Raw genomic sequence first — 72089 nt, 5'->3', positions numbered from 1 at the left:
TCTAGTGGATGTTAGCAATTTCATCTCTGGTTCCTCTGCCTTTTCTGAAACCAGCTTGAACATCAGGAAGTTCATGGTTCACATATTGCTGAAGCCTGGCTTGGAGAATTTTGAGCATTACTTTACTAGTATGTGAGATGAGTGCAATTGTGCGGTAGTTTGAGCATTCTTTGGCATTGCCTTTCTTTGGAATTGGAATGAAAACTGATCTTTAATCAAATGAGGCAATACATATAAAACCCTTAGTTCAGTTTAGTTCAGTTCAGTCGCTCAGTCGTGTCCGACTCTTTGCAACCCCACGGACTGCAGCACTCCAGGCTTCCCTGTCTATCACCAACTCCTGGAGCTTGCACAAACTCATGTCCACCAAGTTAGTGATAGCCATCCAACCATCTCATCCTCTGTCATCCCTTTCTCCCCCTGCCTTCAATCTTTCCCAGCATCAGGTTCTTTTCCAATGAGTCAGTTCTTCACATCAGGTGGCCGAAGTATTGGAGTTTCAGTTTCAGCATCAGTCCTTCCAATGAATATTTAGGACTGATTTCCTTTAGGATTGACTGATTTGATCTCCTTGCAGTCCAAGGGTCTCTAGCTTCTTCTCCAACACCACAGTTCAAAAGCATCAATTCTTCAGCACTCAGCTCTCTTTATAGTCCAACTCTCACATCCATACATGACTACTAGAAAAACCATAGCTTTGACTAGACAGGCCTTTAGTGCCTAAACCATAGCTAGCTCTCAAACCTGTTGGAAGCTAATCACAATTCTGGACAGACCTCTCAAAAAAGACAATTATAAAAATCATGATTCTAAATTATTTTTTCTAAACCATTGGGCTAAAATACTTGGGAGAAAATACAATTAGGCAGTAATTATCTCTCCAACCTGCTGCAGGAATATTTTGCCTAATTACAATGTAGGTTTCATTAGCTGGTTCTTCAACATTCAGTCCAGTACATCAGAAGCCCATTGGAAATTACCAGCTTGTAGTCACTGGGCACAGAGCCCTTCGTCTGAACGACTGGAGCTCTCAGGGCATATCATCGTTGTTTGCAGCAGCCTGCAGTGGAAGGTGTAATTTGGGAAAACTGGGAAGTTGATGAACAGGTTTTAAAGATAGGCAGTACAGAAGTAAGAATATGAAAAGATTTGGTTTGGGGCTTTATCATTTTATCTGCTGACTATGCCATCTTGAACAGGGGACCTATTCATCCATCCATCCATCCACCCATCTACCCAACCACTCTACTAGACCCTAGAGATGGGGGTGAGCAATTTCAACCACCAAGAAACAAACCCTCTAGTAGAAAAGGGACAAAACCACAATTCATATCCGAGTAGTAAACACTGGAGCTCAGTCAAATGTGCTATGGGTCTTAGTCTTGTGTTGGGACCAGGGAAAACAGGTGAAACTCAGTGGAGAAGATGATGCTAAATCAGCCAGGTAGAAAGAGCAGGAACAAAATTTCAGGCATAAAGAACAAAATAGCAATAAGGATGGAATCTTGAGAGATGGGGCACATTAGTGAGCCATGAATAGCTGAGTAAGATTGGGATCAAGCCTGCAAGTTAGGAGAGCTGAGTTGAAAATAGGAGTCAAGATAAGCTAAAGGAATTTAGTATGTGTCCTTATAATAATGAGACATTGAATGGTTTAAAGGAGAACAGGGATACCATTAAACTGGTGTGTATAGAGACCAATGTGTAGTCTAGAAGGGAGGAGAACTATAGTAGGACAGGGTAAGAGTGTGATTGAGAGGACAGGAGGTTGAAATAGCACCCATGCTAACACATTAGCCCAGGAGATGTGATGAGGGCCTGACTTAACACAGCAAGAAGAGGTTTGGAGAAGAGGATCTGAGAGATATGGCATTGCAAGGAAACTAGATAGACAGAAGGTATATGGGAAGGAGGGAAAGGAGTATAGCCTGCCATGCAAGTTTCTGCCTAGCTGACTAGGTAGGTGGTGGTGCCGTGAACTGTTATGGGCAATTTTGGAGGATGAGCAGGTCCTGATTTGGATCAATGGGGAATGGGAGATCACTGAGTTCCTTTCTGGAGACAGGATGTTTGGAAGGCTTGTGGGTCATGCCAGATGTCTGGAACAGGGCCTGGAGTGCAGAAGAGCAGTTTGGATTGGAAAAAATTATATATGTGAAAAGGTCTAAGAAATTAATGGAGAATCTAGAGAAGGAGGTAACTTTGTCATGCATTTGACCAACAAATGGTCCCTATTTAGCCTAAGTATTCAACAACTCTTAAAGAATCAGTAAGAAAACCAAACAACTTCATATGAAAACAGGTCAAAGGTATGAACAAGTAATTCCTAGAGAGGAATATGCCACCACCCTCCACAAAAAGATGCTCCAGCTCACTAGTCACAAGGAAATTATAATTCAAGCAACAATGAAATGCCCTTTCCCTCCCATTTGACTGGCAACCATGTAAAAGTCTGACAACACCTGGGTAGGTGTGGAGAAGTAGGAGCTCTGATGCAAGGCTGGTAGGAGTGTCAGTGGATATTACAACTTTGCAGAGAACTTGGTGATATCTCTAAACTTGGAACTTCATATATCTCTGATTTTACAGCTTCACCTCTCCAGGTGTGCATCCCAGAGACACTTGCAAGTGATCATGGACATATGTAAAATGATATTAAAAAAAATAATAAAGATAAAAAAATAAAAAATAAAAAACAATATTAAAGTGCTGCTTGTATAGCAAAAAAATGGAAATGAAATACATATCCATAAAAAGAGAAGAATAACTAAACCGTGGTATGTTTGTAAAATAAAATCCTATTAAGATGGATTAAAGTAAATCAACACGTATCACTATGGAAAAATCCATAAGCCATCAATAGGAGATTGTCATAGTTCAGATTCTCAGGAAAACATCCCAATACTCTTAGATTTGTGTGCGAGAGGTTTATTGGGAAGTGCTCTCTGAACCAATACTTGTGAGGGGTGAGTGAGGCAGAGTTGGCTGGACACAAGAAATAGGAACAGAAGCCTTAGCTTTCCCTGTGGGCATCTCTGGAGCTCACATGGCTCTACCGCTTGTCTTAGCTGTCCAAGGCTCTGGATACGTGTACTCTTGTATCCACCGTCTTGGATACAGGCTGCCCCCAGGCAAGTGATGTGGACTTGGGAGGGCAACTTCTTTTCGCCAAGAGCAATTCCTGTACAAGACTCAGCTATCCTGTAGCTGAGGACAACAATGCCTCCATTCTGAAGGGAATCTGGCTGTGCACCATGGTATCCACCTCAGAGGGGAAGTCAGGTAATAAGTCAAGGAGAGGGGGTATTATTAGTGTCTGAATATTAATAGAGATTCTTCCAGGTGGGTGGGGGGAAAGGCACTCTTGACAGAGGACACAGCCTATACAACCCACCAGCCTATGAAAAGCTTTTCGGTGACCTGCTCCAGCCAAAGTTTTGAATCCTATTGTCTTATGGGAGCTCTTGATACAGTGTGGATATTAACTGATTATTTGAATTGTAAATACTTCCCCTCAAACTTTCGCTTGTCTTTCTATTTTAGGTTTTTTGTTTGGTTGAATAGGTCAGTCTTTTTTCTTGTGGCTTCTGAATTTTGTGCTTTGCCTGAAAGGCAAGTGTTCCAAGAACACTCTCCTGTGTTTTCTTGGGTGATAATATTTCTACTCATGACAGACCCAACTTCATGGTAAGGGCCAGGAGACTGAGACCTCCACTGTTCATACCTACACATTTTCTCTATCCTAATCTGTTTTGTTTTTTAATGTAGGTGTCTTTTTTTTAATTATTTATTTTAATTGGAGGCTAATTACTTTACAATATTGTGGTGGCTTTTGCCATACATTGACATGAATCAGCCATGGGTGTACATGTGTTCCCCATCCTGAACCCCCCCTCCCACCTCCCTCCCTATCCCTTCCCTCAAGCTTATCCCAGTTCTCCGGCCCTGAGCACCCTGTTTTATGCATCAAACCTGGACTGGTGATCTGTTTCACATATGGGAATATACATGTTTCAATGCTATTCTCTCAAATCATTCCACCCTCCCCCAGAGTCCAAAAGTCTGTTCTTTACATCTGTGTCTCTTTTGCTGTCTCGCATATAGGTTTATTATTACCATCTTTTTAAATTCCATATATATGAATTAATAGGACTTCCCTGGTGGCTCAGACGGTAAAGTGTCTGCCTACAATGCGGGAGACCCAGGTTCGATCCCTGGGTCGGGAAGATCCCCTGGAGAAGGAAATGGCAACCCACTCCAGTACTCTTGCCTGGAGAATCCCATGGGTGGAGGAGCCTGGTGGGCTACAGTCCATGGGGTCGCAAAGAGTGGGACATGACTGAGCGACTTCACTTTCACTTTCATGCATTAATATACTGTATTGGGATTTTTCTTTCTGACTTACTTCACTGTATAATAGGCTCCAGTTTCATCCACCTCATTAGAACTGATTCAAATGTATTCTTTTTAATGGCTGAGTAATACTCCATTGTGTATATGTACCACAGCTTTCTTATCCATTTGTCTGCCGATGGCCAACTAGGTTGCTTACCTGTCCTAGCTATTGTAAACAGTGCTGGAATGAACACTGGGGTACATGTGTCTCTTTCAATTCTGATTTCCTCGGTATGTATGCCCAGCAGTGGGATTGCTGGGTCATATGGCAGTTCTATTTCCAGTTTTTTAAGGAATCTCCACACTGTTCTCCATAGTGGCTGTACTAGTTTGCATTCCCACCAACAGTGTAAGAGGGTTCCCTTTTAATTTTTTTTTTTTTTTTTAATTTTGGCCATGCTGCATGGCATGTGGGATCTCAGTTCCCCAACCAGGGATCGAACCCATCCCTGCTACAGTGGAAGTAGGGAGTCTTAACCCCTGGACTGCCGCAGGACTCCCTCCCCATCTGGTTTGATGGATGGATGCTAGGAATGGCCTCTCCCTTCAGGTGAGGCCCACTTTCTGGACAGAGGGGTTCCTTCGGCTTAGGATGTTCTTCTCATTTGGCTGCCTGCCTGGATGTCTCTCCCTACCTTTGTTCCTGTTCCTTCTCATTGGAACAATTGGAAAACAAACAACCTCACTTCCAGACCCTTAGAGCTCCACATGCTAATTGGGTCCTGTCGTTTGGATGTTCTTTCAGGAGACCTGGCCGGTAGATGTGAGGGGAAAGCCATCTTCCTGCATCTTTGGGATGTTTTTGCTGCAAGTGTGGAGATGAGAGTTTTCTGTGCATCTACCATCTGTCTGTCCATCAGTTGCTGACGGACTCCTTCACCAGCGTCCCATCCTCTGGGTGGTGACTGACATGACCTCCCAGCACTCAGAGACAGCGGAAGCAGCAGTGGTGGGATTTTAATTCCAGCAGGCCCCAGGGGCAACCTCAGAGATTCTAGCAACCTTGACCAGTCACCTGGTGGTCATTCCTGGAGGCCTTGACTGTAGCCCACACCTTCAGCTCTTTCCCAGTGGTTTTGTAAGCATCTAATTTCCTGTGTTAAATCCCCTCTTGCATAAAACACCTACAGTGGTTTCTGTTTCCCACACTGAAACTTGAGTGATTTAAATAATAGTAATGGTGGGCTTCTCTGGTGGCTCAAACGGTAAAGCATCTGCCTGCAATGCAGGAGACCCGGGTTCAGTCCCTGGGTTGGGAACATCCCCTGGAGAAGGAAATAGCAACCCACTCCAGTACTCTTGCCTGGAAAATTCCATGGATTGAGGAGCCTGGTAGGCTACAGTCCACGGGGTCACAAAGAGTCGGACACGACTGAATGATTTCACTTTCACAATTTTGGCACTAGTGGTAAAGAACCCACCTGCCACTGCAGGAGACATAGAAGAGGCAAGTTTAATCCCTAGATCAAGAAGATCCCCTGGAGGAGGGCATGGCAACTCACTCCAGTATTCTTGCCTGGAGAATCCTATGGACAGCGGAGCCAGGTGGGCTACAGTCCATGGGGCTGCAGAGACAGACGTGACTGAAGTGACTTAGCACACACAATAAAGAAATAATTGTATTTAAATAATACCAACATCATTTATAATCATAATATGAATGATAAAGTCAATAATGATGATCACCAATATTTATGGAGCTCCTGCCTCATCCTAGGAATTGTTCTAAGTGTTTTGCATGTATTAATCCATTTCTTCCTTGCAACAACCATATGAATCAGGCAGTATGGGTGACTGAGATGCAGAATAATTGTCCAAGGTCACACACGTAGTGAGTGATGGCATGGATTTAAACCTGTACAGTGCCGCAAAAATGACAACAGCCAGGAAGATGTCTTTCTTAGATATCTTGTCTGTTTCTTCCACTTGATCCCAGGACTCCCTGACCCCTCACTTGCTTTAACCATTTAAAAAGCACTTATTGTAATTACTAGTGGAGAACCAGCAAGATCCGATTACAATAGAAAATGCAATCTTATTATTATGGTTCCCGTGTAGTCTTTCCTCTGAATTTACATTGCAAAACTGGCTGAGCAGGCTCTAGATGGGACCTTCCCAGGTCTGAACTGGGCAGCAGGAAAATGTATCTATTGTCTTCGGGAAGAAATCGTGAGGCTTTTTTTTTTTTTATCTATTGAATCTGTTTATTTTAATTGCAATATAATTGCTTTGCTATGTTGTGTCAGTTGCTGCTGTACGACATCGTGAGTCAGCTGCGTGTACCCAAGTCCCCCCCTTGAGCCTTCCTCATACAGCCCCAGCCCACCCCTCTAGGCCATCACGGAGCACTGAGCTGAGCCTCCTGTGCTGTGGGGCGGCTTCCCACTGGCCATCTACTTCACACATGGTAGTGTGTATGTGTCAGTGCCACTCTCTCAACTCGTCCCACCCTCTCCTTCCCCCTCTGTGTCCCTAAGTCCCTTTTCTCTACGTCTGCACCTCTCTTCCTGCCCTGCAAATAGGTTCATCAGTACCAGTTTTCTAGATCCCATGTACATGCATTAATATATGATATTTGTTTTTCTCTTTCTGACTCACTTCACTGTGTATAATAGGCTCTAGGTTCATCTACCTCACTAGAACTGACTCAAATTCTTTCTTTCTTATGGTGGAGTAATATTCCATTCTGTATATATATCACATCTTCTTCATTCATTCACTCATCTGTCAGTGAACATCGGCGTTGCTTCCATGTCCTGGCTATTGTAAATAGTGCTGCAATGAACACTGGGGATACATGTGTCTTTTTCAGTGATGGTTTTCTCAGGGTATGTGACCAGCAGTGGGATTGCTGTGTCTTATGGTAGTTTTATTTTTAGGTTTTAAGGAACCTCCACACTGCTCTCCAGAGTTGTAACAATTTGCATTTTCACCAACAGGAGGGTTCCCTGTTCTCCACACCCTCTCTAGCATTTATTGTTTGTAGATTTTTTGCTGATGACCATTCTGACAGGTGTGAGGTGATACTTCATTGTTGTTTTGATTTTCACTTCTCTAATAATGAGCTTCTTTTCTTCATGAAGCTTTTAAGTGCTCCAGAAAGCTCTGGAAAGACAGGCCAGGTCTGGACTTAGCCCAGGGGTTGAGATCCACTTGAGGGTAAGCCTGGAGCAGCTGACTGAGGTGAGACTTGCTTCTTTCTCTTACTCCTGAGTCTTGACCTCAAGGCTCCAGGGGTGAAGATGATGTTGGCTACTTTAACTGCCTTACTGATCATGAACGTGCCTGGGTGAAGCAGCATTTGGTTCTGGATGGGAGCTAGGTAGGAGGTCCTGAGAATCATCAAAAGGCGTGTCAAACACAACTGACCGCAGGTTAGCAAGGATCTAGCTACAGGGTGTGTGTTCTGGCTTTGATTTTAGGCCTTGGTAGCAGGCCCAGATCATATGGATTTGGAAGTATGTTTGGGTAGGCTGGTGCTAGAACTGGGCTGTAAGCTGGGGCCTTTTCCACCGGATGGTTATCAGAGTTGAGGTATGAGTTGGAGGGGAATTTGTGGTTGGGCTTCCCGGATGCTAAACGCTCCAGAGCCCAGGATGGCCTGTATCTCACCCACCCCCACTAGAGTTAGATAGTTCCAAAATATAGGGAAGGGATGAGCCTGGGTTCAGGGTTATAGGGTGTCACATGGCTCCAACTTCCAAGGTCAAGGGCAGCTGGGGCACTGGGTCAGACCCTGGTGACACTGTGCACCCAAGTGCTCATTCTGGAAAGCTGGTCTTTCCCCATGTGTCCTGTGGTCATAGCTCAAAATTGGATCCCTCCCTGAAGAACAGAGAAACATAACTGACTCACCACATCGAACCTGCTTCTGGAATCTGACTCCACATCTCTGCCAATGGCACCTCTGCCCTCCCGTCTCTCTGGACTCCTGCCTCACTCTCAAATCTGTTTGCGGTTTCCAAGTGCTTTCAAATTGACCTCCAAAATGTTCACCTTTCTCCTTCTCTCTCTTTTCTCAACTATAAAATTGTGTGCTAATTGAAGGGAATTTAAGAAATATGGAAAGCCATGACTTTAACTCTGGGTTAAAGATGAAAGACTGACTATGCACAGTTAACCTCTGATCTCTCCTGGAACATCATCAGAAAAACACAGCAAAGTGGCAGTGGTTGGTTTGTACTGATGGGTGTGACATAGAAGAGAAACAGGAGAGGCCTGACTCAGCAGACCAGGGAAAGTCAGAGAAAGGCAAGAAGTAACCCATCTACCTGTAGATCTTCTCTAACCCCTCAAGGGTCAGGAATCTGCAGCACTCAGCGCAGCTGGAATTGGGGATGGAGCTGGGGCTAAAAGGGTGAGGACTGGTAAGCAGAGAAGGGAGAAAGTACCAGAGAAGTTCAAGAAGCAGTTTAAGGGGGCTTCCCAGAGACGCAGGAGATGCAGGAAACGCAGGAGATGCAGGAGATGGGGATTCGTTCCCTGGGTCAGGAAGATCCCCTGGAGGAGGAAACAGCAATCCACTCCAGCTTAAAAAACAAAAACAAAAACAAGCAATTTAAGAAGAGTTGCCCCTTGGTGCTTTCCTGTTCCCTGCTCAGTGGGCAACTGACCCTCCCCAACCCTACTAGGTCACTGCCTGCTTGGCATCTGGAGAAAGCAGACTAGGAAAGCAGAACTTTTTTGGATTGGGGGAAAACAGGAAAATTAAGTGAAAGTTTACTTTCTCAATTTTACAAGTCCCACTTTCCCCCCCCCACTTCGCTCCCCAGGGCGCTGAAAGCCAGGCTAGAAAGCTGTAGATGGAAGATGGGCAGAGACACAAAATGGTCAAAGCAGCTGTGAAGGCTACAGGCTGTTCTTCTCCCACATCAGTCCTGCTTTATCTGGTTTTTGTTTTATTTTGGTTTTGAGACAAAAATTCACATACCATACAATTCACCATTTTAAAGTAACGGTTTTAGTACATTCAGTGGTTCTTAGTAAATTCACAAGGTTGTTCAACCATCATCATCATCATCATCACCACCTAATTCCAGAACATTTTCATTACTCCAGAAAGAAACCCTGTATCCATTACAGCTACTCCCCATTCCTTCCTCCCTGGAGCCCCTAGCAACCATCAGTCTACTTTCTCTTTCTGTTATTGACCTTTTCTGGACATTTCACATGCATGAATGTGACGGGCTTCTTCCACTGAACACAATGTTCTCAAGGCTTATCTCTGTTTTACTGTCTATTGGTATCTTGTTCCTTTTTATGGCTGAATATCATTTCATTGTATGGATTGACCACATTTTGTTTATCCATTTTCCAGTTGATGGCCAATTGATTATTTCTACTTTTGAGCTGTTATCTGTTTTATGTATAATACTTGTTTTATCATCTGTCACAAGAGCTTGGTTTTTATGTAAGCTTTCAAATGTGAGTGTGCACACTGCCTCAGTCGTGTCCACCTTTATGACCCCATGGACTGTAGCCTGCCAGGCTCCTCTGTCCATGGAATTCTTCAGGCAAGAATACTGGAGTGGGTTGCTGTTTCATTCTCCAGAGGATCTTCCTGACCTGGTGATCGAACCTGTATCTCCTGCATTGGCTGCTGCTAAGTCGCTTCAGTCGTGTCCGACTCTGTGCGACCCCAGAGACGGCAGCACACCAGGCTCCCCCATCCCTGGGATTCTCCAGGCAAGAACACTGGAGTGGGTTGCCATTTCCTTCTCCAATGCATGAAAGTGAAATGTGAAAGTGAAGTCGCTCAGTTGTGTCCGACTCTTGGCGACCTCATGGACTGCAGCCCACCAGGCTCCTCCATCCATGGGATTTTCCAGGCAAGAGTACTGGAGTGGGGTCTGAGTCACCTGGAAAGCCTTAAAATTTTAAGATCTCCACCTAAAAAAAAAAGCCTGAACACTACTGACTTAGCAGAACCCTTTCATTTTGGGATTTGAAGATGGTGACTCTTGACGACCTGAATCTTTTCTCACGAGGATCACAGATACACCTCTGTCTAGGATGGCACCTGACAACCTCAAGGCATGACCCCGTTTCCACATCTTGGGTCATGGCCCTACATACTGTGTGTACCAACTGCGTGGAACCATCACGTCACCCCACATGGCACTGTCTTCTCTTACCACCACGTCACTGCTGCTCCAGTACCTTCTGGCTTTCTCTGACTGTGCTCTGTTTTACAGAGAAATCTCATTGGAATTCCAGGGCTCCCTCCATGTGGCCCTGCCTATCTGCAAAACCAAAAAAAATGCCTGCTATGTAGAGCCTTGCAAGACTCACAGTTGGGTCCTGCGTCTGAGGGCCAGGAGGAAGTGCTGTTCCATACCTAAACCTTGGGGAGAGGAGTTGGGCTTGGCAGGATCCTTTCCTTCTTCTTTTTTAAAGATCTTTTGGCCACACCACACAGCTCATGGACTCTTAGTTGCCAGACCAGGGATCGAACCCATGCCCCCTGCAGTGGCAGCATGGAGTCTTATCCACTGGACCACCAGCAAAGTTCAGCAGGATGCTTTTCTTTTCCTTCTACAGCCATAAAAAGAGCCCTCCAGTTCCACAAAGGCCTGGTTTGTGTTTTTGTTTTTCTGGGTTTTGTTGTCGCTCTTCTCTCTCCAGCAGAGGAGAGATCAGTCCATTCTGGGTCTGCCCAGAGCACACTCCACCCTCCATTTGTTGCCAGGGCTGTGCTGAGTCCCTGGCTGAGAAGACACTGCAGTTCACGGGCTTGCGTCAGGGCGGAGAAAGGGCGTGGCCGTTAGCTGGCGCTGCCCGTCCTGCTCCACTCAGACGGCCTGAGATGAAGTCCTGATGGTCCCCATTTGCCCAACAGAGAAACACCAGTGGCCCCCCGAACATGGAGCCCACTTCACTGCCTGGCCTCAGGTTACCCAGGCGTGCTGTCATCTTGAAATGGCTGCTACCTCATTGCTTGCTCTTCCACTGCGAGCTGTTTCCTCCACGGAGATGCCGCAGAAAAGAACACAAAGCGATGGATCAAAATGCTCGAGCACCATCCCACCTCCCCCGACCCCACTCCAGCAGCTCTCAGTGATGAAAATACCAAGCATGTAAAATGGTTAAGTTACTGAAGGCTCATAATTACCCGAGTTCTGTTGCACTTTTGATTAGAAAATGCAATTATGTTTATAGCATTATAATCTCACCTGTCTTTGTGTTTCTGAGGAAATTGCAGGAGGATACGTCTTCTGGAGCAAGCGGCCCTGGTTAATCAGTTGATTCTTGTCTCCAGAAGCTCTCAGTCACTTAGGCTAATGAAGACATGCTGCTTCTCCCGGGCCCTCAGCTCCTCCCCCCACCCCACCCCCAACTCCATTCTAGGGCTCATTTTTCAGAACAAACAGCCCTGCCTGTTCTTTCCCCTCCTTATAGTGGGAAACAAAAACACCTGGTATCTGAGTTAAAAGAACTGATTCCCCCTCCACCCCCGACCAAGAGATCTGCCTTCCTCTTTTGCTTTCTGTTTTCTTTCATTCATTCACTCATTTATTCATTCGTCAGATTGCCACTCAGTGCCTTGTTAATCCGTGTTAGGCATCATAATAGGCACTGGGGATAAAATGTTTTAAAAGTTAAGGTCCATGCTATTCAGAAGCTCACAAGCCAGCGAAGGTGGCAGAAAAGTAGAGAGACAAGTGAGATCCAGCGTGCCTGGGTAAGAACAGGTTGTCAGAGGGGCTCAGGGAATGGGATCAGCCCAGTCTGGAGGGAAGAGTAGAAGAGTGAAGAACAGGAGTCTAGGCAGGAGTGGTGTCTGAGTTTGAAGTTTTCACAGAAGTAAGACAACAGTGGGACCAGGGGCAGGTGTCCCAGGCAGGGGGAGAAGCATGGGCAGGCTGCAGGGGAAGCTGACGCGTGTATGGATTTATCCAATAGTTCCGTGTGACTAAAGAGTGCAAGTGTGTGTGTGTGTGTGTGTGTGTCTGTGTGTTGGACTGGAAGGGCAGGAGGACTGGTAAGAGGTGAGATGGATAAGGGTCTTCTGAGCTGAACTTGGTGCAGAAAGCTTGGTAAGCCATTGGGGAATTTTCAGCAGAGAAAGGACATGCTTCAGATCCGTGCTTCATAAAAAAGAAAATCCTTCTGGAGTGTGGAGGAGGTAGGGGGACCTATTGGAGGCAGAGAGATTAATCACTTTTGAAAATGCAAGGTGTTTTTATGAATTTGCTTCTTTCAGACTTGGCTGCAATAGGAAAGACAGGGAACCACACTAGAGCAAATTTCTATCTGTGAGGGCCATTTCTTTTGTCTAGGTTGTTGTTTAGCTGCTAAGTCGTGTCTGACTCTTTTGCGACCCCATGGACTATAGCCTGCCAGGCTCCTCTGTCCATAGGATTCTCTAGGCAAGAATACTGGAGGGGGTTGCTTTTTCCTTCTCCAGGGGAGCTTCTCAACCTAGGGATCAAACTCGAGTCTCCTGCATTGCAGGCGGATTCTTTAGCCACCTGGGAAGCCCTATTGTCTAGGCAACAGACAATTCTATGTATAATCCAATGACTTCGTCTGCCATGTTAGGGTGCAGCATGGTGCGGCGTCTGTGAGCACAGGATTTCTTTGACTGCCCTAGAGAAGGCGGGGATTCCCAAGCAATGTGATCCAGGAACCCTGACAATAGGAAGACCTTGATTTCTCAGTCTGGCCTTGACTGAATCTGTGACTTGAACGAGTCACTCCTCATCTTCGGGTACTATTTCTCTCATCTAAAACTAAAGAACTAAATTCAGTTCTTCATTAAGAACTAAATTGTTTCTTAGGTTTCTTGCAGCTCTGAAACCAGCAACATGATAGTTTGGTGAGCCGATTTTGAACAGTTTGAGTTCTGTTTTTGCTACTTCTTACTGCAAGACCTTGCATAAGTTACTTAAACATTCTAAAGCTAAGTTTATTATTTATTTATTTTTGGCTGTGCTGTGCAGCTTGTGGGATTTTAGTTCCCTGCCCAGGGATTGAACCCAGGCCTTTGACCGTGAAAGCGCCAAATCGTAACCACTGGCATGCGTGTGTGCTCAGTCATGTCCGACTCTTTGTGACCCCATAGACTGTAGAAGCCCACCAGGCTCCTCTGTCCATGGGATTTTTCAGGCAAGAATACTGGAGTGGGTCACCATTTCCTTCTCCATCTAACCACTGGACCGCCAGAGAATTCCCTAAAGTTTAAAATGAGAATAATAAAACTTCTTGCAGGGATGTTGTGGGGAATAAATGTGATATTATATGTACAGCATTTAGAAGGATGCATGCTTTACTGTAATATCTTCAAAATGAAAACTTCAAAAATGAAAATGGCTTAGAGATACCAAGAAACAAGGACACTCACCCCAAGATCACACAGGCTCAAGGTACTAGACAAGTGAATGTTTTACAGTGTTTGTAAGTTTAGCCAAATGTGCAACTTTCCCTGACTTTGCAAAGCCAATCAACACTACAGGACCGAGATCGTCGAGTTCATAGACTGTGATAGAGCGCCCTCTAGTGGCTTTTAGATATTAACATTTTCATTAAAATGATGGAACAAATGTAGCTTTGTGGATTATAAGCAGCTTATAAGCAAATAAGCAAGCACAAAATTTGGTGTTCTTTAATCTTAGATAAAGTTAATAAAGCTAATCTTACATAAAGCCAATAAAGTGCCATTAATTATATGACTCTAATAGTAATTCTTTAGTCAACTTTTCCATAAAATTCACATTCTGGGAGTTTATTAGACCTGGCAGTTCTAAAAGACAAAATTATATTTTAAATTAAAACATAAATTATATTTAACATTTGAAGTTCATGTAAAATATTCAAAGTAGTACTTTTTGCTGTGAAATTAAAAATAATTTGGAATCACTCAAAAGGATGGTGCAATAGCAAAATTGGAGTTTTTCTAGAAATAACCTTGCTACAAACTTGACCTATGTGACTGGACAGGTTGCTTCATTTCTGTGAACTTTGGTTTATTCATATTAGAAGATAGGAATCTAAGCCCAAACATTTCCAAGGTCCTTTCTAACTTTTAAGACTCTGATTTGAGGGGGGTAAGTCATCCATTTCTTGTCTTCCTTCCTCCCTCCCTCTCTATTTTTGGGCCATGTCACACAGCTTGTGGGATCATAGTTGCCTGACTGGGGATCAAACCCATGGTCCCTGCAGTGGAAGCCCAGAACCCTAACCATTGGACCACCAGGTAATGCCCTCTACTTTAATATTAGGGCTCTGGCACAGTAATTTAGAGCCCATGTGAAGATGGATTCATGTTTTAAAAAACCAACCCTAGCCACGTGTAACAGAAATGGCTAGTCACTAACGAAGTTTTGTGTTCTCCTTCCACAGTGTCGAATTTTGGGAAGCAGCTGCACAGTTAGGACTCTACTGAGCAGCCCCTCTTGCTGTCAGGGTGGGACCATATGACTAGTTCTTATCAAAAAACTGAAACCAAAAATGACGTGGATACTCCGAGCCAAGGTAAATTATCGTGTCTGATTCTCTTTCTTATCCACTTGTCCCCAAATGGAAGACACCTGGGCTACTTACAGTCACAGGAGCCACATGTAAAAGAATCTGGTTACCTGAATTACCCATGGGAGGGGAGCTGCCCAGGGGAGCCAGGCAGAGAACCTGCAGTGTGAGAAATAAACCTACTGTTAAGACATTGAAAACTAGGGGGGGGGAGGGTGTTACAACAGCTAGTTTTAATTTTCCTAACATACCCTCCTACTCTATGGTGTTACAATCCAATTCGATTTTGCACAAAAGCAAACTCTCTCTAGGGGAGGGTGTGTATTTGAGAGGCAGGGAAGATTAGTCCACTCATTTTTTGTGATTAAGAAGATAATTCTGTTCAAGATTTCCTTTAAAGTATTTTGTTACACAAAGGGAGCCTGATGTGGGCAATCTCCTAGTTATTGATGGTTCCAAGCTCAGTCTTTGCGACCCCATGGACTGTAGCCTCTGTCCATAGACGTCTCCAGGCAAGAGGACTAGAGTGGGTTGCCATTTCCTTCTCTAGGGGATCTTCTCAACCCAGGGATCAAACCCCAGTCTCCCACATTGCAGGCAGATTCTTTACCATCTGAGCCACCAGGGAAGCCTATTGACGGTTAAAGATACCATAATTACTGTGGAGTTCTAGCTAACAGATGTTTTGAAACACAAGTTCAGTAATCACTAATCTGGGTAAAATAATCTAAGCAGTTAACTTGCTTTCAGAACTATCCAATTCCACATTTTGAGGTTAACTTGTTAATGGAGGAAGGTGGCAAGGAATCCTTGATTATACCTGGTAACAAGTATCAGAGTTATTAACTGATAAAGCTTGTTTTTGATAGCAGAAAAAATACAGAAGACAAAAGCAGGTTTTTTAATTTAGCTATAACTCTGCAAATACTAGGAGAAGGCAATGGCAACCCACTCCAGTATTCTTACCTGGAAAATTCCATGGATGGAGGAGCCTGGTAGGCTGCAGTCCATGGGGTCGTTAAGAGTCGGACACGACTGAGTGACTTACTTTCACTTTTCATTTTCATGCATTGGAGAAGGAAATGGCAACCCACTCCAGTGTTCTTGCCTGGAGAATCCCAGGGACGGGGGAGCCTGGTGGGCTGCCGTCTATGGGGTCGCATAGTCTGACACGGCTGAAGCGACTTAGCAGCAGCAGCTGCTGCAAATACTATTTTCTTTTAAGCTAGCATTCTATGGGAAGATAATTGGGAATCAGTGATGTAGAAACACATCAGCAACAGTGAGAAAAACCATTATTACAGTACAAATAGGTCTGTGGACAATCCTGGTCTGGAGCCATACACAGACTATGATGCTGGCCAATCAAAATTATAGCAAATGCTTGATTAGCAGGAATCCATAACAGCTGTACACAGGAATGAACGTCCGATGAAATAAATGTCTCATGGAATTAGAACTCCTAAGATTATACTTTGCCACCTAAATTATTTCCATTTAGGAGCCTGAATTCAAATTGGTTCTGTAAACAAGATAATGAACTGTACTACTAAGAGAAAAATTCACTTGTAGAAATGGAAAACTTTCTATTACCAACAAAATGTAAATCTATTTATATTTATACACAGATCTTCATCTAGCAGTGAAGTATCTAGGAACCTATTCAGAGTTTTAGAAGTGTGCAAACAAAAATAACTTTCCATAGAAAAAAGGAACATCTGAAGTTCTTCAGTTCGAAGCTGATAATGGCAAAGTTGTGCTATAGAGTGCTACGCACTGTTGGCAAAGAATGAGTAGCTGTTTATGTGCTGAATGGAAAGAAGTCCTCAATAAAAGGCCAGACAGTGAAGATATGTATGTATTGAATATACACAAGTCTGACCCTGTTGTTCAGTTTTTCAAATTGATAGGTTTTGCAGAAAGTAAGAACTGGGAAGTTAAGGACTAGTTAATGAGTTAATTCCGCATGAGACTTTTCTCTTAAACCCAAGACTCATCATTCTCTAACTCGCTCGTTCTTTACCTCCATGTCTATGCTCCAAGGTCACTTATCTCTGAAACATCTTCTACCTGGAACATCTTCCCCAAATATCATTAAGGTTTAAAGGTGATCTCTTTCAGGCAATCAATCTCACTGCTTACATTCTAAAGAATTCTCATTTATCTATCTACACACCTCTTACCCTTGAAGCCTTACAGGCATTTATAATCAGTTCCAGTTTTTATCTTAGTGTCTTACCTACCCATGTCAGGTTCTATATGCTTCTCATTTATCAGGTAGTAGGATTAGGTAGTAGGATTCTTGTGGAAAGGAACCAAGACCTTATTCACCTTTGTGTCCCTAAAATGCTCAGCAAATATTTGCTGAATTAATGGGGGCATTGTTTGTAATCAGCGTGTATGCTGCTAATAATTTAGACAGAGACCAAATGATTCACCACTTTATTTTCAAAATTTTATTTATATAGAATCTTTAGAATGTTTCCCTCAAATTCTTATAAGATAAAACCCCAAAGTTTAAAACCAGTTATTTTATGTCACAATTTAAGTACAAGGAGGAGAATTCACTTATTTTGAGGAAAAGCTTTCCTAATTGTACAACATTAATATTTACAATATTCTTTAATACAGATATACACAACATGGCATCATATTTAATTGTACAAAATGGTTTAAATTCTATTTTAGTACAGAACATTCCAAGATTCAAACTAATAAAAGAAATTCCATAAACACCGATATTAATAACATTTGAGGAAAACAACAGCAACAGGCTTATCAATAATCATGGTAAATTTGTACATAATACACAATTTACACATCAGATCCACAAATTTAAAGATATATATGACCCATCTATTTAATTCATGCTGGAATCTAAATATTATTTTATAATTCATATGAAACAAATGTTCGGTGGTAACCTATGGAACAGGAATACAAACTGTAAGATCGTAGTTAACATATTTCTTAATTCCTAAGAGAGTACTCCAGGAAACCTTAAAGACGGCAGATCAGGCATTTTTTTTTTTTTTTTTTTGGCAGAAATTAAGAGTTCTTATGAATATATTCATAAATATAGTCAAAGGAATAAAACGACCCACATATCATGAATTAATTTTACCTTCTCAAATTTAGTTTGGTATAGAGCCCCTGGCATAATCACAGCTTCTCTGGGATATTTGACTTTCTCCTGACTTAGCTGGGATAACATACTTACTCTTTGCCTTGCTCTAGAAAGGATTTAAGGAAGCTTAAAAGAAAAGATTTAGAAAATACCAGAAAGCCCAAATTACAGGTTAAATGAAAAAACAGAGTTTGAGGGAACAGCATGCTTAAAGCCATTTAAGAAAAGGTAAGGAATTATGCTAAAGCGTATTACATTATTCTCCACAGTGGTTTTCTGGAAATATTGCAAAATATGATATTAATTTGTAAGAAAGCTATTAAACTACTGTAAACTGGAAATAATCACATTTCTTTGTTAAATGCTGTATTACCTCTGATGGAAGAGATGATGACACAAATGTATGTCTTTTTATCTTTGTGCTTGTGTGAAGTAAGTTTTCCTAAATGTCACAACATGTGATTCTAGATTGAGCCTCTAGCTCTGGGTAGAGAAGAGGATAGGTAACACCAGCTGGGTGTGTCCTGAGATGGTAGCTACGGTGCAGGTGGTGTAGGGACGGGACAGAGCATCAGTCCTAGGGCCTCCTGCCTGTACCGGCTTCTCCAGGTTCTCCAGCTCAGCTCATGAGGACCCAGCAAGATAAACAGGAAGAAGGTAAACTGAAGAGCAGGAGGCCCACTCAGGGTGGCATGCCGAGCCCACAGTCTCCTCGCTGCCCAAACAACCTGTGCGTCACAGCCCTTGCCCCACTCCTGTGGGGGAGGAAAGTTACAGAGAGAAGGCTGGGGCAGCATTAGTAGCTTCTGGGAAACAAGAATGCTTCTGTTCACTTCTATTCTGCAGGCCTTGCTTTCAACACATGACAATGGCGGATCTCATACCTACACACCGACAGGTGACAAGTGAGGGAGTGGGGATGAAAAAAAAGAGCTTGAGGGAAAGGCAGGAAGAAAGGGTGGCAGGAGCCGTGACTCGTAATAAGAATCAGAACAAAATATCCACCTGAAAACTAAAATTAGCCACTGCAGCCCATCTTTCTTTGGGGGATGAATGGTTCCAACTAAGTCCTGAATGTTGGTAGAGTCGAGACCAAAGCTCATGTCTATGGATCTAAAGCCACAGGAACTGCAGTGTTTTTGGCTGTGTGGCAAAGCTCTGCTAGGGTTTGTGAGGTCAGTTTATAGGGGAGGGGTAACAGAATATAGGCAGGGCCAATTGAGCTATTAGGCACCAGGTCTCATGTTTATAATACATTTAGAGGCCCTCCCAAATGTTTTAATTTCTTTTAAATTTATAACACAAAAAACACTTTCAGATGGGAGGATGTATGCATATACAATATTAAATTCATTTTATACAAATGCAGTTGTAACACTGATTTTTAGTAGTTTTTTTGTGGAAGAAGAGGATCAAAAAGGCCAAAGTGTCTAAGGCCCACGGAAGTTACAGTGCAGCACTGAGGGCCGATGGGCCAAGGCTGAAATGACCCAGGGGCAGCCTCTGGTCTTGCGGATCTTATTCCACTGATTTTTCTTTTTTTGAATATTACTTTGGGATGAGACTAAAAGAGAGCTAATACTAGTGAAGTAATCGTAATGTCAATTTCCAGTAGGCAAGCTGGAAAAAGAAAAAAATAAAACAAAACAAAACGAAGCTCCTTATTTTATTGTCATTGCACAAAAGTAAGGAACAAATCAGGACGAAGAGACTCTGATGTTTTCAGGTCCTATCTCCACTCTGTAAACATTGCTAGAGGTAGGCTTCCCTCTGAGACCCTGCTTCTTAAACTCCCACACTGCCACTCAGTCCGAGACTTCCTGTGCTTCTCAAAGCTTGACTCCTACTGCCCTTGGCAGGCCAAGGTTGGCAGTAATAGGAATGTGGGCACCAAGAGCTGCAAAAATGTTTTAAGACTATCATAAGAAAAATATAAAGGAACGAATGAGGGAGGAGGGGAGGAAAATATCACACACTGTATTCAAAATTACATGATGTTAAAAAAAAAAAGAAAGGTTTATACTACAATGTTAACTATGGTTTCTGTTTTTTAAAAATTATCTTCTAAAAAGATAAATGTACTCTATCATCAAAAAAAAAAAAAATCAGGAAGTATTACTTAAAAAAACTGTGCTCCCAAAGCACTAAACTCTGAACAGTACCATGTTTGAGCTCCTCATAGTATGGCTTAGGTTACTAAATGTAGTAACCCACAAGCATGCAGAGGACCCAGACTGAGAACAGAGCTCTTAATTTTCACTATCTTCCAACCCCAATCCATCAATATAACAGGGAAATGTCAAGTAAGAAAGCTAATTAATACCACTTTCTAGGGTCTGTTCCTGAGGTATAATGAAGAAAACACGTCAGAAGGAAGAGTACAAAGGAATGAACCACTACCTTTTACAGAAGCACACTTTCTGCCCTTGAATTACAGGTGAGGAGCCTGAGATACAGAAGGTTATGTGATTGTCACATAACAAAGCTGGTAAGAGAATTCGGGTAAGAACTCAGGTTTCCTATTTTTGGTCTACAGTTCTAATATCCCTGGTCCCCAAAGTAACTGCTTTGTAAGTTATGTTTCACTGTTTATCCTAAATGAATGTAGAAAAACGGAAAATACTACCACTTTCCTTAAAAAACATTTAAAATTAACTTTGGAACTGTACCATCTCAAAATATAACCTCCAGGTGAATAAGTCCAACGATTAGAATGAATCATAAGATTTTAGACCTCGTAGGACACAGGAAAGATAATGTAGACCTCAGTTAAACATGAATTTAGGCCCAGAGAAGGTAGACTATATTCCCCTAATTCATAAGACTGAGTCAAGACCCAGATCATCTAAAACTGGCTCACTGCTCCTTCCAACACGGACTTATTTTCCTTGGATATTCATTAAACCAAAAAAAGGTAAAACTACAGAATCATACACAGATTAGATGCAATAAAACTGATGAAGATGATGCAAGACCTTTCAGTGGCTCAGGCTCATGCACTTGAAAATAAATTCTAAATATTTGCAATCCTCTGGAGCAGGGTTTGGAAGACAACAGCCAGCAACCTGTCTTTTGTGAGGCTCATGAATTAAAAATGGTTTTACATTTTGCAAGAGCTGTTAAAAAATATAAAGAAGAATGATCGACAGGGATGGTATGTAGTCTGCCAAGCCTAAGTTATTAACCGCCCCTTTACATAAAAGGTCCACTGACCCCTGTTCTGGATTCAGCAAGTATACAAAACTGGGCTGAATACATAATATGTCCTGGAAGGATTTTTTTGTTTTTAAAATTAAATCTGATGTATTTAAGCTTTATTGTAATTTGCCTCTTTCTCCTCATAGCAGGTAGGAGGAGGAAAAACAAAAAATCTAGTTTAAGGGTTATGATTACCTGTGTTCTAGTTAACTGAGTTTTATCACAAACACTAGTTAAGTGGCACCTACAGCTGAAGCTCCTTATATTATGTATCTGAAAGCCTGACAAAATGTTACAGCTGATAAAATGGCATATCCTATAGCAGTGAGGTTATCAAGTAAAATGGAAGGAAATATCTGTAATTAAACAGCTGGTAATTTGATTCTCTCCTTTAGGTCTCTTCTCCAGGCCTCCCCTGGCCTCGCATAGCATGCTGTTAGATTCATTAAACCAGCAGTTCTCAACCATGTTCATTACTTCAGTGACCACCCACCCGCATCTCATCTGCAACCATAAACAAGCCTCAAAAAAACACATGAAGAGAACAGAGCTGCTCCTAATGAGACACGAGACAGCAAAACTGGAATGACTAGTTCAGGGGAAGCAAAAATTTGAGACACAATCCATTCATCAACCTGAAGACAGCAGGGGGGCCGCCCTCCAGTTCACGCCCTGACTGGCCGTGGAAGACTGCACCTGCAGGCCGACCCCACATCACACAACACTCTGAGTACCACATGTGAAAACAAGTCCAGCTCTCTTTCTTGCCAGATGGTGTATGTGGCGAAGTTTGGATTTCATGAACTAGCAAAAAAAAATCAAAGCTGTACCACAGTTAAACAATAATTTCAAGGTTATAACTCTCAAAGTAGGATCTACTGTGTCAAGATTAAAATATCTTACTTTAAGATAATTACATTAACAATTCCTTTTGCCCCACAGTACAGTTCTCTTCAGCCACTCCATTCCCTGGCTTGCTTTGGTAACTGGAAAGGAATAAATTTTCTATTTGAGTCAAGAATTCTTCAGCAATGAAGCAATTGGTCACTTTGCTCAGAGTTTTCCTCAGACACTCCAAAAGCTAGTTGAAAAGAAAAGTTTTATATTTAAATACATAAAAGTATAAGAAGAGGGTTTGCATTACTATCATTTTATCCCTTTCCAAATCTATTTTATAGTGCTTAACTTAGAAAAATTCTAGTGCTTAAATTAGAAACACTCTCCTAGGAGGTTGAGGATAAATTTGTGTTTAATAATTGTACAGCTGAAGTGTAGGAAACCATTATTGAGGAATGCTTAGATTAGTTCCTTCTGATTTTATATAAAGAGATAATCTTGAGACTATATGTATCATGCTTTCTACGAACTTGTGGATTTGCTTTAAGTAGTTTTATTTACAAAGCAAAGAATCCTATGGGATAAAAATCTATGTACATTAAAATACAAGATTCTACCATTTCAAATATAGGATGCCAGAGTCTAGTTCCTGGGAAATGTGTATATTAATCTTCCAATAGAACAAAGAGAAAGTGACTACAATAGGAGGGGGTAAAAAATATTAAAGAAGAAACTTAGTAAGTTAAAATTTTCTATTTCCAAACTGTTACTAAAAGAAAAAAAGAAAGACCAATCTTGCCAATCTCTCAATACTCATAGAAACAAAACTAGAAATGAAATAAAATAATTCAAGACTCTTATTTTCTACCAGAAGTTAAGTGAAATGACCATTTAAATTTGTTAGATTTATACTACCACTTTTAAAAATGATCAATTGTTAAAGCTAAATGGGAACATGGTGCTTTTGAATTTAATTAAATAAGAAAAATGCTCTCCATTGTGTACAATAGTAATCAACCAACACTGACAAATTTTGTTCTAAAACAATATTATTTCTATATGCAAGCATGGGCAACAAAACACATTACTAATTATCTCCTAGAAATTAATTTTAGAAAGGAAAAAGCAATAAAAGAAACACACAGAAAATGTATCCACAAAGCATCAGACATCATGGGAAAACACATCAAGATGAACAGCTTTAGAATCTATGAACAATGAAACCAATTAAACTGAAGGAAGCTTACTTTCTGCAAACAAGTCAGGTCAGAATCTCGGCGAAAGATTTTATCCATGGGGACACTGCTGTTGGAAGAAATATGAAAACAAACCAATGAAACAAATACTATAAACACATTAGTTTTGTAATAAACTATCACTGATGCCATACATCACAATTTTATATTTAACTTGGGTTTTCCCTAAAATATAGTTTAATGAGAACACTGCAGATGTGCAACCCTCTCAAACCACAGCACATACCTCCGGGATAGCCTGTATTTTTCTATTATCCATCTTGTCTTTTCAAACACTAACTCCCACCGAGGTTCTTCTAACATCTGTTGTACTTCAAATTTATAAGGTAAACCTAGAACAGCATAAAGAAGCACATTTTTACCAACTATTTCTTGAATCTCCAATCTCCTTTTAATTACTTACAATTCCCATCAGTGTTTTCACAATCGCAACTTGGCAGACCCACTAAGCAGCACTTTAAACATAGGAGGCATTCATTAATTATGCATTGCCTGGTTGAACTCGGTCCATCAAGCCTATTAATGCCAAGCAATTAATAAAGAAAAGTAACAGTGCCATTTGCATGACAATTCTATGCAAAGAACTGTGACAGTTAAGATGATCATATAAATCATCATCCAAAGCAAGAGGCTTCTGGAGTCAAAGTGGGCACTTAGATGTACTTGCCAGAACCATAGGCTTAAACAGGGATTGATTTAGGCAAACCAAGCTATGTTCCATCCCAATGACTTTTTTTAAAACACAGATTATCAACACAGTGCTATAAGATAGGTAGCATTATTCCTATTTAACACATAAAACTGAGGCTGAGACGGGTTGAACAAGCTGTTTCCACTAGTAAAGCGAAGAGCTTGGATTTCACATTCCAGCAGTCTTGTCTGACTTCTAAGCCTACATTCATTCCACCTCCCTCTGTGTGCTGACCTAAGACTAGGCAGGGAGGGACTAGATTTAATTCTGGAGAGGCAGTAACTACACTTGAGTCACATAAACTCTGGAGGAAACAAGTCCAAAGGGTAGATATCACTTACATAAGTTAGAAAGGCAAAAATACCAAAAGATGAGCCTACTTAGAAATTTCTCATATATCCTTCAAAATCCCCATGTAGTTATATTTGTGGTATATTTAAAAAGCTCAGGTGATTCATTACCAAAGGCCAATACAATAATAGTAACACTAGTATAATGCTTATTACGTGCCAGGCTTTATATAAAAGTATTTTTCTTTAATTAATTAATTTGGCTGTACAGGGTCTTAGCTATGGCATCCAGGATACAGTTCCCTGACAAGGGGTTGGAACTGAGCCCCCTCCATTGGGAGCATGAAGTCCTAGCCACTGGACCACCAGAAAAGTCCCTAGAGGGGACTTTTGTATGGATTTTGTATGGATGTAAGGCCATTTACACAGCAGTGGCTACAGGACTAGAAAAGGTCAGTTTTCATTCCAATCCCAAAGAAAGGCAATGCCAAAGAATGTCTAAACAACTATACAATTGTGCCCATTTCACATGCTAGCAAGGTTATGCTCAAAATCCTTCAAGCTAGACTTTAGCAGTACACAAACCGAGAACTTCCAGATATATAAACTGGGTTTCAAAGAGGCAGAGAATGAGAGATCAAATTGCCAACATGCACTGGATCATGGAGAAAGCAAGGGAGTTCCAGAAAAACATCTACTTCTGCTTCAATGACTACACTAAAGTCTTTGACTGTGTGGATCACAACAAATTGTGGAAAATTCTTAAAGAGATGGGAGTACCAGACCACCCCTACCTGCCTCCAGAGACACTTTTATGTGGGTCAAGAAGGGACAGTTAAAACTGGACATGGAACAATGGACTGGTTCCAAACTGGAAAAGGAGTATGACAAGGCTGAATACTGTCATCCTGCTTATTTTACTTATATGCAGAGTACATCATGTGAAATGCTGGGCAGGATAAATCACAAGCTGGAATCAAGACTTCTGGGAGAAATTTCAACAACCTCAGATATGCAGATGATACCATACTAACGGCAGAAAGTGAAGAGGAACTAAAAAGCCTCTTGATGAAGGTGAAAGAGGAGAGTGAAAAACCTGGCTTTAAACTTGACATTCAAATGAAAATCATGGCATCTGGTCCCATTACTTGATGGCAAGTAGAAGAGGGAAAAGTGAAAGCAGTAACAGATTTCCTTTTCTTGGGCTCCCAGATCACTGCAGATGGTGACTGCAGCCATGAAATCAGAAGATGCCTGCTCCTTGCAAGGAAAGCTATGACAAACCTAGACAGCATATTCAAAAACAGAGACATCACTTTGCCAACAAAGGTCCATCTAGTCAAAGCTATGGTTTTTCCAGTAGTCATGTATGGAAATGAGAGTTGGACCATAAAGAAGGTTGAGCACCACAGAACTGATGCTTTCGAATTGTGGTGTTGGAAGAGACTCTTGAGAGTCCCTTGGAGTGCAAGGAGATCCAACCAGTTAAAGAAATCCAACCAGTAAAGGAAGTCCTGAATATTCATTGGAAGGACTGAGCTGAAGTTGAAGCTCCAATACTTTGGCCACCTGATGTGAAGAACTGACTCACTGGAAAAGACCCTGATGCTGGGAAGGACTGAAGGCAATAGGAGAAGGGGGTGGCAGAGTATGAGAAGGTTAGATAGCATTACTGACTCAATGGACAGGAATTTGAGCAAACTCTGAGAGACAATGGAGGACAGAGGAGCCTGGTGTGCTACAGTCCACAGGGTCACAAAGAGCCAGACTTGACTTAGCGACTGAATAACAACAATAAAGGCCACTTACATGAACTAGCTTGGAGAAGGGAATGGCAACCCACTCCAGTATTCTTGTCTGGAGAATCCATGGACAGAGGAGCTATAGTCAACGGGATTGCAAAGAGTGGGACATGACTGAGCGACTAAAGCTAACACCACATGAACTAGCAACCAGTATTATTCCCTTTTCTTTTTTTATGACACTGAGCCACAGAAAGGCTATATTAAATAATCTGTTCTTGGACTTATTCATACATAACTAGCAAGAGAGAGAGCCAGGATTTGAAGTCAGGCAGTTTGGCTCAAGATTATGTTCTTAACCTTTACATCATACTGCCTCTCAACTTGCATTTTTGCCATCATAAAGCTTTTCAAGTAAATAAAATGCCAGCAAATCAGAAGGTACTAGGGAAAAAAAAAAGAATCATAACTATACTTCCATACAATGCAAACATAATTTGTCAATATGCTCTAAAAAGGCTTTTTCTCTCCATTTTTTTTCAGGTATATGGAAGGAAAGAAGGGAACAAACAGCATGATGATAGCTGATTTTTTTCATTTTTCAATTCTCTTCCATTTTGTTTTCCCCCTCCAAGAACTTGAGTGACACATGATAGTACATAAGCTACTACACAAACTCCTTTTGTGATAACAATCATTTACTTGATATGTTTTGATTACCGAGTAAGCACAGGCTATAGCTACAATTGTAACTACCAACTTTAGACCTATTATTTACTAAGCACTTACATGCATTACTGACAGTCTCTACAATGCCCCATAAGCAAGGTAATCATTTTTTTTCATTTTACAGATGTGGCAAAGAATGAGCGATATTAAGTAACCTGCCCTAGGTAAAATAACAAAAGCATGTCAGAGCTGGGATCTGAATCCAGGTAAGCAACTCCTATTCTTAATGGAAGTAAAAAATGAGACCAAAATAGAGGTAAATAAATAAATGCATTTGCAGTCTGTGCTCATAAGAAAGAAAATACACACACACACACACTTATTATACATCTCTATTTGGTAATGAGTATTTTATAAATTAAAAAAAGGTACTAAACCAGTAAAAATTTCCTTTTGTACTGATTACTTTTCATAGGCTTATTATTTTTTAAAATTGAGGTATAAATTAATTGATAATATGCTATTTTCAAGTATACAGCAAAATGATTCAATTACACATATATGCACTGATTATTTTTATCCACTTAAGTGTCAGAATAAAACTAATCACTAAGTATATTTCCTGCCTATTACAAGTAGAGAAATGATTAGCCATCAGACATAAATTAATGAATAAATGAACAAACAAATAAATATGTCAAGCACCCAGTTCAAAGTACTGTAATACAAGGTATCACATGGCTTATGAGAAATTTTAATTAATTCTTGAACCAGAAGGTTTCCAAGAGGAGCAAAGGACCAAGGATTAAGACCTAATAAGCAGTGTTAACAATGGAAGAGGCATCTCTACTCAAGAGAACTTTCTGCAGTGCTGTTCACATGGACACTTGTGTGCTGTCTGACAGGCGCTTACGTGAGCCTCCAGCACTGGACCCGCTCATCTTTTGGGTGATTCCTTCTCATTTGGGGTAGTTTCTTCACACACAAGCATTGGTCTATATCTTGCTAAACACTAAATCTGAACCTTCTATACATCTCTGGAGTTTCTCCAAGTGGCATTCTGCTCTCTGGTACTCTGTCCTGCACATTTAGTTGCCCTGGTCTCCTTGGTCTTATCTCCATCATGTCAACTCAGAGTCAGCTAGATTCTGGGTGGGTTTCTCCTCCTTGTGCCATACCTGGAAGTTCTTTTAAAGTTAATAAGCCAGGGTAACTTGGGCTCGCTTTTATGCTTCCCATCTCTGAACAATCATATCCTTCACTGCTTGATGCTATAAATACCATTGTTTTCTTTTGTCCAGTTTTTCGGTTGTATCAGACAGGTCCTTGTTACTTCATTTTGACCAGAAGTAGGATTCTACGAACTAAATTTTAAATTTCATTTAATTCTAATTAATTTAAGCCATCATATGTAGCTACAGGTGAATGTATAAACAGCACAGTAGAGGTTCACTCCCAAAATCTAGCAGTATGTGATATTAAGACATGATTTAAACTGAGAACAATTTTACTGTGACTCTTCCTTTTGTAACTTTTTGTAAAATTATACTGGGGTAAAGAATGATACATACACATACACACACATATATATGTATGTGTGTGTGATATGTTCAAAATGGGCATTTTGGAAAAGTTAATGTCACTATTACTCATTCAATAAAACTATATAGAGCACTGACCACTTCTTACATGTAAGGCAACTGATTAGGTGCTACCGGAGATACAAAGATGTAGTTCCTGCTCTTTGGGGCTCACAGTTTAGTGAGACAGGCTACATAAATTATATTAAAAGATGAAAATAACCATGAAGGCAGGAAACAAATGTTGCAGGTGCACAAAGAACAGAAACTAATAGTAAATGAGATGGAGGGCAGTGGTGCTGGGGTCTTTACCACAGAAAGGGCATCCGAGTGACATCATTAGGAATGAAGAAATTAATTTATTAAATCTACATTACACCATGCGCTGGGCTAGAAACTGAGAGTAGAAAAAATGAGTACAATATAGTATCTACATTCAAGGAGCTCATGAGCTAATGGGAAAGAATATAATGTAGAGTGACAGCATCCAGATAGAGTCGAGTCAGTCTATATCTAATACCTAATACCATACAGCAGTGGTATTAGGATGAAAAGAAAATATCCTAGAGATGTTAGCTGTTTCCTCTAATCTTTCACTTCTATCTGCATTCCCATCTTAAACATCCCTACTTTTCTTAGTCTAATTCCCTATCCAGCCAGAGCTGATTGGAACAGCAGTGGACGTAAGTCCCAAAGGAACTGAGTCATGGTGGGCTAAACCAACCCAAATTCTTTCTTGAGATAGATATAAAAATAAGCACCGTTGAGCCTAAACTCGGAGGTCATGGAGAGCATGTGGTAGGGTGGTCACTGTTCTTTTTATCTTTTTATTCATTTGAATGCCACTGCAGAGAAAGTGAAACTGCATTTACCAAAAAATGTTCAAGAAAACAGAAGAGGTTTTGCCTGTTCTGCTTCCTGCGGTGTCTCCAGGACCTCATATACACACTAGCTGGCTGTAAGTTATCACTGCATTGTAATGTTTTCGCCCAGTGGCCGTGGTAACAGTGGGGGCTTCACTGTAGGAGGAAATCATAAAAGGAAAGAGGCTGTACTACGTGGTGTGCGAACAGTGACTCCCTAGTTGAGGACACAGAGTTTTCCATCAAATTGCTCTGCCTAGGTATAAATTCTGTGATTTGTAAGATTCCAAAAAATGAAAGTAAAAGTAGAACTGTTTTTGTTGAAAACTTACGATAAGAGCCATCTGGGCTAATTTCATCACTTATAACCAGGCAGGTAATCTGAGAATAAGGTAAAGGATTATTTCGATTATAAGGACTAACAATCATCCCAATGAACTTTGCACCGCCTCTGGAGAAGTAACTCTACAATTAAAAAAAAAAGGTATAATTAGTTCAACTACATAAACTTAAAACTCAGTATTTAACCATACCAACATTTTATACACCTAATAGAGGAAAAGGGAATGCAAAGGTGTGTTAGAAACTTCACTTCCGAACAGCAACTAGATTAAATTTATTCCATACCCTAAACTCTTCAGGGCAAAATATGTCCAACCCAACCTGAAAAGATCACCTGGCCTACATAATCTACATTTTCCATGAATACATTTACAAATTTTATTCACTACCCTTCAGCTGTAATCTTTACCAATATGGTAATAAGTTACAATCAGTTGCCAACAGCGAAAACATCCAGATATCAAACATAAAACTGCAGAATAAAACAAAACTTTTTTCCAGAGATGCAAAATACATGATATTTCCAATTATTTCAGTTGTACCCAGTCTCTGTCCTAGTCAGCCCATCATTTTCAAAGGCTCTGGGAAGAATTATCACCGTACTGTAATGGCTTATCTGTATTAAACAAAATACATATATTACTCTTGTAATTACTTTGCTAGAAATGTTATTTCTAAGCATATTTAATTAATAGAAAACAATGAGAGGGGAGAGAATGTGCAATTATTTACAGACTGTATACACAAAGACCTATAAACACACCTGGTATTTGGCTTGAGTGTCAATATCTCGTAAGGAAGGATTAGGGTCAAAGGCAGGGTGAGAATGATACCATCCAATAACACTATAGCCCCTGACAGCCAAGGTTTCCGAGGCTTGTGTCTGTGAGACAGGATCCATCTCACACTGCAGTCCTGTACTCAGACTGTTACATGGTTCTGCTGCACAGACCTATAAAGGATTAATCCTTAAATGATTATACTGAAATCCTGTTAATTCTACACAGAATTCATACACAGGAACACAAACTTTTTAAAGCCAAGTCTTTTATTTATCTCTATCACAGGCAGCCTTTAACTTGCAAATGAAGTACTCTCCAAAAGTGTGACCGTATGCTAGGAACTCAAAATCTGTTTTTCTATTCAGACAAGTGAAGTGTTGGTCAGCCCATATTAATGTTTGTAAAAAGTCATTCAATGACCCCTATTATTTATGGTAATTTCTAGCAAATGATGCATACCAAGTTTCAATGATAAGGTGACCTCTTAGGAGTTAAAGCTTTTACTGGCGAAGGCAATATGGAACCAAGGCCTGGCAATGTTCCCTCCTTCTCGGTGGAGAAGGGAAACAGGTGTTCAATACATGGAATGTTCAGAAAACTCCAGGAACACATAACTTTGTTTCTCCTTTTAAAAAAAATATTTACTTATTTGGCTGCATCGGGTCTTAGCTGTGGCATGCAGGCTCTTTTGTGGCAGTGCATGACGCAGAGCATAGGCTTAGTTGCCCCGCAGCATGCGGGATCTCAATTTCCAGGCCAGGGATCAAACCTGAATCCCCTGCATTGCAAGGCAGATTCTTAACCACTGGATCACCAGGGAAGTCCCAGGGAACACATAACTTTCTACATTCGCATATTCTCATTTATATCATAAAGTTTATATGTTAAATATCCACTGAAATCTATAAAAACACTTGGTATAGCAGCAAGACTAAATAATTTTTAAGATTTTAAGAGAAAACTTACCTCAACTATTTTATCAGCTTCTGAATATCTTCCTCCTAACAGACCAATCACTTCTGCCATAGAAACATGAGCATGCTAAAAGAAATACGAGATAGATTTAGTCCAAACATACAAACCAAATCCATCTGACAAAATACCAGAACAAATCTCACTTATCATAGGAGAGTCATTTACAAGTATGATAATTATACTTTTCTAAAATGAATTAACACAGTAGAGGAACCAGATGCTAGGCTCAGCATACACAGACTTAGGATTTAAGACCTATCTTTACTGCTGGCTAAGAAACTGAACCAAACATTTAAACACTCCAAGATGCCATTTTTTACATTTGCAAAATGAAGATACTGTTTTGCTCTCCCTACACAGGAAAGGTATCATAAGGATACAAAGTAAAACTACTCTGGGTCCTCCTATAGAAAAATACCATGAACACACACACAACTATTGGAGATCTCAGTAGTTTAGTGCAAAACAAGGAGCCTCCAAATTTTAAGAGTTGTGCTTTGTTGCAGATATCTAGAAGGCAGCAGACAAGGATACTAGGAAATTAAAATAGGGTTAATGATGAGAAACAGTCTGCAAAAACTCACATTAATTTATTTTCTCTAAAATATGGAAACATGCAATTGTTTGGCTTTTCTCCAAAAGAAAAGACTTATTTTTAGATTCCTTGTAAAAGAGGATAGTTAAGATCCAAAATACACGTCTTCCATACTCTCTCTTATGCCTGCAATAAAAATACACAAGAATGGAAATCAGAATAACTAAGTAAACACAATATAATATCCTTACCAAATCCATTATTAAAAGTGCTTCTGAAGCTACTTTCACCTGAAATGGCTCCTGAAATATAAAAAAAAAAAAAAAAAAAATGGGGGAGCATAAAAATAGAGATTTTATTCTAACTGGAATGTCCACCCTTTTCTCCTTTATCTATCACACTAAGTTCTCACTACCAACCAAGGCTCAGCACAAATCAGACTTTTAAAGAAATATATGTATAATTCAAAGCCCTAGCATGGAGAAATTCTTTCTCATTTTCTATCTGTATTACTCATCTGACCCTTAGTGTACCCTGCCTTATCCAACCTTTCATATACACATGCCTTGCACACATAGAAAAAGAATATTTCATGCCAGAGAGGAGGGTATTATTTATGGTCATTCTGTGATGAATGAATAATACCTGCTTTTCTTCACTGAAAAAATTACAAGGTATCAGTTGGAAGGGATCAAATGAGCTGGAAAAGGAAAAAGAAAAGACAATCATTCCTAATACAATTTCAATAACATAATTTATTAACAAATTTGGAAATGTATACCAATAATCTAAACCTAAATTCTGTCCAAGTGGAAAAATAATAAACTAGGAGAATTTATGATATAACCCTTTGGAAAGAAGCACGGTTCTTTTGGACTTGACTAAAAATTTGAGAAACAACAGGACCTTTGAGAAAGTAATTTTGTTGTCTTAATTTCTTTCAACACCCAAAGAGAACATTATAAATGGCCAGACGTGTCCTACACTGAAAGCAGGTTTCAATGGAAACCTAACTCTGACATAAGATAGGAAAGGAAGTTCATGATAGACGTTTCTCAGAAACATCTCTGTCAGTACAATGTGTTCAGGATAAAGGAAGCACTCAGTAAATCTTTGCTGAATGAATAAATGACAAACAATTCTGTTAAAGAAATTAATGTATATACAAAGTTCTATGGTAGACTCATCTTTTAAAATGAAGTATAAAAGATGGAAAGAGGGCCACCTAACCAAAGCTAGACACAAAAACATGTATAAATATGAGAGAAATATTAGAAAGGCTTTGACCAATAAAGAATTGAGGTTTGAGAAAAATAAAAACTGTTAGGCTACATCCAGAGAAAGCAAATAAACAAGGAATATGTTCATGTTAACAACTGGAAAAGAGCAGAACTATTTAGTTCCTATTCTACCAGAGACTTAGTGCTAGGAGATGAGACACTTTGTTTTGCTGAATACTATATTCCAAACACTGAGAACAGTAGGCATTTAAAAAGGGTTTGCTGAGTGAGGAAGATGTTCAAATTAGAAAGTGCTTAATCAACGCAAATAAAATGAAAAAAAAGTCAAGAGAGTTAAGAAAATAGAAACAAAGCATTTACATCCTAGAGCACTTTGAAGAACCATCATGCGAAACCACCATCAACACTTTTTGAGGCACTGTAGAGAATGGAAAATTACTGGAGGACTAGGAATAGGCAATTACTGGGCCTGTTTTCAAAACACCAAAAAAGCAGCAGAGGAAAATTCTAGAAAGGGTTATTTAACACTACTTTGCAAGCCTTTAGCAAGTGAGGAGGTGACTAAGAATAATGGGCTTATGAAAATATAAGTCATGATAGATACACCTAAATTTCACTTTTGATAGCAGATATGCTAGAAACTAGCAGACTCATAAAGACTCAAATATAGTTATTAAATGTAAGCAAGACATCTGCTATGATTATTCTTCTGCATATGATGAAGAGTGGGTTAATTGGGTTAATTGTGGTAATATATAGCTGATTCAACAATGACGTCTGAGGTTCACATTTCAGTTTAACATTTTAATCAGTGATCAATGGTGGAAAAGGCAAGCTTATTGAAATGTTGATGATTCAAAGCTACGAAGACTAATATGAAAAAAGTGGATCTGGATTCAAAAAGATCCTACCTGGAAGAATGACTTGAAAATTACAGTATGTTTCACATTTAGATTCAGAAAATCAAATGTCTGGACATGAGATGAGGAGTCCTAGTTTATGGATGACTGTAGCTTATCTCATTTAATTTATTCTCACAACAATTCTAAAGTTTGATTTTAATTTTTAGAGAGGTGATATACAATGTAATGATTAGGAACACGGATTCTTAAGCCTTAATGCCTGGGTTAAATGACACCACCACCATTAACAAGCATGGGCAAGTTATATAACCTCTTTGTGCCTCTCAGTCTCATTTATAAAATGGGAATGATTATATTAACTACTTCACAGGGTTGTTATGAGGATTAAATGAGTTAATATATATGATATGCTTAAAACAGCTAACAGTGCTGTTAAAGTTATTATTTTATAAATGAGGACCTAAGGCTTATAAAGGCATTATGTAACTTACCCAGGAACATCTAACTGCTGAGTGTTAGGGCTCTTTCCACTGAAAATAACCAAGAGGTGTTCCTGGATATCTTGTTTTAAAAGGGACACTTGACAAAACTACAGTCTATTTCATGGGTCATCTGCAGGAAGTGAGGGTCTAGAAAATCAAGGCATTTAATTTATACAGTGACCCTTAATGTTACAAGCTAAATATTTTATATTATTAAAAAAAAAAAGAGAGAGAGAGCCTCACTAACATTCAGCACCAACCAAAGAGGGAACTAGTCATTTCATGAGGTTACTGGTTTATAATGTCTAAGGAGCTAAATAACCACCTGTCATAAACAAGGCCCTCAAAACATATGTTGGATCCTATGTTTATTGAACATGAACAAATTAAAACTTTTGTTTACGGTCTCCCAAATTAACAATCAGTGAAATAAAAAAAAATTTAACTTTCAGCAGTATTTTTAAACTTAATAAGTGAACAACATAATGCTGCAACATCAGATATTCCTTCTATACATTTTCTAATCATTTATGATTATTAACAAAATCACACTTGCATAATGTCACATTATACCTTTTTGTTGGTCTTGGTACTTTTGAAGGTTTACTAAGTTTGCATTTTTCCTCTTCTCTTCTTCTTGCCAACTCCTCAGCAGAGAGGTGCTTAAAAAAAAAAAAAAACCCACCATTTGATCAAAGCATCCATCAACCACTGAAGGGAGAATTAATAAAGAGACATCACAGCATAAAGCTACCGTGCACCGATTCCGCAAAGACGATGCCTGGCTCTGCCTCACACTAGCTGGGTGACTCTGGTCAAGTTACTGAAGCTTTCTGTGTTTGTTTTCCTCATCTTTAAAATGGGAACAATAATAATAACAACGCTATGATGTTACTGTGAAGACTAAATGAATTAATGTTTGTGAAATACTGACAGTAGTGTCTAATGTAGTAAATCCTACATAAATATAAAATAAAATAACTCTCATTTCTTATCTACTACCAGTCTTATTGGGTTTCCCAGGTCGCACTAGTGGTACAGAACCCGCCCACCAATGCAGAAGATGAGAGTCATGGGTTTGATCCCTGGGTTGGGAAGATCCCTGGAGCAAGTCATGGCAACCCATGGACAGAGGAGCCTGGTAGGATACAGTCCATGGGGTCACAAAGTCGGACACGACTGAAGCGACTAAGCACACACTCACGTATCAGTCTTATACTCCAGCCCATATGAACTACACACCTTTTCCAGACTATACCTGGTATTTTCCCATGTCTGGTACATGTCTGTACCTTTACTTATATGTCTCTCAGCCGAGAGTCCCTCATCTACATTTCCACATTGTGAGATTCTCTTGCTCATCCTTTAAGTCACAGATGAAACATCACATCTTCTGTGAAACCTACCCTGTTAGGTCAGTCTTTTATTTCTTGGAACCAATTTGATGGAACTCACCAAAGGTGTTATCTTTCTTACTAGAAATGTAAATTCCTTCAAGGCAGGGCCCATGTGTCACTAATTGCTGTGCCTAGAATAATGCTCAGGTGTGAGGCTGGGGGCAGGGAATGGGGAAGAGAGAAAGAAGAGAACTAACATTTATTGAGTATCTGGTATATGCAAGACTTACCGAGTACCGAGTATTAGGACCTTCATACATTTTATTTCATTTAATTCAACCTTTGAGGGGATTATAAATAAAACCCTGAGATTCGATACAGTTACCCAATGTAACAAAGCCAGTAGTACACATACATTCTTCCCATTTAACTGCACTGGTTGTTCACAGATTATATAGTCATAGAAGGTGTGCGTGTGTGCACGCATGTATATACATAATTCACTGCCTATGTTTCTTTATAGAACTGTAATTTTTGTTAGTAGAAATAATACTTCAATATTTGTAATTCAATTTATGTCTAATGCTCTGAACAACATTTTAATTGGTATATCAGAACATCATTCAAGAACTGTTTACTGAAATGAACAGGGCACAACTCTCCCTGGCACGTTGACAGATATTCTGGAGCTAAAGACCAGAATATTGGGACAGATAATTACAGTTCTGAAAATCAGTCAAACTTCTAGTTAACTGCATCCTCAATATCTTTTTCTTTGTTGTTTATTGATTACTTTTAGACAAATAAATTAACACGGGAAAGAGATCTATACATGTAGACATATAAAACAAGTATAATATATGTGACATTAAAGATACACAAATATATACTGACAAAACAACTGTTACTTCTGAGTCATCTGAAAGGATCAAAGCTACCTCAAACGTCTGCCCTTCCAAATCTCTCGCATCACACCAATTTCCCCAAGGGGCTCGGACTCTGCGCCTCCTTGTGCGCTGTTATGGAATTAAAAATAAAGCAAAAGGTAACAAGATTAGCTTGGAGAAATCACAGCACATTCATATATAAAACCAAAATGATAATTTCCTAAACATCAATTTCTCCATTAAATTACTGTAATCCCTGATTGGCAATGCCTGACTATATTTTATTAATTTATGTTCAATAGTTAGCATTTGGCTCAAAAATAAGTAAGTAATGATCTTTGAAATTTTATTCTGATTTCTCCTTTAATTTTCATTTCCTTTCACCATATGGGAGTTACAACTGTAGGAAAAGAGTATTATTTAGGGCCAAGAAGAACCACCACAAAAATGACTTCATGGTAGAAAACTAGAAACAGCACACAGCCAGAGGTATAATAATGAAAACTAGAAGCAAAATAACTGTATCTCAGACTTATGAATATGTATGACTAGCACCAACTCCAGCAACTGCACATGAAAACATTCTCTCCTTAAAAAAAAAAAACAAAAAAACTAGGGTAGACACGTTTTATACCCTAAATACTCTGAGCAAAAAAACCTGCTCTTTCATCTTCTATTCTTTTCTATTTACCTTACCCATTACCAATTTCACCTATTTTATTAGTAAAGCCCTGGAGAAGGAAATGGCAACCCACTCCAGTATTCCTGCCTGGGAAATCCCACACAGAAGCCTGGTGGGTTAGAGTCCACTAGGTCGTAGAAGACTCAGAGATGACTTACCAACTAATCAACAGCAACAATTAGCAAAAGCCAACAAGACCACAGCATGACTCTGCCTTTTGGGAGACTTGTTGGATCACCTATTTTTAAAATAAGATGCATGCATTGTAAAACACTGTAAAGCTCGTTGCTGTTTAGTTGCTCAGTCATGTCTGACTGTTCTGCGACCTCACAGACTGCAGCCCACCAGGCTTCTCTGTCCATGGGATTTCCCAGGCAAGAATGCGGGAGTGGGTTGCCATTTCCTTCTCCAGGTGATCTTCCCGACCTAGGTATTGAATCCACGGCTCCTGCAATGGCAGGTGAGTTCTTTACCACTGAGCCATGTAAAACTATGGAAGCTTGTAAAACTCATTAACCTCAAGAATTAAAAAAGACTAAAATATTTTTAACAGCTCTCCGAAAAGCTAAATCTTATGGAAAGAATTTTAAACAAACAAAAAGAAAATGGAAACAAAAAAAGAGCTTAAATGTATGGTTTTTAAAAGATATGTTAGATACGGATATCAAAATGAAGCAGTCTAAGACCACTGTAAAGCAAAACATCATGCTTCTGTGTAAAGTTTGTGAATGATTTTTAGATTTGGGGGGTTTGTTTTTTGCCTATAAATTAACATTAAACTGAATGGAAAGAGAAAAGTGAATGGCTTGGGTGAAAGAAAACATCTTCTTCTACTAGATGGCCATTTGTTAAACAGGTGAAGAGAAGTAGGCACAGCCTACTCAACAGAGCATCATTCAGTGAACACCCCATCATTCAGTGAGCCACGGGGCAGCTTACCATAGACTGCAGGCGCTGGGCAAGCTGGTATGCTTCTACTGTGTCTTTTCTGTCTCTGATTCGTACTTTGTCAACTGGTTGTGGCCTGTTATATACAGCCTGTTCTATTGGAATCCAGAAAAAAACAAAACAATCTATTATTTTGTAGAATTATTTGTCCAATAGGAAGACACATCTACAATTATAAGCCAATTTCTAAGTTTCTTTTTAAGTATCGGTGTTTCTATCTTATTCCACAATACACATCTGATGTGCTACCTGGTAGTTCTCACACGCAAGTAATGCTGTTTTCATAAGGAAATCTCAGTAAAATTAAACATTTAGGAAATGGCTCATTTGTTTAATTTCTGATTAAATGAGTTTAGCCCACTTTGCTAATTTTGGTATTCTAATACAGTAAACATGATTTCACTTTTCTTTGCGTGGCTATGGCATCTTAGTTTTCCTATAAAGCCATTCCTGGTACTTTGCTTTGGGCAAGAAAAGACACTAAAATGAAGGACAGACCCCAGGGAAGACTATAAATTCTATCTATCTCTACATGAAATGAAATAATCTCTGGTAGGAAGTTTTCTGGTTGTCTTTTCATAGACACAGAACACAGAATATACTCCACTCAAACCATGGGTTACAACATTCTAATTAACTTATCACTTTCCAACTATTATAACTATTATCTTTCTTCAAAATTATGTCATGTTAATTCAATAAAAGGGCAGAATACATTAAAAATATGCATGACTTTACATTTGAGAAAAACTAGGGTGAAAGAAACTTTCTACCACAAAAAATATTTTGGCACTTTTATTACATTTAGGTATAAAGGCTCATAAATTATTTTATTTAAATACTGCTAGATAATATGTCTAGCATTAATACAGTATTTCCAAATTAAATGGGCCTTATTGGACTTTTCATAAAATTTACTTTTACTTGATAAAGAACTGCATCCTTAAATCATTTCTACTACTTAATATTTTTTCCTTTAAAAGCACCAATTTTGACTGCAGGTTAAAAGGAAATATAGTTTATCAACAGAAATCTGTTTTAAAACAAAATATCAATACATTTATTCTATAACATTAGAGCACCTTTCTCTATCAATCACCTTTCTCTATCAATACTAAATCTCCTTGAATTCTGACTATCAAAGAAATTAATGGGTGCTGTAAGGATAAAAAACGTTGAGTAAAAGATGTTGTTGGGTTTTTATTTTTACCACATCCAAAATTGATTGCTCCTATCAACTCGAGGTATGTATGAATCCGTCCAATACAATTAACATCCCCACAGTTCTTCAGGCCAGGACGTACTGAGGTCTTATTTAAGTATTTCGGTTTGCATATCTCCCTAAGAGACAGAAGTACAATTATTTTGGATAAATAAAAACATAAAAGAAGACTTCTGAGGGAAACTTTTAATACTTGAAATATTTTTTAAATGTACCCTCTTCTCAATATGTAACTGTGTAGTAAATACAATGCTAATACATAATACCCAAGTGTACTTTTTTCTGAAATGAAATATTTTTCAATGATACACTCATTAACAAGTACAGTGTGACTTTTATAAGTATCATTTCTTTCCCAACATTAAACTCCATAGATCCCAGGACTTTGAAGTTAGAAGCATATTTATCTACAGACCCAAATGCAAGCCTGTCTTTGAATAAAAAGGGCACATTCGTAATATGTTGAAAATGCTTAGTATTAGACATTCCAATTTTTAATACATTGCTTAGGTTCATCTACTTTAACTTTGCTGGACAGCATCTTTTAATTACAAGCTACCTTATAAATGCTTAAAAGTTATATATTAGTTTTAATCATTATGCCAGTAACATTAAGTGCTCTCAGTGGAAAACAGATACTATATTCCATGCTAAAGAATCAAGAAACACCCAAAGACTGAAAGAAAGAAGAGGTTTACAAAATAAAACAATTACTAAACACTCTGGTCACCTGATATGAAGAGGTGACTTATTAGAAAAGACCCTGATGCTGGGAGGGCTTCCCTGATAGCTCAGTTGGTAAAGAATCCGCTTGCGATGCATGAGGCCCTGGTTCGATTTCTGGGTTGGGACGATCCACTGGAGAAGGGTTAGGCTACCCACTCCAGTATTCTTGGGCTTCCCTTGTGGGTCAGCTGGTAAAGAATCTGCCTGCAATGCAAGAGACCTGGGTTCGATCCCTGGGTTGGAAAGATCCCCTGGAGAAGAGAAAGGCTACCCACTCCAGTATCCTGGCCTGTATACAGTATACAGTCCATGGAGTCACAAAGAGTTGGACTTGACTGAGTGATTTTTCACTTTCAGTTTTCTCACTGATGCTGGGAAAGATTGAAGGCAGGAGGAGGGGACAAAGGACGAGATGGTTGGATAGCATGACCAACTCAATGGACATGAGTTTGAGCAAGGTCTGGGAGATGGTGAAGGACAGGGAAGCCTGGCATGCTGCAGTCCACGGGGTTGCAAAGAGTTGGACATGACTGAGCAACTGAACGACAACTAAATATACTTAACATACCACGCTAGATGGTATAACATTAAGTCTTAGTAGTGGAACTTAGTAAGAGTAGCAAACAATTACTGAGTACTTATAACAGATGCCACACTAAGGGTTATATACAACTTTACAAAGTGGATTTTATTATTCTTACTTTTGAGATGAAGAAACAAGAAGGTAAGAGAAATTAAAGCACTTTGTTAAGGAAGTGACAGGATTCACAGACTTTATAAACTGAGTGTTCAGATATATTACATAACATAGGAATTCCTTAATCTTTATACTACAAATATATATTTTGTGTCCTACATATCAGGCACTGTTCTAGGCACAGATACAGAGATGAATCTGAAGTTCCTGAAGTTTCAGACCTTACATTCTAGTAAGTCAATAAATGAATTAATATATACTGTATTGTCAGGTAGCAATAGCATTAGGAAGACAGAATAAGAAGGATAAGGGGATACAGCAGGGCAGAGAGGCACAGACTATTTTAGATAGGGTGGTTCAGGGAAGACCTAACCAGAAACCAAATTTAAAATCATAAATTCTGAAGGTCAGTGAGGGTAAAAAGTATTGATAATCTGGGATGTGGGAGGATATCAGAAGTTCCATTAAAAAAGTGGGATTTCAGTGTGTCTTGCGTGGAAAGTACACACACTACACAAATGAAGGCAGGACAGCTGGAATGGGCAGGGTATACCCAGCTACCAAAAAACTATGAAACTATAAACTGTATTGGTCTAATTAAAGATTACACAAATCAGAAGGCTTTAAACAAAGAGCTTAGTATTAGTACAGCACTGAACAAATGGTAAGGCCTCTAGAAATATCTGTTTATGATATAATGATGATTCATTCTTTCAATCTGTCTCTGTATTCCAAGCATTGTTCTAAGCAGGAGGGACAAAACAATTAACAATGAACATGGAGCCTATATTTATCATTGGGGTGGGGAGAGGGGAGACAAAACACCAATAAAAATATAGTATTTTCAGTGGTAAAAAGTTCTGTAAGATATATAAAATACAGGGTAAGAGAATGAGAGGGAGGAGATATGTGAGCTATTGTAGACACAGGGTAGAGAAAGAAGGCGTCTAATCTCCCTTGAGCAGAACTGAAAAAGAAGAGGAAGTGAGATTCACCAAAATCCAGTGGGGAAAAGCATTCAAGGCTGTGTGAAAAGTCAGTCAAGGCCCAGAGTGTTAAGTGTGAAAAGTAACGGGTCAAGACTGCGTTCTCTGGAATTGCCTCCACCTAATGTGACCTGGAACCAGCTCTGTTCCCTCTCTCAACCTCCTTTCTCTCATCTGTAAAATGAGGACAAGGCTGTCAAAGAGGACTAGAGATAAATACAATGTGGGGCATTTAGTACATATTCAATGATACTGGTTACTATTTTAATAAAATAGCCCCCTAAACAGGGAGTCAACTGCATGCGCTTTTATGGAAAGGATCTTCTAGCTACAAACAAATCTAGCGAGGCTTTTTTTATCTTTAAAACTTGAACTCTTCCATTTTTTTTTTAACACCGCCTCCAGTCTCTAAATACTCCATTCTATTTCTGAAGAGAATAGGTTTGAGTTCCTGTTCAAAACATTTCTGTTTGCTTTCATACTGTTCGGCTAAATCATCATACTGAAACAGCAATATTTAACTGGTTTCATGAACTAAGGCTATGATATTAGGAAACTATTGCCATATAATTTATGCTACCCATATAAATTATTCTGCCTGTAAATCCAAAATTCAAAGTAACAAGTGAAATTTGATTAAAGTTACATTAAATTCTTTGATAATTTACATAGACACTTTTGATTTAGTCATTATTTTGAAGTACTTCAATTTGGCCATTCAATGCTCTTATTTCCAAAAACAAAATTAGATACCAAGGGAGATTTAATTTAATTTGTCTGTTTTAAGTGTGAACTAGGCAATGTAGAATAACGGAAAGAGTGATTTACAGAGTTCAGACTTGCGTTGAAGTCCTTCTTTTGTCAACAACTGGTCTGTATAATCCAAGGCAGCTCCCTAACCCTCTCCTGACCTCAAGCTCATTCTATCAAAGAGAGAAAATACCACCTGCCTAGTTTACAGGATTGTTCTGAGCAATAAGATACAGAAAAGCTCTCTGTAAACAATAAAACACTATGTAAATGTCAGGAGTGGTTCCTTATAGGTATTCTTTTACTTTGATACCACCCTCACTTAGCATTTTCCCAACCTCAATCATTTGCAAAATAACCAAGAGTTAAGAGCAAGAAAAAAAAATTTTTTTTTTCTTTTTGAATAGGCCTTTCTTTAGATGTCAAAATGCTTAATATTATGTGGGTAAAATGAAAGTTACTGATTTAACAAGCCTGGTTTTTTCCTTTGATAATCTTCCTAGGTCAGAACAGAAGCCCTCTGTAAAGATGGCTCTACACAATTTTATAGCTCCTGAAGCAGTAACAATCATGAATGTTTGATGTCTTAATTAAACTATTACGAAAAATGCAAATCACTTTCACAGCACTTAAGCTAATAAGGTGGGAAGTTTTTTGGCTTGTTCCCCATCCCTCACTAAGTAATTCAAATAAAAGGTACTGACAATTTAGAGGGTAAACTGAATATATAAAAAAATTCCTATATTCTGATAAAGGAATTATTAACACATTATGTCACAGGTTCAAAGTCAAAAGCACTTAAGGCAGATTTTTAGAATAGCTTCTGAAATCAAGCCACATTAAATGATACTATCCTTGTCACCAAAGTTTTCTCTTTGTACTTCAAAGTACACCATAAACTAAGATAGACATTCTTCCCCTCTTCCAGTTCAGTAGTGTTTTCTATATCTTCCTAACATTGTCCTACAAAACTGCTTTTTAAGGTAATGATTTATCCCTTTTCTTTTAGGACCACAGACTCTAATAAAATAACAGACAGATGGGTTAAGACAGCTATAGATGACAACATTTCCCAAAACTTTCAAACGGTTTCACTATGAGAAACCAAGTCTTGCCTACTGAAATGTATTAATATGTTAAAGCTCTCTAGAACACTAGGACTGTAAAATAAAAAATTCTGCATAGGCACACGTACATACTTTAGAGTAGCATAAGCTTTAAAATAGCATCTAAAATACAATTTTTCCTTACCACTGATCCAAAATATAATTCCTAATTTTCAAATAGCGTTCTGGTGTTTTAGCTTGGCGCCCCTCAAAAAACTCAGGAATTGCTTGTTTTTCTTCTTCTTGAATGATATTTCTATCAACTTCTATTTCTTGTTCTGGTGGCTTAAGCTCTTCTTCCTCTTGGCTCTCCTCCTCCATTTGGCAGGAGGAATGAAAAAGCAATTCATTATCACTCAAGTCTTTCTGAACTTCACAAGGCTCTGGAGAAGGCAACTGTCTGGCATCATCTGTTATTCCATTCCCATGATGTTTATCACAGTTCTTCATCAGCTTATCACATTTCTGATCATTTAATTCAACTAATTTTTGGTCACTGGTATTGTAATTTTCAGTCCAAAGTCTAATTCCTGAGCTTGAAAGTGCTTCCATCTCACCTTGCTTTATATTCTGAAGATAATCCTTGGAAGATTTAGAAATGGGATCTTCTTGGCTGTCAGAAACCAGTGCTTTACTGGTTTCAGGTCTTTTATTATTAGAGATGTCTAACAAGAGAACACTGCTAAGATCCTTTTGGGGAACTTGAGAAGTCAATTCATCAGTCTCATCTGTGATGTCTACTTCTTCATCATCGGATAACTTTTCAATTTTTACAGCATTCAAGTTGGGATCAGCACGTCCCCTTAAACCTGATGGTGTCCATGCCTTTGTCCCTTCATCTTCATTTTTCATCTGGAAGCCACTGCTATTCTTCTGATTTGGTGTTTCCTTTTCTGGACCATCTAATTTTACCTTATTAAAAATCAAGATAAAATCTCCATAATATTAACATTTTAAAAATGCAATCATTGGCACACACAAAAAATAAGATACAAAGTTATTAAACTGAGTACATGTCAATGGTATATCTTTACTGTGCTTTTTTCTGAAGGGTTTACAACTACATTTTAAATGTAAAAGATCATCACTTCAAATTTCCATATTTGACTCATTCATGGTCTGGTGACTTTTATTAATCAAATAATGATGACCTACTATTTAATTTTCAGTACGAAGCTTAAAATGGGAATCTGGCTCAGATCAACCATAGAGAATTAACCAAAAACCATCATACAAGTATATTTAAGATAATGTGAAGGCTTATTTCTCAGAATATCTGATACCTCAGCAGATCATTTTCTATAATGCTAAAAACTCCTTTTAGTTAAAGGAGTCTATCTCACATATATTTACTGAGTAAATTAAAATCATCTTTCATTTAAATATAAAAACAAGAGAAACAAACTGGCTTTTGCACATTCATTTAATGTAGCTATAATATTATAGAGCTTATAATTTAAGACATGAAACTATCATATCTGCTATTATAAACATAAATATGTTGTAATGCAATAGGAAAAGAAAATGAATGCTAACGAGTATGTATGATTTGAAATAAAATCTTTGTTACATATAATTTTGAAAAATCTTGCAAATGACTAACACATCCAAGACATAACAGCTCCTGAAAAGAGATTATGTATAGATCCTTTATCACAACAGACTCTGAGAATACTGCATTGTAGTTAACTGGCTTACTATGTAGAGGAAAAGGAAAGGGTAGCAGGAGGGAAAATGAAATTTGGACATTTAGCTTGAAATGGCCTTTAACAATCTATTTATTTGAAGTCTCTCATTTTTAGCTTAAAATTTCTGACAAAATTTTGCACTGTATTTCATTATATATTAATATTTTTTTTAATATTAAAATGTACCCTTTCATCTCAAGCCTCTGAGTAAAACTGGCATTGCAAGAAGTCCTGCACACACCAGCACGGCTAAGAATAACTAAATGAGGCTTATTCTGTCTCGTAATACCTTGACCTTAGTAGGCTGTCTGGAAAATGCTTTTGCTGATTAAAAGAGGGAGCAGACTGATTGATTTATAATAAATTCATTCCATTACTTACTTCCTATGACCAAATGACACTAAATTAGATAAGTCTTGTATATAGGGTAAATCTTTGAACAACAGGGGGTTAGGAGCACCAACCCTCCATACAGTTGAAAATCTGCATATAACTTAAAGCTGGCCTTCCCTTTATGCAGTTCCTTAGCATCTGCAGTTCCACATCTGCAATTGCACCTCAGTGGATTGTGCAGTGCTGTATTACTGACTATTGAAAATAATCTACATATAAGTGGATCAGCTCAGTTCAAGCCTGTTTTGTTCAAGGGTCAACCCAATTTACATGAAAAGAAAGCACCAAATTTCACTTAAGACACTTTCAAATTCTATATAATTATGCTTCCAGTACTCAAGCAGAACATATTAGAAAAATTCTAAATATCAGAACTACATGGTTGAATACAACACAAATTACTTTCAAGACTAAGGAACTAGACTGTAACTGTACATTTTTGAACACTGCAATTTATTAGAGTTTTCAGACAGTTCTTCATAATAATTGTACAAGTTTCATTGCTATTAAAAAGATTTTGGAATCATGTTAGCATTTTTGGCCCCTAAGCTCTAATAATTCTTAAAAGTTTAATGCAAATATTTAAAAAGGAAAAAAATTTTCCAGGAAGCAATGACCTCTAAGGTTTTCTCTTTGGAATACTATTTGCTTTATAGGATGTTTTTGAGCAACTAATAATTTGCCCTATTTAACTGCATGAAATTAAGTGGAGTAATATAATAATACCAATTTAACAGCAATACTCAATACATTGAAGATATGCCTTGAGATTTTTGAAGACAAACATTTATAGGGTACTTTATGGGTATAAAATATTTTCACTATAAACACTTTGAACATTAAGACTTTAATGCCAGGTGGCACCAGTGGAAAAGAACTCTCCTGCCAATGCAGGAGATGTAAGAAACATGGGTTCAATCCCTGGGTTGGGAAGATCCCCTGGAGGAACCCACTCCAGTATTCTTGCCTGGAGAATCCCCACAGACAGAGGAGCCTGGCGGACTACAGTTTATAGGGTCACAAAGAGTTGGACATGACTGAAGAGACTTAGCATGTATGCAAGCATGCCTGAATTAAAGAACTATTTATGCTTATTAATTTTATTTATTTTAAATATGATCACTAGGATATTTTTATCCTGCTTACCTTATTTTTAAAGTACTGTCTCGCATAACTCTTCACTTGTAAAACAGTGCGACTTTCAATTAGCTTTGCAATTTTGGTCCACCTTCGGCCAAATTTAGCCTATGTTATCAAAATGGAAAGGAAATGGTTTTTGATTAGCTTAATTAACATTCCAAATTACTGCCATATTAAAAAAAAACTAAAATGATCTATTTTTGTTTTCTAAAACACACAAGTCTCATATATAGTTAAGACTCTTAAAATCAAAGCCCACGATCTTCTCTTTGAATCTTGACTTCTGAAAGCAGACCAAGATGATTTAGAAATTTCTTTTTATAGCTACCTAAATGAAGATCCATCACTTCTATGTACTCCTACAGTATGTATTAGTATTTTACATTATGATGTTCCAAAATTAAGGATAACTCAACAAAAAAGTGCATTGAAAGGGAGGTGGGTTGTATTTTCTATTTTCCAATTATAGAATCAATTGACTATGTTCCAACACTAATTTCAAAAAAATTTTCTTACTCAAATTCCATAGTAAAACATCCATTACATATTCAAACTTTTACACTGTTCAGATATCACAGTAAACTGACTTAAAAGATTGAATCACAAATAAAGTGACCTCCAACCAACACCTCCCTTCATTGTCAAAGGCTGTGTACCTACTAACATCGAAGCTGTGAAGGGAAAAACTGAGAACTTGAAGGAGCTCTGGTGTGTTTTCAAGTACAGACATGAATGCAGTATAATTTTAAAGCTAAAAGTATTTTTAATTATCAAGTCTATCATTTGATACATAAATCTCCTACATTAACTCTAACACAAGATACTCTCCATTTCCCAAAGAAGCTCAACAATCCTTTTTTAGATTTCCTAAAACTATTTAAAGAAAAAAAAAAAAAATACAACAACTCAGAGAAGTTGATCTCAGGGCCAGATTTACATGCCAGAGAGTCATGACTAATGGCAAGAAATTATCCTGACCTAAATGATAAATCTTAACTTACATACTTATTTCTGGTTTTCAATAGAAAATCTGACATATGGACAATTTATTAAAACTGAAAGCACTTCTGAGAAAATCAGTAAGTATAAATTAATAACTTATGATAGTTCTTAACTAATACCTGAGATCAACTTCCTGAAGATTTAGTTATCTGCACTATGTGCTAAGGGCTTCCCAAGGTGGCGCAGTGGTAAACAATCTGCTTGCCAATGCAGGAGGTACAAGAGAAGCAGATTTGATCCCTGGGTCAGGAAGAGCTCCTGGAGTAGGAAACGGCAACCTGCTCCAGTACTGTTGCCTGAAAAATCCCATGGACAGAGAAGCTTGGCTGGCTACAGTCCATAGGGTCGCAAAGAGTCAGACACAGCTGAGTGACTGAGCACACGCACTGTGTAATGAAGGCAAATACATAATCTGGTAGCATGGAGCACCTCTGGAAACAGGAAAGATCTGGATAAATGTGACTAGTTAAGATTCTAGGGGCTTGGGCACTATGAAAATTGGAGAGGGGGACACTACCAAGAGAAGCAAAGAAAACATTCACCAATTTAAAAACAGAGCAAAGGGACAAGAAGGAAAAAATCTTCCATCATTCAGTACCATGTAATTTCCTACTCTCAAGCCTGAGAGAATTCAGATTATAAGCAAATGATACTAATGGGTTATACAGGCTGAGAATACAACCAATGGTTCCATGTATTTTCGTGGGAAAATATTTTAGGTTTAAAATATCTCTTTATATATACACAGATAGATACAGATATCTACACATGTACCTAAATAAAGACATTTGCTTTTATAGGGACAAATTATCTCTGGAAGGATTCACAAGAACAGGTGACAGGCAAAGAAAACTAAAGGTTGAGACAGGAGTCAGAAGGAGACTTAACACTCTACAACTTCAGGTGCCATCTGAGTTCTGAACCATGGAGCTGAGCCTCTATAACTACCACCAATGGCAACAATAACAACCCCCAAATTCACAATCCATTTGTGTGTACATTCTGATCTTTGGTAATGGACAAAACACCAAAGTTGTCAGCAATCTTAAATATACGACTGGTTAATTAGATTATATAAATGATAATCACATGACAGACTAAAATATCAGTATAAAAAGCATCAAAAGTAAAGGAGAAAAATCTCAGGAGGAGATATAACCCTCAAAATAGCTTCTGTAGTTATGCTAACTATGTTTCAATTTGCATTCATGAATCCTACATAATATTACATAAATATTCTACATATACATTTAATATATAAATATATATAATTTCAAAATTAATTAATATTGGGTAATATATACCTTAAAGAAAAAAATATAATCTACTATAGACAATTAAAAAAATTCCTGCAAATATTTTAAGTTTCATTATATTAAGGCACTTTCTCATAATTAGAAACTTGTGTACATTTTTTTTTTTCCATTATGCAACTGTGGACATTTAAATAGATCTCAGTGAAACATTCATGCAAAAGGAATGCTTCTGGTCTTTAACTATATCCACTAAAATATTTAGATTGTGTGCACAAATGCCAAAATCGGAATTGAAAAAAAACTCAGCTGATCACCTGACTGTTCCAAATACACAAGTTTTTCCCCAAGAGAAAAGATCAGGTAATTAAATAAGTTTGCCTTTCAATACAGGTGGTTGGTAAAACGTATAAAGACACAGTACAATTTCTTGGGTTTTGTTAGTACCAAAAAAGGGGTGAAAAACTACCTAAAATATTGAGTCAAATCTATCAATATTTTAATATTTTAGTAAGTTAAGTATGAGTTAAAAGGAATTCTCTCATACTACACTACAAACATAATCATTCTAACTAACTACATCCTTTAACTACAGAAAAACTATAAGTGTGATTACCGTAATTAAAATGAAATTTTCGGTCTCAATTAATTTAACCTTATAATTCTATCAATATTTGCTTCTAGAATTATTTCACTATAAATTAAAAATTGCTCTATTTACCAGCCCTTGTTCAAACAGCTCTTTTTCTTCTATCGTCCACTTTACTGAGTAACTGGCTGGTTTTGTAGGAGAGTGTACCCTGAGGGGAAAAAGAGGAATTGCAAAAAAATTTCTGAAATGGAACATTCCATATTTATGCAGCTAAAGGTTATAGACAGCCATGGGCTAAACTTAATACTTTTTGAGTCTAAGAATTAAAAAGAAGAGAAGAAAAAGCAGGCCGCAGCCTCCACCTGGGGGACCAGATTTACCCTGTCTTATATACTTCTCTAGCTCAGGACAGGAGCCCCCAAAGACATAATAATCCTTGGGTCTGAGTGAAGATAACACTAAAAGACATCAAAGGAAATAACAAATAGGCTTCCTTAGATTGGACACAAAGCAGCAAATGTTAATACATCTCCAAAACCTGAGAGGCTTGTCAGAGATAAAACTGGCTCTAGAAATATCATCCGATTCTTCTATGTAAATCTATGTAAATATCAAGCTGGAAAAGAGGTAAAAGTACTATGACATTATAATTATTGCTTTTGAAATGCAGGACATTAAGAAATTAAAAATAAAATTGAGATGAAGCCAGCTAATTTGATTGACGTGAACCATTAATCTTTCCTTTAACTTCATTTTTTAGTTGTTGTTGCTTGTTCAGCAAAATGCAAAAGCCAAAGTCTGTTCAGTGCTCAAACTCTTGGTAATTACAAGTCTACCCTCTAAGGGATTATAAACATGCAAGCTTAGAAACACTGAATAACATCAAACCTTCTTCAATTACAGGGAAAGGATGTTTATAAAACAGTTAATACTTAACTTCTCTAGATAATTTTTAAAAACTACAAATTTAAATTAAAGGTTTATTTGAAACAACTGAAAATTAACTGACAGGGGCAACAGAAATCAAGTCAATCCATAATATATTAGAGGGCAGCTTAAAAAAATTTCCCCACAAACCCCTAGAAAACCACCTTTTCCATAGTTTAATAAAATTGCCTATGTAGGGCCATAAAGATTCTGACAAATAAATAATATAAAATTATCTTGTAACATTCCAACATTTGTACAAGAAAACTTGATTTTATATTTGTGTAAACCAAAGGTCAAGAGGATTTTTCCACAGGCCAATTATAACTTGTTTAATTTTCCCATAATTTTTAACTAATCAAAAAGAGTTTAAAGTATAAAACATAAGTACATACATGATTTTTGCTGTTTTCTGCAGACTGCACCACATGAAAAAAGAAAATAAGGAAGCTTGTGAAGTTTTTAAAAATACAATTCAGGCTTTTAAAAGTATTATAAATTGATTGTACCTCTTCAAGTATTTTTTATCATCTTCCTTTTGATCAAGCCAGAATTTTCCTGGAAGTGACTTACTGGATAAGTAATACCTGTATAATTATTAAAGAAACTTTTAAAACAATAATAAAGTCCTATAAATTCTTATGCAATTTGTATAAAGCAGGCACTCACATATCCTGAAAGTCACACTTAAATTCAAGTGAAACCAATTCTTCTCAAAAAATTTTCCAGGTGTGTAATAACAAAAATGTTTCTATCTTACAGGGTTTTGTCTGGATTAAATATTACATGTGAAGTCACACATACACAGTATCTGCACAAAATGTATACTACCTAAATGGTAGTTTCTCTTTCTTCCCTGTTAGAAGTGGCTAAGAAAAGATATATCCTCAATGTTTTATTTAAATCTTTTTTTCCTAACACATATGGAGAACTAACAGATGAATCTGATTGGTCATCCAGGATAATTCAGGAGTATCTGCTTTCATGTTTCTGAAGGTAACAGAGAAGAGTTTAGGGTTGCTCTCTACCCTAACAAATATAACGAACGCTTGGGTCAAATCTACCTCTCAGACTGATTAAACCTAACCTATACTGTTATACTTTTAGATTCTTCACTTAACAGATATTGACTATGTATCATGTACATGAGGCATCATGGCAGATATGAGGTGCTGAAGACAAGGATAGAAGAAAACATTATCCTTGTTTATCGAAGAGCTCACATGGCTTTTACTATCATTACTTTGTTCCCAAGTCTGGAAGTGAACCACTGACTACCTAAATATTCATTAATCTAGAATGAGACTGTTCAACACATTGGCCAATAGCCACATGTGTAGCTACTGAATACCTGAAATGTGGTTAGCACAAACTGAGATGTACTGTAAGTATATAAAATGCACACTGGGTTTCAAAGAGTATAAAGCAAAGAATGCAAAACATCTCAATGTTTACATATTAAATGTTGAACTATATTTTAAATATACTGGGTCAAATAAAATGTTATTATAATTAATTTTCCCTGTTTTAAACATGGCTACTAGAAAACTGTAAATGACATATGTGACGTGCACTATTTTCTACTGAAAAGCAATGATCCAGGCTATAGCTGTAACGTTTGGGGACAGCTGGTGAGTAAGAAAGCCTAAAAGGGGTTTACCTATGAGAATTAAAGGTACACAGACACCCTGAAAACAACACAGCAATAACTGGGAGTAAAAGGAACAGAAATTCTGTCTTAAAAAGGAGATAAAAATCCATGAAACACAGATGAGTTGAAAACAAACCACTCACTACTTTACTTAGAGTTACATTAATAATTTTTACAAATCAGAAAATCAGAAAACTTTTTATTCAATCCTTTTATTTTACATGTAAAAAAATATATGAGTTCCCCAAAATTTAAGTTGCAAATATCACAAATAGATGAAAGAAACAGGGCAATAAGCCAGTGGCTGAACTGTGAATAAGGACCTACAACTTCTGGGAGGAAAAAATCTTCATTCTATAGTTTTGTGCTTTTTACTTAGATTGCTCCCAATAACACCTATAAATTGGTAGAGTAAGAACCGAGAACTTTTACATATTCTAATTTTGTGTCTTTGGACAAAGTAATATCTCATACAACTGAAAATGGAGGTCTGGACTAGAAAATTTGGACTTAAACTAAGGATTCTAGCTGATTTAAAACACGCTATAGGGAACTCCCTGTTGGTCCATGGTTAGGACTTCACACTTCCCCTAAAGGGGGAATAGGTTCAATCCCTGGTCTGGGAACTAAGATCCCACATGCCATGTGGCATGGCAAAAAGATAACAAAATAAAAACAAAACAACAACAACAAAAAAAACTCTATAATTTCTGTCCAATATTAAGGTAATTAAAAGAGTTGGTTGACAACAGAAACTCAGAAGTATTGGGTCAGATCTCAGACTTAGTGGTAAAACAGAATAGGTAGGTAACATTATATACTAGCATTATATCTAGCAACTAACAGTGGTCTCTTTTGTAAGTTTTGCATTAACGGATTTTTAACCCTGAAATCTTTACTTTCCTCATAGTCAATAAAGGATACTCTTCTTCCAACAACATTTTCTCAATGACAGCTCTGTTCTCTTCACTGATGGTGCTATCCAGAGTCCAAGGCTATTAAAAAAAAGGAAGAATAATTTTTTTTATTTACTGCTTTTTGAAACCAACTACTGTTTTGTTAAATGAAAATACACAATAATATGATTACAAATAATAAAGCTACCATTTACTGAGCACACAGACGTATCTTTGGATTCCCATGATAATGCTGAGACAGGCATCACTACTTCACAGATGCATTCATAGAAGCACTCACTAATGCTTCAAGCGGGAAAGAAGAGACTTGAGCCTTAGATTCCTAGGCTCTGGCTCCTAGTCATGATAAAGTAATAATGGTTATCCTGTATGAGGATCTATTAAGATACTATTAAGATTTTGCTAGATACCTCACCTATTAATATTTCCAAAACTCACCACAATTCCTTTTTTCCCCTTAAGCCACAATCTTTGCATACTTCTTTTTAACTCTTAAAACGTAAACATTTTCAGCCAAGTCTCTTTTCCAAGCTCTATTTAGACTGTTATAACTAACTACCCACTCAAAATTTCCACTTGGATACCTAATAGGCTTCTTAAACTTCACATATTCAAAACAAAATTTAACAAAGCAGAACCTTCACCAGCTTCTCTCCTGCCCTCCCAGTTTTGTAAGCAGCATTACTTACTAGTCACCAAGCTGCTCTAACCTGAAACCCAGGAATCATCCTGGATTCTTTCCTTTTCCCTCAATCCCCAAACCCAATATAACAAGCATTTCTACCACCAAAACATAATTCAAATCTGTCAACTTCTGCCACAACCTGAGGCCAAGCCATCACCAAATCTTGCTTAGGTCCCTACAAACGTTTCCTAACTAGCCTTTCTCGTTTTCTCCCTGCCTCCTGTTGGTGTGGCAGGGCCATCATTTGCCTCCCCAACCTGTCAGAGCTCTCACCTCTCCCCCTTCCCTACTATATTCTAGATACTGGACTTCAACAACAGCCTTCGTGCTGCTGTTCTTTCTGCATATAGTATTTTTCCTCTACTCTTCACATTCCTACTCCTATTTTCAACTTAAATGTCACCTTCTCAGTTTCCCTCACCATGTCTGTCTTGATTATGGTTGTATTCCCCAAAACCTGGCCTGGTGTGTGGCACATAGTAAGTACTCAATAGCTGTTGTTCAGTCACTAAGTTGTGTGTGACTCTTTTGTGAACCCATGGACTGCAGCCCACCGGGCTCCTCTGTCCATGGGCTTTCCCAAGCAAGAATACTGGAGTGGGTCGCCATTTCCTCCTCCAGGGGATCTTCCTGTCCAGGGATCGAACCCGCATCTTCTACAATGGCAGGGGGTTCTTTACTGAGTCACCAGGGAAGCCCAAGTACTCGATAAATAACTGTTAAATGAAGAAATGAACAGCGTAACAATCCCCATATTTTAGATGAAGAAACTGCAGTTCCTAAATCTGATAAGTGGTAGAGCACCAATTTGTACCTAAATCTAGCTGGCAACAAAGTTGTTTCCCAGAAGTCCATTTTTTTTTTAAGTCAAAAGAAAAAAGAATACCTTCTATTTTTAAGTTAACAAAAAGGTTTCACTATATTACCTCTGTGACCACTGAGAACTACCACCAAGTTAAAAAAAAAAAAGAGATACTCTGGGCACTGAGTAATAGCTTAATATACCTGATATTTCCATAAAATACTTACAATAAGACCATTCTCAGTTCTCCATGATGAATCAAGATAATGATCTTGTAAAACAGATGCTGTATTTTCATCACTTCTGTAATAATTGAGAAAATAGGTATGACAGTGAAATTATACCAGTTAATGAACATAATTTACACAGCACAGTGACTGACAGGTTTCATATGTTAAACAAATATTTAGTTCCTTTCTCCATCCTATTTCAACTGCCAAATATAAAGTTTGTTTACTCCTCTGTTTCCCAAGAATAAACAACTCCATGAGGAAAAAACTACCTCCAAACAGCAACCACACACAACATGTTCTGTGGCTATGAACCAACGCTTCAGATTTCTTTTGATGAATACACACATCTATACAGGAGTTCAACTTTATGACTCATTTGGTTATATCTAAAGCATAAAAGCCACCCATTAATAGTACCACTCTCAAAATGGAAGAAAAAGCAAGACAAAATACAAGAAACAAAAGAAAATACTTGAAGGAGGACAGAACAGTGAAGAGATCTAAGAAATCTGATGTTTTAACTCACATAACAAAAATTAATGAGTTATCTGAGGGCTTTTCTATGTCCATGAGGGATTCAACTTCGTTAATTCTCAGCCTTTTAACTACTTAGAACTCTCTGAAGTCACACTTAAGAGAGTCATAGTTACTTCCACTGTTAAATGGGGAAACAATGGGAACAGTGAGAGACTTAATTTTGGGGGGGCTCCAAAATCACTGCAGATTGTGACTGCAGCCATGAAATTAAAAGACGCTTGCTCCTTGGAAGAAAAGCTATGACCAACCTAGACAGCATATTAAAAAGCAGAGACATTACTTTGCCAAAAAGTTCCATCTAGTCAAAGCTTTGATTTTTCCAGTAGTCATGAATGGATTTGAGAGTTGGACTATGAAGAAAGCGGAGCGCCAAAGAATTGATGCTTTTGAACTGCGGTATTGGAGAAAACTCTTGAGAGTCCCTTGGACTGCAAGGAGCTCCAACCAGTCCATCCTAAAGAAATCAGTCCTGAATATTTATTGGAAGGATGGATGCTGAAGCTGAAACTCCAATACTCTGGCCACCTGATGTGAAGAGCTGACTCACTGGAAAAGACCCTGTTGCTGGGAAAGATTGAAGGCAGGAGGAGAAGGGGATGACAGAGGATGAGATGGTTGGATGGCATCACCGATTCGATGGACATGAGTTTGAGTAAGCTCCAGGAGTTGGTGACAGGGAATCCTGGCATGCTACAGTCCCTGGGGTAACAAAGAGTCAGACTCGACTGAGCGACTGAACTGAACTGAAAGTCACAGTGTTCACTTCATATGAGGAGGCCCAATCTGTGATATGATTTAAAATTTGCTTCTATACGTTTTGAAGTTATAAAAGTTTTCTAGTTAGTGACTTTTCCCAGTCTATACTTCTTAGAAACTGCTATACCTCTTAGAAACTGCTATAATATAAAGTTTATTGTCTGTCTCATCCAATAAGAATGTGAGTTCCATAAGAGCAAGAACTTAGTTTGGATGAGTGCTATAAACCCAGAGCTAGGCATATAAATGATAATCAATATTTGTTGAATGACTGAATGAACAGGTAGGTGGGGTATGGATCAGACAGGTCTCTAGGGAGTTGGGAGTACCATCATCAGATCTGGATGTAAGAAAAGACTACTCTAACTTCAGAAAAGACTAGAAGAGGGTCAAAGAGACAGGAAGCAGTTAAGAGGGAGTGATTACATAGATACTAGAGAGAAGTGACAGTAGACCTAAAGCCTTAGACCTGAAGCACAAGCAATGTGAATAGGAAGAAGTGAACACATCTGAGAGAATACTCAGAATCAACAGACTCTCTGATAGGAGAGAGGTAAGGAAAAAGGTTAAAATCTAGATCTCTTCCCTGTATGAGTGGGTGGATGGTGCCATTTATTGAACTAGGGAACTTGAAGAGGCAGGTTGGGTAAGGAAAGTTTCTATAAAGTGCGATTGAGGAGCTTGTGGCTCACCCAAGGGCAAATAGATTCAGGAAAATGGATAAATGGATCTGATGATCATGAGAGAGATTTGAGTTGGTGACAGATTTGGGCAATATCAGCCTGTTATTAGATGGAATTTAAGATTAACTGTCATTTGTGTGGGTCAAAATTGGTGGAACATTGGGAAAATTTCATATGGTCCAACTTAACAGAAATTTAAGCCTTGAGAGATGGACTGTATGGTCAGTAAGAAGTCTTATGACAAAAATTCCTTGGAAATACTGTGATTTAGAGAACAAGTAGAAGAAACAGAGGATAAGAAAGAATGGTAGAAGGAAAACAAAACATTTTAATGCATCTTCTAACCTTGGTAACCAGCACTTACCAAGGACTTAAAAGTGTGTTTTCAATTAATCCTCAAGATGTCATGATCAGCTATAACTGAACAATTCAGAGGGGCATCTAAGTGTTTACTCACACCAAATTCCACACGATTAGAGTACCAACACTAGGGAACAACTGTCACTAGACTGTACTGTTCATGATGCTCTACAGAATTGTGTGAGACAATGACGATGACCACCAGAAACCAACAACCGGTTACTGGTTTCATGAGACTAATGTGACGACAAGTGCCACCAGTAGACTTTGGGCTCAAACAGAGTAATAAGAGAAAGGAAAGAAAAAAGAAAAACAGAAATAAAACACAATCATAAAAATAAAGAAAAACCTATGGAAAAAGGGGAAGAGTCAGTGCTCTCAGATAATCTTTGGAGTTTCCAAAGGCAGCTCATCTCTCTTGAACTTCAGATAAGAATCCCTCACACTTATTTCATACACTTATTGTGGAAAGTAAATCAAACCATGCATGCAAAAGCACTTGGTCAAGATTAACTTGATCTACACAAATGTGAAAGATTGTTATCAAAGGCTTTCTGTTCATTTGTATAGACTTGTACTGTTTTGCCTAAACATTTGAAGGAGACTTAGTTACTTTATAGTGTTTTAAGTTCAGGAAAACTAAACGGCTCTGTTTCAGTCCCTCATGGGCAGGGTTGGTACTCTTCTTCACAATTTACAAAGATGATATTATTAGGTTGGATCATGTGAAATTGTTATTTTACAGGTCAAAAATGGTCTAAGCCTCACAATTTTACCTGGCTCAATGTAGAGACTTCTAATGAATTTGTTCATAGTTATAAGCAACACAGCTGGCTGAGTTGAGAACTGAGGTCTTCTGATCCTGACCAGTCTAAGCCTCTTCTATTACTAAAAGACAATTCTGAAAGCACATCTTTAAAACCGCATGTATCAATTTCTTTTTCTCTGCAAGCAAGGAGTCAAACAGCTAGATATCTCAAGCTGGAGGCTGCTTTTTAAAAGTCACACTGCCCTGCTCTGCAGGAACTGGTACCAAATGGTGACCTCTCTCTGGGTCCTCAAAATACTATCCGTGGTGGGAAGGTAAAGAACACACTTTCAGAGCACCTCTCTTATACTAGAGCACATCCCCAAATAATTTCATTTGATCTTCACAATAACCCTATGAGGTACATAAAGTGATAGTCAGCCTACACATGAGTTGTCTGAGGCCCAAAGTCACACTGCTAGTAACTAGCTGGGTCAATACACAGCTGTCAAACTCTTAAGTCCCACCCCTTTCTTTTAGATCACGCTGCCTGTCGGGAAGTTTTTCACAACTATCCCTACGTGGAAGAGGAAACCAGAGGCTAGTAGAGACAAAACGACATGCCCAAGGTCACACGGCCTGCAAGCGAGGGAACAAGAATACCTAAGCTCGGTTCTGTCCAGGGACCGCCCCTGTTCTAATTATTTTTGGGGCGGTGGCAAGGAGGCGTGTTCTGGGGTGGCAGTAAGGGAAGAAGCAATCTAATTGCTTAAGAGTATGCAATGTGCTAGGCGCGGTCAGCGCCCTCACAGGATCCCGGTAAAAGGGCTGTCCCACGCTAGTCTACGGTACCTGCCCTCTGGGTTCAGGAGGAGCCAACAGACGGGATGGGCGAGGCGCGCCTCAGGCCGGCAGGAGACCCTGGCCCAGCGGATGGTTTTCCACTCCCCCGGCCCTTGCCGGAACCGCGGGCTTTAGAGGGTACCTCCTCAAGGCCGTGTCCCTCCTCGTCTTGTGCAAGCCCAGTCTCTATCGCTCACCCAGACTGTGCCGCCGCTGGCACTATGTCCCCTTCGATATCCACATCCGCCTCTTCAGCCGCCATGATAGGACCTGACCCCAGCCGTCCTCCCGAGAGATCCCGCGAGAGGTGGAGGGCCTGAAGGCGGGGCCATGTACGTCATAGGGCGGAGTCGACGCCTCGGCCAGCTCCTTCCAGGCTGGGGTAGCGGAGTTTGAGAGAAAAGATGTTAAGGAGTTCTGGGGTTCGATCCTTTTGGCTTTTGTTGAAGAGCAGCTCAGTGCTAAAGAATCTGGTTGCGATAGGCCGGTTCGATCCCTACATTGGATCCTCTGGAGTAGGAAACGGCAACCCACTTCAGTATTCTTGCTGAGAAATCCCGTAGACAGAGGAAACTGGCAGGCTACAGTCCGTGGGGTCACCCGAAGTACTCAGGCACAACATAAAGACTAAGCTTCAGCAAAAGCCTTGGCAAGCAGCCCAGGCTTGGGTTTTGAAGAGATTGTGCTCTTGCATAAATTCTTTGGCGCCTCATTTCTCTGATTTGTAAAATGGGGATAATAATAATAATCTGCTGCTGCTTAGTCCCTCAGTTATGTCCGACTCTGCGACCCCATGGACAGAGGAGCCTGGTGGGCCACAGGCAAGAATACTGGAGTGGGTTGCCATGTCCTCCTCCACGGGATCTTTACCGTCTGAGCCACCAGGGAAGAGCTAAAATTTTTATCTAGAGTGCTGAAAATATCAAATTAGACCTACTTTGAACTGTGAAAGTGGCAACAGTGATCCTTACCTGCTGGTTTTCTTTCCTTTGCTTTTTTTCTTTTTTAAGGAATTATTCAGTACTTATTGAAGTGCTGAACATCTGTTTTATCAAAAAAATTAAAGGTATAACATGATTACATATTTTATTTTGTAGAGATCTTTACAATTAATTAAAATATCATTCTCATGACCATTGATCTTCACAATTACACAGTGAGTTAATCAGGACTGATATTATCAGTCACAGTTCTACAGATGAGGAAACTGAGGCTCCAAAAACTGAAATAACTAATGGAAAGGATAGATAGCTGGTCAAAGACAGCTGGGACCAGAATCTAGGCCTTTTGACTCTTTACTGAGTGCTTACCCTCTACACATCATGTAGCTGGAAACTGTGAAAGACAAATGCCATTTCAAAGAATTTATGGTTTCTCAAGAAATTAGATATTGGCCTTATGTATTATTCTCTCTTGGCATCTATCACTTCCATTATTGTAGCTGTTCATTCACTTGTCTGCCTCCACTGTTGGTTGATGAATTCACTAAGGACAAGCACTGTATCTGCTAGTCTTTTCACTAGCCCTTATACTATCATCATTCAACAAAGTGTCTGACACACAGTAGGTTAGGTGCTTGGTAAATATTATACTGATGAATGAGTCAATCAATTCATGGAATGAGTCCTCTTCCGACACTGTTGTGAGTTTTTCCATCTCATTTTTGTTTATGCTCAATCCATAGATTAGCTGTATTATGAATGTGATGGCAGAAGATGGAGGGAAATTTTATCAAAAAGGAAGATCCGGTGTCCAGTGCTCAGAAACTGTATAGTGCCCCATCCTTAGGTCACCCTGCAGATGCTTTGTGGTTATTGTTCAGTCACTCAGACATGTCCAACTCTTTGCGACCTCATGGACTTTTGCATGCCAGGCTTCCCTGTCCTTCACCACATCCTGGAGCTTGCACGAACTCATGTCCGTTGAGTTGGTGATGCATCCAACCATCTCGTCCTCTATTGTCCCCTTCTCCTCCTGCCTTCAATCTTTCCCATCGTCAGGGTCTTTTCTAATGAGACTCTTCACCTCAGGTGGCCAAAGTATTGGAGCTTCAGCTTCAGCATCAGTCCTTCCAATGAATATTCAGGGTGGATTTCCTTTAGGATTGACTGGTTTGATCTCCTTGCAGTCCGAGGGACTCTCAAGAGTCTTCTCCAATACCACAGTTCAAAAGCATCAATTTTTCGGTGTTCAGCCTTCTATGTCCAATTCTCACATCCATACATGACTACTGGAAAAAGCACACCTTTGACTAGATGGACCTTTGTCAGAAAAGTAATGCCTCTGCTTTTTAATATGCTTTCTAGATTTGTCATGGCTTTTCTTCAAAGAGCAAGCGTCTTTTAACTTCATGGCTGCCATCACCATCTGCAGTGATTTTGGAGCCCAAGAAAGTAAAGTCTGTCACTGTTTCCATTATTTCCCCATCTATTTGCTATGAAGTGATGGAACCGGATGCCATGATCTTCGTTTTTTGAATGTTGAGTTTTAGGCCAGCTTTTTCCACTCTCCTCTTCCACCTTCATCAAGAGGTTCTTTAGTTCCTCTTCGCTTTCTGCCGTAAGGGTGGTGTCATCTGCATGTGAGGCTGCTTTACCTGTTGCCAAAGGACTTATCCAATGACCATTTCTAGTGGTAGCTGGCATGCTTGTAACAGAGTAGGCATTCTGAGGTATTTGTTGGATGTGATTTACAGTAAGATAGAAAAATGGTCATACCCAGATAATCAAAAGAATATAGATGCCTTTTATTGATCTTTACTGGAGAAGGCAATGGCACCCCACTCCAGTACTCTTGCCTGGAAAATCCCGTGGACGGAGGAGCCTGGTAGGCTGCAGACCATGGGGTCGCGAAGAGTCGGGCACGACTGAGCGACTTCACTTTCACTTTTCACTTTCATTGGAGAAGGAAATGGCAACCCACTCCAGTGTTCTTGCCTAGAGAATCCCAGGGACGGGGGAGCCTGGTGGGCTGCCGTCTATGGGGTCACACAGAGTCGGACACGACTGAAGCGACTTAGCAGCAGCATTGATCTTTACATAGCAGGCCAGATGGGAACCTTGGATACCCGTGATATCAAATGACACTAGACCGTGACACAGAACACCATGAGAACAGCACCTCTTGCAACAAGGAACTGAAGGCTTTCTGGCCCAGCACCACCATCAGTAGGATTAAAATATATGTGGAAAGAAGGAAAGGACGTCCTGCACAGAACTCAAATATGCCCCAAAGCCTCTAGATGTAAAGGCCTCCTAAATAGGGGGACTAGCCTGAAGCCTCCCTGCACATAACCCATGCTATGCTCCTGCTTTGCTGACTTATGTGAAACAGGCTCTGTGAAGATTTAGCCCAACCCCAAAGAATCCACCTGCAATTCAGGAGCTGCAGGAGACATGACTTTGGTCCATGTGTCCAGAAGATCCCCTGGAGAAGGGCATGGCAACCCACTCCAGTATTCTTGCCTGGAGAATCCCATTGAAAGAGGAGGAACCTGGCGGGCTACAGTCCATAGGGTTGCAAAAAGTCAGACACAACTGAAGCAACTTAGCACTCATGCATGCACCTACAAAGATACAGCTATAACCCCACATATAACCCCAGTGGATTCCTGAGGCCCAGTCCATTATTTAAAATACTTTGTTCTAGAGTTCTGCAAAACAAAACAAAACAAAACAAAACTCTGCAATTTGTTTAATGACCCATTTTCTCACCCATTTGAAACTAGAATAAAAAATTCAGAATTCACAAATAGTTACATTCCTACTGGACTCAGAGAAATGGCATTGAACAAGTTGGACTCATTCATTGGTCTCATAAAATCTATCAAACATGCAATTTCAAGATGATGTAATAAGTTCTATTAATACATTCTCCAGCCTTCTAGGATCACAGGGGAGGCACTTATCCCAGAATAAATACTCTCCTATACCACATTTTTGAGGATATTGATTAGTTAAAATTTGAAAGTATTGTTCTAGAGTCTCAGATCAGATCAGATCAGATCAGTCACTCAGTCATATCCAATTCTTTGCGACCCCATGGATCGCAGCACGCCAGGCCTCCCTGTCCATCACCAACTCCCGGAGTTCACTCAGACTCACGTCCATCAAGTCAGTGATGCCATCCAGCCATCTCATCCTCTGTCATCCCCTTCTCCTCCTGCCCCCAATCCCTCCCAGCATCAGAGTCTTTTCCAATGAGTCAACTCTTCGCATGAGGTGGCCAAAGTACTGGAGTTTCAGCTTTAGCATCATTCCTTCCAAAGAAATCCCAGGGCTGATCTCCTTCAGAATGGACTGGTTGGATCTCCTTGCAGTCCAAGGGACTCTCAAGAGTCTTCTCCAACACCACAGTTCAAAAGCATCAATTCTTCGGCACTCAGCCTTCTTCACAGTCCAACTCTCACATCCATACATGACCACAGGAAAAACCATAGCCTTGACTAGACAAACCTTTGTTGGCAAAGTAATGTCTCTGCTTTTGAATATGCTATCTAGGTTGGTCATAACTTTCCTTCCAAGGAGTAAGCGTCTTTTAATTTCATGGCTGCAGTCACCATCTGCAGTGATTTTGGAGCCCCCCAAAATAAAGTCTGACACTGTTTCCACTGTTTCCCCATCTATTTCCCATGAAGTGATGGGACCGGATGCCATGATCTTCGTTTTCTAAATGTTGAGCTTTAAGCCAACTTTTTCACTCTCCACTTTCACTTTCATCAAGAGGCTTTTCAGTTCCTCTTCACTTTCTGCCATAAGGGTGGTGTCATCTGCATATCTGAGGTTATTGATATTTCTCCCGAAATCTTGATTCCAGCTTGTGCTTCTTCCAGTCCAGCGTTTCTCATGATGTACTCTGCATAGAAGTTAAACAAACAGGGTGACAATATACAGCCTTGACGTACTCCTTTTCCTATTTGGAACCAGTCTGTTGTTCCATGTCCAGTTCTAACTGTTGCTTCCTGACCTGCATACAGATTTCTCAAGAGGCGGATCAGGTGGTCTGGTATTCCCATCTCTTGAAGAATTTCCCACAGTTTATTGTGATCCACATAGTCAAAGGCTTTGGCATAGTCAATAAAGCAGAAATAGATGCTTTTCTGGAACTCTTTTGCTTTTTCCATGATCCAGCCGATGTTGGCAATTTGATCTCTGGTTCCTCTGCCTTTTCTAAAACCAGCTTGAACTTCTCCCAATTTCAGTCTACTATATATCAAACAGGAACATTTGACATTGCAAAATAAAGGATTAGTGAACTTGAGCATATTATCAAAGAACTATCCAAAATGAAACATACAGAGAAATGAAAACACTTTTAAATAAGCAAAAAAGTCAATGAGCTATAGGATAACATCATGCTTAGTTGGGGGCTCTGAAAAATGTATGGTAGGGATCAGGAAAAGTATTTGAAGGAAAAAAAGGAAAAATTTTCCAAATTTCAGGAAAACTATAAACTCACATATCCAAGAAAATCAAATAATTCTAGGTGTTAGAAAACATAAAGAAACTATACTAAGGCCCACTGTAATCAAATTGCTCAAAACCAGTGATAGAAAAGCAAACTTTTCAGACAATAAAGGCACATTCCCTACAAAGGAAAAAACATAAGAATGACAATCAATTTCTTGTCAGAAACAATGGAAGCAGGAAGATAGTAAGCCCACATTTTAAGATTACTGAAAGGAGAAAGGCAACTTAGAGAACTGTATATCTAGTATAAATATCTTTCAAAAATGAAGGCAATGTTAAGCCTTTTTGAGATACAAAATCTGAAAGAACACATCATCAACCTATCTACTACAAAAAATGTTAAAGAAAGAAATGATATAAAGAAATGAAATGCTATGGCAGAAAGAAATGATAGATGGAAATCTGAATCCAAGTAAAAGAAGGAAGAGTACAATGACATGGTAAATGTATAAGATTTTTTTCTTAGTATTGAAACCATTAAGTGTCATTTCAGGGGTCTCTGAAGAGCTCTGATACCATAGTCTTTATGTCTCAGCACAGAGAAGAATTCAGTGAGAGCAAAGTGGTAGATAAAAAGTGATTTACTAGAACAGGAGGCTTGTGAGCCTTACACATGGGTGGCTAGAAATGCCACACCCTAAGAACTTACTGGGCTACAGTTTTACCATCAAAGAAAAAGTAAAGAGAGGCAGAGGACCTTCTTTGTCTTTCTCAACTTTCTTTATCTTTCTTTTTTGGGGTGCTCCAAAATCATTGCAGATGGTGACTGCAGCCATGAAACTGAAAGACGCTTACTCCTTGGAAGAAAAGTTATGACCATCTTAGACAACATATTAAAAAGCAGAGACATTACTTTGTCAACAAAGTCCATCTAGTCAAGGCTATGGTTTTTCCAGTAGTCATGTATGGAGGTGAGAGTTAGACTATAAAGAAAGCTGAGCGTCAAATTGATGCTTTTGAACTGTGGTATCGGAGAAGACTCTTGAGAGTCCCTTGGACTGCAAGGAGATTCAACCAGTCCATGCTAAAGGATATCAACCCAGAACATTCATTGGAAGGACTGATGTTGAAGCTGAAACTCCAATACTTTGGCCACCTGATGTGAAGAACTAACTCATTTGAAAAGACCCTGATGCAGGAAAGATTGAAGGCAGGAGGAGAAGGGGATGACAGAGGATAAGATGAGTAAACTTTGGGAGTTGGTGATGGACAGGGAGGCCTGGTGTGCTGCAGTCCATGGGGTCACAAAGAGTTGGACATGACTGAGTGACTGAACTGAACTGAATGTTTTCATCATCAGCTCCTCCTCCAGGTTGAAAAGGGGAGTTTTCTTGTCCCTTTGTGGTCAAGCTAGGTCCACAAATTACTGTTTTTTATGTGTGTGGAGAGCATGTTTTAGGGATCATTAATGTACTGAGCTCACTGGACAGTATGTGGGTCTCATGCAACCGTTGTTTTATTGTTTGGGGGCATGTCCTGTGCTTCTGTTGCAAGGTTTTGTTGCTACGCAAGCCTGCTTGGTTTTGTGGTTAAATAAATATCCTTTCTTGAGTAATTATTAACTTACAGGGACCTCCTGTATTTTTCTACTTATAATGCCCTAGTGGGATTAACTACTTAATTGCCTCTTTTGTCCCTTCAGTCTGTTCCTATCAGTATTTAAATCTCTTTAAAAGAGAATTGACTGTTTAAACAAAAGTAATTACAATGTTATGTGAGATTAATAGCATATATGTGAGTGAAATATATGAGAACAATAATATAAAGTCTCAAAAGGAAGGGATACAAGTGCAGGCATACCTCAAAGATACTGCATGTTCTATACCAGACCACCACAATAAAGAGAATATTACATGAAGCAAGGACAAACATATTTTGGTTTTCCAGTGCACATAAATTATGTTTATACCATATGGTAGCCTATTAAGTTTGCAATAGCTTTATGTCTAAAAATACATAATTTAAAACATACAAAAAAAACCCTATTACAATAGTAACATCAAAAATCACCAATCACAGATCACTATAATAAATATATAATAATACTGAAAAGTTTGAAATATCATGAGAATTATCAAAATGTGACAGAGAGAAATGAAGTGAGCAAATGTTATTGAAAAATGGTACAGATAGATTTGCTTGACACAGCCTTGACACAAACCCTCAATTTGTAAAAAATACAATGCCTGCAAAGTGCAATAGAATGAAGTCTGTCTGTATATTATTGTGAAGTTATTATATAAAGTGATATAATATCACTTGAATATTTCATCATTGTTACATATTAAGGTTGTATAGCATAAACCCTAAAATAAGAAAAGGTGTACAGGCATTTATTTTCTGTTGAGTAAATGGTCACACAAGGCCATGACTAATAGTACAAAACCATTACATTAAAAACATACTTAACTCTCCTCTCAGATAGCAACCTTCAGATTTTGTGAATGATCTTTGCACAGAAACAAGAGATTGGATTGATTATGCTGATGTGAGATTTATAGACGTGCAGGAGAAGGCAATGGCACCCCACTTCAGTACTCTTGCCTGGAAAACCCCATGGACGGAGCCTGAAAGGCTGCAGTTCATGGGGTCGCTGAGGGTCGGACATGACTGAGCGGCTTCACTTTCACTTTTCACTTTCATGCATTGGAGAAGGCAATGGCAACCCACTCCAGCGTTCTTGCCTGGAGAATCTCAGGCACGAGGGAGCCTGGTGGGCTGCCATCTATGGGGTCTCACAGAGTTGGACACGACTGAAGTGACTTAGCAGCAGCAGCAGCAGCAGTCTATAAATTGCTCAATGGAAGGAACAATTACCCAGACTGGTAGCCACATCAATCTTGCAAGCCTTCCTAGTAGTGTGAGTCAGCTTCTCGGGTCTGACCACTCTGCTCATTGAGAAGATAAGTCAGACATTGAAGTTGGCTCAACGAAGCCTTGACAGGTAAAACTGTCCCAAGCAACCTTCCCACTGTCACACCTCTTTGCATCACTTTTTACTAATTTCATACAAAGAACACACTCTGGGGGAATACCCTGGTGGTCCAGTGGTTAGGACCCTGCTCTTTCACTGCGGAGGGTCTAGGTTTGATCCCTGGTCAGGGAATTAATGTCCTAGAGGCCTCACAGCATGGCCAAAAAAAAAAGAGAGAGGGAGAAAGAGAGAGAAAAGAGCATAGGATGAAATGACCAAATTTAACTGAGATATCTCTACATTTTCATAGTATGTTAAAAGACAGGCTTTCAAGTAATCATGTTTAGATTTTTCCCATTAAAATGAACTCATATTTATTCCTGGTCCCTTTAAAATTTAATTATTTGTTTAAAAATATGTAACATGAATATAGGAAAGAACATTTTAATTTATCATGACTCTCTGCTTTCCTACAAATTGAATGAATGTCAAAGTAATTTTAAATGGGGCAAGGGAGGAAGATAAGTTACAGAGAGTGAACCAAAGCTAACATGACAACCTATTATACCCCTAAGAGTGTAAGACAGGATCTTTTTTAGACCTCATAGGAATCCTGCAAAATAAGTATGATCACTTTCATTTTAGAGGTGAGGAAACCAAGATTCCGATACAGTTACATAGCTGAGTACCAGAGCTGGGATTCCAAGCCAAGTCTTTCTCACTCTACACTTACTTTGTTACATTCCCATTTACAACAGAAAGAATAGGGTATTTTGCAATATTATGTGAATTGATATTTTCCTCATTTGGTTTAAGAATAAATCACAATCAGGTTCTTCTTTTAGGTATTTAGGCCTAGAAATGAGTAGAAATGTTTTCTGAAGGCTGGAAACCTGTCTTGGGTTTACAAATTTTCTGTCCCCCATTAATACACTCTATTCCCTTTGTTGATCCTAAAATAGAATTAGCAAGAGGTACCATACCTGTAAATCCTCCTGAACTTTCAGTCAATGAAGTGTCTGTCTCATATCTCTGCTACATTGTGTTTGAGTCCATTGTAGAGGTAGCTTATTCATTTCCTTTTCCCTCATTTCTGGTGAAAAAAGATCACTGCATTTTTTATTGAAAAAGCAGAGTATAATGGCAATATTAATCCACAAAAAAAGCTGGCATGTTAATATCCATGCTAATTAGCTCAGATTTGTAAAGTGCTTTAAAAGCAGGAAGTGTCATACAACTGCTCACCAATGTTATTATTACATTATGATCCAAACTGTCAGTTAAATGATTGCCATGGATTCAAAAGAGCTCCCATTTAAAAAATAAAATGGGCAGTTAGTGGGGAGGAAAACCACTTTATCTAAATAGAGGTGAGATAATAGATGAATGCAGACATAGAATTATAGGCTACACTTGGCAAGCATTAGATATGACTTGAATTATTCCAGGAAAGCAGGCTGCATTTTATTTTATTTTCCCTCCCCAATTCCCTGAAATCACATAAGGTAGCTACTGAAAAAGCTGTTCCCAATATGTTGTAAGGAAAGTCTGCCAATGCACTTCTTCCACTTTAATTACAGTAGTGTTACATCCATCTGACATTATTCGGAAGGAAAAGAAAAGATGCCAACACTAATGAGCTCCTACTGTGTGCCAGACATTTTACGTGCATTCTTTCTTCGCAGCCCTTTGAGGTAAGGAAATGGTTATTCCCGTTTACAGATGTGGTAACTAAGGTTTAGAATAGTGAAGCAATTTATCCAGGAAATACAGCCTATCATCTTTTCATTGTATCATGCTATCTCAAACTGTTAGTTGCTCAGTCGTGACAAACGCTTTGCGACCCCATGGACTGAAGTCCATCATGTTCCTCTGTCCATAGGATTCTCCAGGCAGGGATACTGGAGTGGGTTGCCTTTTCCTCCTCCAGGGGATCTTTCTGACTCAGGGATCGAACCCAGGTCTCCTGCATTGCAGGCAGATTCTTTATCATCTCAGCCACCAAGGAAGCTGTCTCAGGTTGGGTACTCATAGGATCATTCAGAACTGCATCTTTTCTTCTCAACAGTCCCCTGTGGAAAAACTGTGCCTTTTTCTCAGCAACTCCAGTGTGGCTGGCCAGGCTTGAGTCACATGCCATTCCAGAAGCCAGGTAGACTCAGTTCTACCAGCATCACATGGAATAGGAGAAATGGTGGCTCCCCAAGCAAAATAAGGGTCCCATATCCAGAGAGAGGAGAAGTGGATGCTGGATAGGTAAAACAGCAGATGCCCTCCATCCGTTCCATGCTGCACTTCCCCTCTGTTTCCTCCAGCCTTTGATACAATCTGGGAACCACTACAGGTAAATGACTCAGCCTCTCCAGACTCCTGCTTCTTCATTTGTAAAATGACCTATGAAATAATCTCTTATAGGATAAAATTCTTTGATCATGTTCTTACTCATCTCACAGACATTTATTAAACATTGTCATGGGCAGTGTTAGAGTTCATATAGGTTTATACATAGTTCACTGGACTACAGACAAAACATGACCTCCATTTTAAAAAATCTGCATCTCTTCCCCCATTCCCAGCCCACCCACATTCTCAAGGGCACTCTGCTTCTCTCCTTCCCTCCCTCACTTCACCACTCCCTCTGAAGGGGCTGGCCCTGCCTGAACTCTGGCCTTCTGTTGCCCTTTTGAAGCTCTTGCTTGGAATTGCCAGATCTGATTTTTATTTTAAGACCAGCCAGAAATCAAGATTAATTTGTGAAAAGCAATTCAGGTTTTATTTTGTTTTAAGAAAGAAAAAAAACCCAACACTGTTGAACCAAACAAACACTTGGGTGGGCTACATCTGACCTGCAGTCTGTGATCATTGCCCTAAATCCTTCTCTCACACAACACGTGAGGCTTCAGTGTTCTTTCTCTTTTCTTCACATTTGCCTATCCTGCTATTAAAGTCTTCTTAAGGGAAGGGAAAATGCTTCTGGTCTCCTCCCTGACATCTAGCACAATGCCTGTACTTAGCAGGCACTTAAAAATTGTTGAATAGATGGGTGAATCAAGTGGAAATAATAAGGCCAGAGTTTTGTTTTAATTGGAAACAAAAGACTTTGTAAACATATAATCAATGGATATTTTAAATGAGAAATACATATAGCAATTGAATTATGATCCTGACCAAAAGTACAAAACCCAATAGAGAAGGGGAAAATTATAAACCTAAACAGGTTCCCAAAGTCCCTTTTCATTACTGAGGGAGAGAGACACAAAGTTCTACAGTCTGACTATTTATTTATAGTCTATACTTTTAGGGGGAAATGAGGGGAGGCAGAAGATAAACTGGGGAAAATAGTTTACCATGCATTGATTCTAAAGGATTGTTGAAGATCAACGTCCACACGGACTCTCATTTCTATAACTCACATGCGATAGAATTCATGTGCACAAAGTCCAGTCCAATGTCCTTCCCTTAATCATCATGGTAGCTCCATTTCTATGTGAAAAGTCAGCTTTAGTGTTGTCTCCTCACTTAACATCTTCCTGACCACTCATATACAGACATCCCCTTCTCTGCAACCCTACAGCCAATGCGCACGCTTGTGTCAGGGTGCCATCTCTCTGGCCTGTAATTGTCTGTGACTGTACCTGTGTCCACAGTAGCCTGGGACCTTTTTTAGGATGGGGATCATGTCTAGGTTATCCATGCCTAGCACTTAGTGAGTGTACAGTCAAAGTTTGGAGAATTTCATCAATGACATGTTTTCTGCATGAGGAAGCATATTATCTCCAGAGCTTCAGGATATTCAGTTCAAACCAATAAAGTGTTTATTGAGCACCTATTATAAGTCTGGCACTGTTTAGACTGCTTGGGATATGACAATGAGTAACAAAGACAAAGTTCTCTATCTTGGGGGAACTCACATCCTAGCAGAGGGGGAAAGAAAATAAACAATAAACAAACTAATTAATTGTATATTTGTTAGAAGTGATTGAATGCTAAGAAAGAAGGAAAAATGGAGAGCAAGATAAAAGGCTCAAAACTTCAGAGTGGCGGAGTGCGGCAGGATTAGAGGGGGCTGCGGGTAGGCTTTATTAGAAAGGTGGCATTTGAGCAGAGTCTTGCAAAGCTGAGGGAGGTGCCCCCCTGATATCAGGAGAAAGGCTTCAGGTGAGAGAAACAACCAGTGCAAAGACTCCAGGTGGGAGTGTGCCTCATAGAGTCCAGCATGGAGGAAACTGAGCAAACAGGAGAGTATTTGGAGAAGAAGCCAGACTAGAAATACGACCACATTTTGTAGAGTTTTCGGTGTCATTATAAGAGCATTAGTTCTTTTTTTAATTTATTTTTTAATATAAATTTATGTATTTTAACTGGAGGCGAATTACTTTACAATATTGTATTGGTTTTGCCATACATCAACATGACTCCGCCATGTGTGAACTTGTGTTCCCCATCCTGAACCCCTCTCCCACCTCCCTCCCCATACCATCCCGCTGGGTCATCCCAGTGCACCAGCCCCGAGCATCCTGTATCATGCATCGAAACTGGACTGGAGAACATTAGTTCTTATGCTTAGTGAATCTGGGAGTCATTGCAGGGCGCTAATGAGATTAAAGCTAGATTTCAGCAGTATGAATTCACTGAAATTTATTTAAAGATTATTTACTGAGTGGTTGAAAATACATTTTGTTTCTTAAGAATCATATGACACATGTCATATTTCCTCAGAAAAAAAATCCCGTGAAATGTAACTGATACTTCTGTCAAAATGATTCCTTTTTCCCAGGATCATGTGTCATCACATTTTTGTCTCTGCTGACTTTGTTTTCA

General features: G+C 39.0%; 1 protein-coding gene and 1 long non-coding RNA gene across 12 annotated transcripts; one reads left to right on the top strand and one right to left on the bottom strand.

Moving 5' to 3' along the window:
- The first annotated feature begins 11856 nt into the window (after positions 1-11856).
- Positions 11857-21718, top strand: LOC123334109. Of its 3 annotated transcripts, XR_006551885.1 has the most exons (5): positions 11857-12076; positions 14506-14590; positions 14737-14868; positions 20323-20426; positions 21583-21718. It is a non-coding gene; the product is annotated as an uncharacterized LOC123334109 (long non-coding RNA). The 3 variants fall into 3 exon arrangements; XR_006551884.2 differs by lacking the exon at positions 14506-14590 and having other exon boundaries at positions 11860-12076; XR_006551886.1 differs by lacking the exons at positions 11857-12076; positions 14506-14590 and adding an exon at positions 12899-13105.
- On the bottom strand, positions 17291-59215 carry MYSM1 (Myb like, SWIRM and MPN domains 1). 9 transcript variants are annotated; one of them, XM_044944936.2, is made up of 21 exons: positions 59084-59214; positions 54954-55029; positions 53247-53317; positions 51181-51258; positions 51067-51090; positions 49874-49952; positions 46904-47002; positions 43822-44588; positions 39400-39530; positions 38181-38284; positions 36611-36688; positions 34909-34997; positions 32395-32449; positions 32001-32051; positions 31206-31280; positions 30221-30409; positions 29448-29580; positions 23507-23612; positions 23272-23329; positions 22091-22268; positions 17291-19886 (listed from the first exon to the last, which is right to left on the bottom strand). In XM_044944936.2, the coding sequence occupies exons 1-20, from the start codon at positions 59146-59148 to the stop codon at positions 22101-22103; spliced, it is 2496 nt and encodes an 831-aa protein (XP_044800871.1). In that variant the 5' UTR covers positions 59149-59214; the 3' UTR covers positions 17291-19886; positions 22091-22100. The 9 variants fall into 9 exon arrangements, with proteins under 9 accessions (XP_044800871.1, XP_044800869.1, XP_044800870.1 ...); XM_044944934.2 differs by having other exon boundaries at positions 22105-22268; XM_044944935.2 differs by lacking the exon at positions 51067-51090 and having other exon boundaries at positions 22105-22268; positions 59084-59215.
- Positions 59216-72089: the final 12874 nt, after the last annotated feature.

Source organism: Bubalus bubalis, chromosome 6 (genome assembly GCF_019923935.1).
Source record: "Bubalus bubalis isolate 160015118507 breed Murrah chromosome 6, NDDB_SH_1, whole genome shotgun sequence".
NCBI lineage: Eukaryota > Metazoa > Chordata > Mammalia > Artiodactyla > Bovidae > Bubalus > Bubalus bubalis.
Note: the sequence above shows the minus strand (reverse complement) of the source record. Positions and strands in the feature narration are given on the sequence as shown.

Coding starts and splice junctions, on each gene's coding strand:
- MYSM1 (XM_044944934.2), bottom strand. CDS start 59,148: ATGGCGGCTGAAGAGGCGGATGTGGATATCGAAGGGGACATAGTGCCA. Junction 34,998..36,610: donor TGGAAGGGCAGACGTTTGAG/GTAGCTTTGATC, acceptor TTTTTTTTTAAG/CACCTCTCTGCTGAGGAGTT. Junction 31,281..32,000: donor CACTTTTAATAATGGATTTG/GTAAGGATATTA, acceptor TATTTCTTTTAG/CATGCTCATGTTTCTATGGC.